This window comes from Lichenostomus cassidix, chromosome 7 (assembly GCF_008360975.1).
Source record: "Lichenostomus cassidix isolate B80296 chromosome 7, HeHo_3.0, whole genome shotgun sequence".
Taxonomy (NCBI): domain Eukaryota; kingdom Metazoa; phylum Chordata; class Aves; order Passeriformes; family Meliphagidae; genus Lichenostomus; species Lichenostomus cassidix.
Window position 1 is genome coordinate 22,990,862 of NC_139488.1, and position 72,089 is coordinate 23,062,950.

The 72,089-nt window shown below is 41.8% G+C and overlaps 2 long non-coding RNA genes across 2 annotated transcripts; one reads left to right on the forward strand and one right to left on the reverse strand.

The window, feature by feature from the left end:
* Positions 1 to 557: 557 nt before the first annotated feature.
* On the reverse strand, positions 558 to 4,157 carry LOC146434797 (uncharacterized). Its single transcript, XR_014853291.1, has 2 exons — positions 3,793 to 4,157; positions 558 to 3,301 (listed from the first exon to the last, which is right to left on the reverse strand). It is a non-coding gene; the product is annotated as an uncharacterized LOC146434797 (long non-coding RNA).
* Positions 4,158 to 15,833: 11,676 nt separating this feature from the next.
* On the forward strand, positions 15,834 to 47,179 carry LOC146434798 (uncharacterized). The gene is made up of 3 exons (XR_014853292.1): positions 15,834 to 16,192; positions 45,589 to 45,636; positions 46,971 to 47,179. It is a non-coding gene; the product is annotated as an uncharacterized LOC146434798 (long non-coding RNA).
* Positions 47,180 to 72,089: the final 24,910 nt, after the last annotated feature.

Here is a 72,089-nt window from a genome sequence, read left to right on the forward strand (position 1 = left end):
AACACTCACAACAAGCCATGCTGTCTGTGTGTGTCTCTGTGTGCAACTTGCCAGCGAGTTTGTGTGAGTGTAAACACAGCATAGCCTTTACTTTGTGTGTGTGTGCCTGCTGGAATGATTGAAGCCTAAGATTAAAAAAAAAAAATAAAAGAAAAAAATGCAAAGGAATTAGAGCTGAGCAACCCAAGAATGATGATGCAATGATATTGCAGCAGCAAAAGCAAAATGATCTGCTAAAAATACACCAGAGGGATCTAAATATTTCCATAAACAGATGGAGGTCGGAGCCCAAATGTAAGAGAAAAATGCAAGTAAAGGAAATTGTTTTTGACAACCATAAGGGTCTTATAGTTCTTCTGTGTCTTTTATCCCAAAAGGTTTTTTTTACAGATGCTCACACTTGGGCAAAAGTGGAGTCTGGTCCCACAATGCTTTACTCATGTGAGTAACCCTAATTTGTGTTCATAGACTCAAAGGGGCCAATGAGCCATACCTTGTATGAATTCTTTTAGAGGAGGCATCTGGCAGTGCTTTATAATGAAGGCTGCAGAGGAGTTTTCACTTTAAACCTCTCTTTTATTAATTCTCATAATTTTTTTTTCTGTTTCAGAGGTTTTACATAGTCGGTTGAAGTTTTCCAAACATAATCCATGCCTGAATGTGAATTTTATTTGGATGCATGAGGAAGAACAGCTTCAGCCTGACTGGAAAAATATGCTTTCTTGAAACCAAAAATTTTCAAGCTTCTTCCTCCCTATTTCTTACCCCTTTATCTAAACAAATGAGAAAGACTAAGATTTTCTTTGCTGAGTTGTCCTACAGGGAGACTGAGATGAAGTTTGGTGAACTTTAAAAATAAAAAAAATACCCTAGAAATATTTTAAGTTTGCATGTTTCTGAAATCCTGAAAATGTTCTGCAGGGGTGAATTCAGCTGCTGGAGAAAGGGTACCAAGGAGCTCTGTGACACGTACTCCTTAGAAGCCAGAGGCTTGTGCTCCAGCCTTACTTTGATCTTGTCCAAGTTCTCCCAGCTATGAGAGGGAACCTGACTTTCTCACTGGAAAACCAAAACCAGGTGTGATAGCAGCTGTAGTGTTTTCCTGTGGACCACCTTGGCTCATGACAGAATTTAGGCAGGATTAAAAAGCATCATCAAAACCCCTCTCCTGTCTGGAAATTGCAATCTCACTACTTGAATGAAGATTGAGAGGTACCCAAACTAGGGAACTTCAGCTCTTGAGCTCCTGCATCTTGAGTTCCAAGCAAGGATGAAACCTTATGGATCCACACCAAGATGCATTCTGGGTGGGGGACAAACAACAGCACATTTGATAACTTCACTACAAATTCTTTCTTCTGGGCAAAGCAAACTACTTCCCTTTCAGGAAGTAAAGAACTTCTTTGGGTTATTTTTGTTTATTTTATTTCCAGCTCTTGGTCATGTCTAATAATCAGCCTAGACAGAGAGGGGTAAAATGTTGTTTCATGATGTAATCCCCCCCCAACCCAAATGCACTGAAATGATTTATTTTGAGAATACTTGGCTTTAAAGTTTCACGTTTCACGCTCTTCTTTCTAAACAAGCATCTGTCCAAACCAGCATATTTCTAGGAAAATGCATTTCTTCTAAATGAAGTTTTCAGCAGGAAAATATCTTATTGGAAAAAATGTGTTCTGATCTCTTTTTCAGACAAACAAGAGTGACCGTTTCATACAGCATTAGGAAGGCCAGGCTGTCCCATCCAGCCATTCCTATGGATGCCTCCAGGCAGCTTACTGAATATGCTTTATCTTTTTGTTTAGTTTGATCCTTGCTTTGTGCACTGCACAATTCTGCCTTGGTACATTGTATGAGTGCCCCAAGCTATAGGAGCTAGACCAGAAGCTGTGTCAGGTCCCTTCCAATCCAAATGACTCTGTCATTCTAACCATGTCATGCTGTACACAACACAAAGCAAACCCATCAAATTCCCTTTAACCTAATGTAATTTAACTATATTCATCATCATGATGATGAGAACTAAGCACCTGTAATTATACATCCAATAAAGGAAGTTGAGATTGTCCCATATGAGGCTTGAGGCCCTGATAAAAAGACACTCATGTCAAAAGGACCTCAAGCTCTGTTTTAAAATGGTGAACGATCAGGACAGTGCTCTATGAAGATACCAGAGAAACAATTTTTTTTTGTCACTTCAGATGTTGTCTAATGGCAAACTGTACATTTCTGCTTGGAGAAAGCAGATCCAAACAGTATAGCTTCTTTTTTTTTCCCCTTCAAGAACATGTCCTGCAAAAATAAAAACCTGTTTGCCGCCTATACACATGATTCATGCTCTGTGCAAAGGCAGGAGAAATTTTTCTTCCACCACTCTTGACAGTGACAGGAGAGGTCAGACCTCCTGTATTACCAAAACCAAAACTTTCCAAGCCTCTGCTTGATATTTTTATTGTTGCATAGCTGAAAAGAATTTTTGTTTCACCTGTTCTACACTCTGAGTGCCTTGTCTCCGTATGGTGATATGCACCATGTCTTTGCTGTAACTTCAGGCAGCACAAACTGCATTAGGAAAGCTTTCTGAAAACACAGCAGAAATGGGTTGGTGATGCCCTAAAGATTTGCATTGGGGAAGCCTTGGTTTGCTGCAGACAGCTCCTCTCCCTTTGCTATGCACTGAGGTAAACTCCCAGCTTGGGCTTGGCTCACTCTGCCTTGTGAAGAGTCACTGCTGATGTTGATTTATTTAGCGGTTGAGTGGTAGGTTTTGGAAGAGGCAGGAGGAAGCTCTCCCTTCCTGTTCACACACAGCTGTTCTCCTCCGAGACCCATCTGGATTCACTGGAGGACAACTGGCCTTTGCCAGAGCTCTATCGTAGGCAGTGTTTACAGCTGTCCTGCATGGGAGACCGGTGTGTGGTCTGAAGCTATCGATGGAGAAGTGAGACAAGTGCATTCCACAGAATTTATTCCCTCCGCATCTTCCGGAGCTCCGCAGAATCCCTGGTATCAGCTGTCATGACCCCCTCGGACCTGGGTGAAGCAGGATAACAGAAGACTGGCTGTGCAGGGCTACTGGTACTCCTTGCAGGAGCCATCATGCTGGGCACAAGCTTTATCCTTTCGGGAGGACTTCAAGCCAGCCTTTGCCTTCAGAAGCAGCCAGCTCCCATGGTGTTTCAGAACCACAGAGAAAAGACCTCTGGCAGAGGTGAAGCTGTGTGTGTACATGATCTCTCTGTGCCTGGAGAGATAAGGAAAGGGTTATAAGAGCTTCAGGAGAATGCCTTTTTTAAGGAACCTGCCAAGAAAAAAAAAGGGCCCTGCAAAGTTTACAGTTTTAAAACGTAAGAATAAAATAAAAGTATCTTCAAAGCTTCTGATCTGCACAGATGAGGAGAGGCTGGGAGCAAGGAATTCACCCTCACTCATCCCAGCAGAGAGGGCAGCCCTGCCTCTTAGCCCACTCCAGAGATTATGAACAAGCCTGATTTCAAAGTCCTTTGCACACAGAATTATCCAATCTACTAACAGTGCTTAGGAAACATGGAGTCAGCTGCAAAGTGTGGATGCCATCCTCATACTATTAGTGGTGGCAATGTCACACAGGTGGATTCAAAACCTTCTAGAAGAGAATTAAAACCTTTAAACTCTCTGGGTCAGTGAAGCCAGGCTCCCATTACGGGCAAGAGATTGTCCCCAGTGACTTCTGCAGCAAACCAGCTCATGTAGTGCTTGCTCTCGCCAAAGCAGGCAGACATGCATTGCAAGCCAAGTCACCAAATTGCTCGCCTTTCCTTGGGATCTTCTGCCTAGTGCTGGGAACAGGGCACATTGCAAGGACTGTTGTCTTTGTGATTCAGTTTTCATCTTCTCTCCATGTGTTTATGTTTCTTGAACTAAAGGAAGACTTATGTGATGAAGCCTGAAGATCTGGGGAAAAGATTCTGGTTTCCTGGATTATTGCAGCATCAGGACCTGGGACAACTGCAGAAGTTCATCACTACTTTCAAAGTCCTTCACTGAACTTCACCCTACTTTATGTTATTTTCTGTAGAGGACTGCAGAGTCCTTTACTGGTCCTCTCAGAGGAAGGCAAGGAGAAATTTCAGGATAAACCAGGAGATTTGTGGAGGCAAGCTCAGGCCTCTGTAGCATGGAGGTGCAGAAGAGAAACTTGATCAGGTCTAAGTTTATTTTTAGTTTGTTTTAACTCAGTAAATTCCACAGCATGCTGAAGACTACTGAAGCACAATGACAATATGAACCTAAGTGAGACTGTATGATGGAGCTCAATGGAGAGTCCATCTACCAAGACAGAATCCAAAAGAACTTAATTTCTATCTCTCAGGAGACTATATGTATGGCTTCTCTGGAGGTTCATCCATCTCTAGTTAAAACCACTCAGTTTCATACTAGGGTGTCCCAGTTCTGCTCTGAGTTACACCCACTGACTTGAGCAGAACCACATGAATGTTAACAACAGAAAGTGAAAAAAGCAGAATTTAACCCTGTTTCTTTTCCTTATACACTTTTCAATACATGTTACAAAAGTGAAATTTCAGAAATCTGAGATTAAATCTGACATTAAATCTGGAAATAACTGTCCATATTAGACAACATAATTCACCAAATGGAAAGATGGGGATTCTCCAGGATTAATAACACGGAAAAGTACATTATTTGATGTGATAAATATTTGGAAGGCAGCTTTATTGTCAGGAGTATAAGGACCCACCCGTTACTTGGAAAATCAGGACAAAGCAACAGAATATCTCACTTTAAGGAAAAACATCAAGGAGAAAAAAGGAAGTTATCCAAGAACTGGGGAAACTTGACCAGGGCCTGCAGGGATTTTAAATTGCAAGACTGTTTGTTGTTTGAACTGAGTCACACCGATGTAACAGAGAATTTGTCCTTGGCAGCAGAACTGTTAGAATGGAGAGTTAATTCTCCCTTGTGTCAACCCACTGCATCCAGGTCATCATGTCTTAATTAAAGTGTACATGGTATGAAATATCACTGAACGTCAATCCAGTTCCTTAGTGTGCAGAATGCTATGTTTATTTATGGGGTTTGGCAATCACTTCTGGAAAAAAAATAAAGATATTAAAATATAAAATTTGTTCATTATTGGGAGAAAAACACCGTCATGCCCTGGATTCTATTCTCAGCTGGTTTGGTGAGATTTCTGCCTGGGGGTCATTTTTTTCAAACATTAAAGAGGTTTTTTGCTACCTCAGCTAAACACAATTCAGTCTTACTGGGATGATGATGATGTGTGCATTGATAATGCCTAAGATGTGAAGGAAAAGGGTCTGCCCTCCTCTCTCATGCAAAATCTGGAAGATCCACTTCTCTGGGTATCCACCCAGCCCTGGAGAAGAATTCCAGCCAAACCTGGAAATTCATCACATTCAAAATCGCTCCCTGAAGTTTGATACACAAAGGATGGACAATGCATGAGCTGCATATGTTGAAATATTACATATATCTAAGGAATAACTACTACAGTGGTCCAGCCAAGGAAAACAGCAGAGCAAGTCAGATTGGTAGAGATGGGATAGATAGAGAAAGTGCCAAACTAAATAAGGTTTGATTATGGCTACACGCTGTCCTCTGCCTCTAATTTTCTCTTGCAGGGAATTTCCTAGAAGAAGGCCAGCATAAATGGTCATGCCTAGCTCAATAGTTCTCTGAAGTTAACCCATTCCTGGTTTGTGGGATAGTGACCTCAACTGGCTTTCTAACACAGTTATATAGGTCAGCTATGTTCTGCTGATGTTTTCAGACAAAAAACCAGTGAGTCTCTTTTTCCTTTAGAAAAAAATGCAATTAACAGAAAGGCCCTTTTACCTTTCCTATTGATGTTCTGCACTTGGGTTGTTTAAACTCAAGAGGAGTTAACCCTACAGAGCACAAAATTTCCTAGAATGACCACAGAACTGTCTTCCTTATCTGAATCCCCATCACAATAACCCAAGAGGGAGATAGCAGCAGAGATCTAGGAAAAGTCCAGGTACCTTGCTCCACTACCAAAGTGTGTAATTTATTTTTCAGATGCCTTAGCTTTTAATTTTGGTGGATTTTGTGCTGGGGATTTTTTTTGTGGTTTTTTTTTTTTTTAATTTTATTTAACTGACAGTAAGAATATAGAAATTTTACCATGAGGTGTTATTTGAATTAGGCCCATTGCACTTGAGGGTCAGAGCCGAAGAAAACAATTTCCAGGAAAGGGTAAACAGAAGGCCCTTGTGCAGAACCCTGTTGGAAGAGCCATACTTGCAACTCCTTGCAGGGTGCATCACAGGTGGCATCCCTGTGTCACAGCAAAGGAAAAAACCTTCAGGGACCCCTGCAACATTATAGCTTCACAGTAGCCTATGAATTTAGAGATAAACTGTGGACTGCCTGGAGAGCAACCTTAACCTTGTACTGGATGAGAATGTAGTTGGTTAATACACAGTCCATCTTCCCTCTGTCTCTGTCCAAACAAATTAAATACATAAAAAGAGACTGCTCTGTCTCCTAAAGAGATTTTTTTCCCAACAGTCTAAACTGAAATAATGAGAATAGTGGAAGGGCAGGCTCAGGAATGATTCATTAACTGCAAAACAAGGGAAAATTCATACCAAATGTTCCTTGTAACTGCCCCGCTGCTTCCAGCAGCCTTTCTTGTGTGCTATAACTGTGGGGTCAAACCTGGTGTTAAACTTTCACATGAGGTCTACACACAGAAGTGTGGAGACTGTGTGCCTGAAGGATGCTCCCTGCAAGCACCTAAAGCTCTCTGTGCATTGCTTTGGCAGGCAGCTCCTGTAGTTGCCAGGACTCCATGCACATTCAAGCAAAGCATCCACATAGGCAGGTAACTAACTAATTAGAACGTCCCGAGGGAAGAGCACAAGCCCATTCCCAAGGCACCCTGCAAATTCCAGAAATCCCCAGTTTAGGGAAAGTACCACAGATTGACACCTGGGAATTTCCATGCTGAATGGTGGATTTAGCTCACCAAGCAAGCTGCACGGCCATTAAAGGCTTTGAGACTCTCGAGGCCCTTGAAATTGTGGCCAAGAGAACTAAATTGGGCATTGTAGCAGCTGCAAAGTCTGAGTTGAAGAGAACTATGGAAGAATGAGTTTGTAACACCTATGTCTGCTTTTCCATAGAGAAAGACAACTCACATTAAAAGAAAGAAAATCCATGAGTCTCATTTTTGAGCCCATCTTCCACAAAGAGTGGTGATAGAGGATATCCATGGTGTAAGCAATGCCTGCAGCCCCAATCCCTTTGAGTGCAGTCCTACCAGAATTGCTGACATGTCTTCAGAGGGGGAGCTGCTAATAGAGACCTTATGTGACACTGTAGCTGTTTTATGCAAAAATCCATAAAATTATTAAAAGCTTCTGCAGAATCAAAGAAAACTCAAGATGAGAAAGGCCAACAGTTTTTTGGATCAAGCAATATTGTAGCTCAAATCTTGTTGCCAGGCTTGCCTGCTTCTCTATTCTCTCTCAATTTGTTTGGACTAGTTTGAAATGAGTCAGTGATGGTGCTTCCCTCAAGCAAGCTATGTTGCTTCCTAGCTCTTACTGTGAGAAACATCATCCTCATGTTTGGCCAGTCTTTTGTTTAATCCAAACCTGTACCCCTCCATTTCCCTGTCTCTCACTAAACACATCAAAAGCCCCATCCTCTTTTCTAATGTCTCTAGGTAACTTCTGGGCTTTTAATACATTTTCCCATCACTGAGGCCACTTCTACACAGAGGCCTCTGAACAGTCTATTCCTTGGCCAAGTGATTTGGGCATATGTGATTCTATTTCAGAAACCATGTACCAGCCTTGCTGAACCAGAGTTTGGGGTAAGAAGCCAAGCTAGGAGGCAGGATATGGTTTAGTTTGAAAGCAATACTGTGTTAATGCATATACACAGCTTTAGAAATGTAACAGGGCTGTTACAGTGACATCTAAGGTTTCCCTAGACATTCCTGCTCTTTCCACCCTGTAATTTTATATAGTGAGCCAATAAAATAAATGAACAGCAGACATAGGAATCTGCCTGGAAGTACATTGATCCCAGCACTAAGGATCTGGACCCAGCTATAGGTCTTGCTTAGAGGCTGGTCTTCAACTTTTGTTGACTCATCAGCTCTCCTGATTTCATGCTGGCTGAAAATATAGCTTTTAAAAAATATATTATTATTTGTAGACCTTTTACAAGTAGTCCACAAGCTGTAAGTGTAGCCTATGGAGGAGGTAGTTCATCATTTAGCCACTCACCCAGTTTACTTCTTGTACTTCTCCTTTTGCACTAAAGACTTCACAGGGTTTTAAGCTGGCAATTAAAACCACTACAGCAGTTGTATTAGCCCTGTGTGCCATCTTGTTCTACCCATGTTATTTGCTTATGCTAATTGGTCAGGTATTAAAGAACAAACACGGCAATTAATTAGTGGTCTGACCAGAATTATAAAGAAATAAAGGCTTTTCATGGATGTCAGATTTGAGTCACTCACAGAAGCTTACAGAGTGAAAAAATGAAGAGGGATGAATCATGGTCAAAAGAAACATTTTCAACCATGCAGTATGGCATCCAGATGTGTGGGAACTGACTACACTCTTAGTTCAGGGCACAGCCAGTCTTCTAACAGGCATTTATTCTCTCAGAGGGCTGAGTTTGACAGGGAGCAGCAAGCCATGGAGGGATTGTGCTATTCAGAGAAACTGGCTTGATGTGGTGACCTCAGGTGTTCAGGCAGGTCATCTTGGACGGAGGAAAGACACCTTGTCCTTGAGGCTGGACTCGCCATAAGGACTGCAAGAGTGGCAACATGACTTCCTGTCTCTCATGTCCCTGGATGAATTCAGATGTGTCTTCTTTACTGGAAATCTGGACTTACAATGTTAGAAATGACTTTGTGCTAGCAAGGCAGTTTATGTAAAGGTAACTTTCCTATGGTGCATGATGCCATATGGATGTCACATCTGGGGACTCTGGTGAAAGTACCTCTGTCCTTCACTTGTTTGTACCATGCAAACATCAGCTTAACCTGTCCTTCTTGAGAATCAGAGCCACTCAAAGTACATGACAATTTTAATGTTTTTGTTCACTGTCTTTGATGGCCATGTGGGAAAAGGATTTCTTCTCCATAACTGTTGCGCCACAGAAGGATGCTTAAAATCCATCATACTATGAAAACATGGAAAGTGCTACTGAGGGAAGGCAGGCAAGTGCAAACTTGCACTGCAAATGCAAGTATCCATTTCTGTATGCAAACACCTCATAGTCACCAGCCCACACTTGCAGCTCAATACTGAACAGCTCAGAGGTTATTTGAGGTGCACCAAAATGGTCCTTCTTGGCTTTGTAGTCCATGACTCCACTACAGAAAGATTTCACACCCTCTGGTAACCAATCTAGGCAGATAATGAGTCATCCCTGAGATAACAACCAGTGATGCCCAGGAGTAGAGGAAACAGGATTTCAAGTAGAGACTCCTGGTGGCTGCAGACAGCAGGAACCAAAGCTGAATGACAAGAAATGGTGCAGTATAGATGCACAGAGGTCCGTGAAATGGACAAGATTCAAACTTTAGGATGTTACATTTTTTGGCTGCTCCAGCTCAGAGTCTGCAGAACCTCTGGTGAGCATGTGAGCACACTGCTGTCACTCTAAAGCAAGACCATGAGGAGAACCAGAGGAATCTGGCACACATGATGTCGGGCCAGAGCACAGTGCAAACGTCACTGGATACGTAACCAAGTAATGAGCCCGCAAACAGCTGAGAGGAGCCGCAGATCCCATATTCACCCAGAGAATGGTTGCTAGCCCCATCTATTGCTACCATTGCTGCCACTGCTATTTTACATTGTCCCTTCTTGCCAGGGTATTCTCCAGCCAAACGACACATCCTAAAGGACAGCATGGCATCCACAGAGCTGCCAGAGAGACAGCAGAGAGCACATCAAGGAAATGTTTGAGGGGTCCCTTCCTCTTGCTTTTGCTGCACAAGCTGTTTGAGAAGACAGATCAGTCAAGGGACTGAAAAATACCCAAAAATTAGACTAATCTCAGAACTAAAGCACTCTTCCACTTAGCAGAGAAGAGGCCAGAGGGAGGAAGTCTCCGACACTTGAGGTTATGCCTGAGGATGGCATGAGTCAAGAAAGGGTTGCAATGTGAAGGGCAGATTGGGAGCTGAACCTGCCCATTTTGGGAGAAAACATCCTCCTAACACTCACAGTCATTGCTCCCTATGCCGACAGCCCCTACAAAGATCACCTCTGGAGCAGTGTGGAGTTCCCATTACTGATACTCGGAGCTGAGAGCACTCAGTGCTGCGCAGTAAAGAACAAAAATAAAAGGTCTCAACTCTGTAAGTGACTTCAGATGGTGTGGGCCAAAAAGTATTCAGAGAAACAGCACTTCTTAGAATAGTGCAGCTGTCCTGAACAATGCTTACATGGATGAGAGAGCTGCTATAACTTCAACACTAAGAAAGTTTGCAAACTTTCTATTTCCTGTTTTGACATTGACATGGTTATTAACAGCAAAACAGACGTGAATTTAGGACAGACATGAAACAAGGCCTGAACTAAATGTAATTTTTTTTTCCGTTTTACTGAGATAGGACTCCAAAGAATCTCATCCCTCTTCCTGAAGGATATTTCTTCCCTTTTACTTCTATTTAGCTTGTTAGCAGAAGAATGGGACTGAATTTGGTCCTTCAGTGCAGGCATACCCTGTTCAACCCAAGAGAAGAGTGTAGCTTCCATTGTGGGAGAGGGACCCAGGAATTCCACATGATCTGTTTGAGATGGATGAAGGAAACTGTGTAGAAAAGGGAGAAGCACAAAAATTACCAATACTGAAATTTAGTTGAGACACCAAAATTAATTTTCTTACAATTGTGAAAATCAGCAAAGAAGGCATGCAAGGAGCATGGGAGAAATGAAGATTTTGAGGATTTCCTCTAAAAAGGCAAAATAGTTCCCTTCTCTATGTTCGGCAAAAAAATCTCCCAAATCTGCCCAAAGAAGACAATCTACAGAATCATAGGTAATTTCTTGATGGCCCTGAATCCAGCCATTAAATAGGCCTGACATTGTTAGTGTATAAGAGCTGGTGTTTTTGCAGCTTGTAGTGGCATGGCTGGAAGCCATATATAGAATTATATAGACAGGATGAAATGTTTCCAAGGGAAAACATGCACAATGAGAATATGCTCTGTTCTTCCCTAAAGCAACAGGCACTGTTGCCAAGCTATGCTCAGTCAAGCTGCTGTACGTACCAGGAAATGGGCTGTCTTCCAATGTAAAGCTATAAAACAAGACAGATAAAAGGGGTTGAAATAAAAATAAAGGGAAAGTGGAAACCTTTCTCCTTGCTTATATTTATCCCTAGACATGGCTAGCCTTTGGAAGATGTTGCCATTATTATCTGAACCACGGCCTGCATAGGCTTTCACCATGCCAGGCTCTGGCTTCAGTGGCCTTGCCCATGTCCTGCAGCTCAGCAGGTGACCACCCGTTCCACATGCCTGAATACCAATCTGCAGGTGGCTCAGAGCAGCACTGCTGAGCCAACACCCAGTGCCTACCTAAATGGGAATGAGAAATTACTTCCCTGAAACAGACCTCTTTTATTCCATGGCCTTTTCATGAAGTTTTGAAAGCAAAAGGTGAAGATATTGAAGAGTAGCTATAGAAGGATCACATCCCTTCTCCATGCTTCGGTTTCCCCATTATGTGTTGGGTGTGAATATTTCACCCCAGAGCACTGTATGGATAGAACAGTCACTAAATGCACAGCCCTGTCATCACCACAGGTTACTGACACATCACTGCACATATTGCTGTGTCTTCCCTCAGCCTTGATTGAAATCCAGGATGAAGTGAAGGGAAGCACACACTGCACAAAGACATTCACTCCCTTCCTTGCAAAGTCTTTCAGAGCTTAAGTGTGACAAAAAGCAATTCTTTGCTAATAACTGTAACAGGTCCAGGAATCTGTTTTTGTATGGATGATGATGCCATTAACAACAGGGAGGGAGAATGGATGAGGAAGGACAACCTTTCTCTATTTCTCCCCCCACCCCCAATTAAAATTTCTATTTGAAAACACAAAAATATGACACATTTCTTCAATGCCAAAACATTATTCTAAAATATGAAATGTAACAATGTAAATATGGAATAGCAAGTATCAATACACACGGTACCCTTTGCCCAAATATAAATGTAAGCTGGACAAAAACAAGCTGGGAGTGAACAAACTGAAGAACTTGGAACAAAGTAAGTTTTTCTTGCTGCTGTAGCAGCCTGACATTTTTCAGTCACAAATTTACTCAGCGTCACATGTTCCCAAGAAACATTTTGCCTTGAAATGTCCCTTTCCAATGGAAAACAGCTTCTGTCACAATTTTTTTTTGCAGCCAGCTTTGACTGCGGCCAGCAAAGGCCCATGGGGATCCTCTGGGGAGAGCTCAGTGTATTTGCTTGGGAGTACAGCATACCCTCAAAAGATGGTGCTACAGATTAAGAATAGACAGCATGGGACCCAACATCTCTGCTGCAAAAATGAGGAGGAGGATGATTTTTTTTCTTTAGCATTGCTTCAGCACAATGCCAGGGTATTCTGAGAATTGCTCTCTAAAACCTGAAGCCACAAGCATGCATGGGCTCACACTGAGGTCTCAAGAACCAGCACAATCCCAGTGGAATTGAGAAGTGTAAACTAGAACAGAAGAGGTTTTGAGCGATGGAATTGGCAAACTCAATGATTTGAAGCTCTGGTAAGGGAGATTACTTGGGTTCTGTTTTGTTTAAGGAAGCACACACCTGTGTTGCTTTTATCTGTGTTTGGGACTTTCTTGAATTCCTGTCTCAAAAAGATTTTCTGACATCAGTCATGGTAGTGCTCTCTAACAGCCTGTCTTGGGAGATGACTAAGACCATACTCTGGATGTTGTGTTGTAAAAAGTTGTAAATATTTTGACATTTCCGCTCCTTGTCCCTCTTCACTATGGCACTAAGAAGTTCTCTGGAGATGGAGGATAGACAGATTCATGTCATACTTAACCTTTGCCTCCCTGCAGATGTGTGAGTGACTAGCATGTGCAGAGCTATGACTCAGCATGACAGTAGCCAGTGCAGGGAGATAAAGTTGAGGCCATTTCAACAGTAGAAGAAGCAGGCAGTATAAATTCAGTGAAGTCTTTTTTCAGGGGCAAATGACAGGCAGGAATAAGGCATGCCTCTTCTCAGCAGGGCTTCCTCTGCTCTGGTCAATGTCAGGCACACAGCAGATGAGAAGACATGGGGTTGCCTTGCCAAGTTGAAGGCATTTTCAAGAGCCTCAGATATTTCCAACTTCTGGACCTTGGAAACAGAGGAAAGAAGGTGACTTGATCAAAGTCTTCAGGTGAAGGTTATGCTTGGAAATCCAGCTCCAGCTGGCAACAGCCAAGGTGGCCCTGGGTGCCTGATCTGCAGGTGGGAGAAAACTGAGCAAGAATCCATTCCAAATCTGGAAAAAATGGCTCTACTATAGTGAGCACAGTGATGTGTCCTCTCTGAGGTTGGTTGGAAAGTGATAAAAAGCACACAGGAAAAGGTGTAAAGCTGAGGATTCCTGTATGCTAACGGTGCAGGCAGAGAGGCAAGCACAGCAAAAGACATTCATTTGGTGGAGCTGTTATAGGTTTGGGCTTGGGGTTATTGCAAAGATATGATTTACATTTGGAAAATAAGAAATGCTCATGCCTGTGGCTTTCTTACTTGCACCTGTGCTGTGCTACCATGCAAAGTATTGTGGTATTCTTCTAACAGGCTTGGGAACTCTCCACTGGTGCTTAGCGTCTCTCATTTTTGAAGCTGCTGGGAGTAGGACAGCAAAGGGAAACTGGGGAGGTGTTTTCTGGGCCAGATGCACACTTAATATTTCTTTTTGTTCGTTTGGCCATTTAAAGCCCCAGCATGCACATGTAAATGCAGTTGTGACACAAGATTGGAGGTGAGGAGCTGAGCTTTGCTCCCTGTGAGTTTGAATTTTAGCCTGATGTCATCATGAAGGTTTATTCAGTTTGTTTGGTTTAATCTGCCAAAACCCCGCTCTCAAAAATGCCCTCAGACCCCCAAATCTGCCTACAGTTGCAAAATCAGAACTTGTTGTGATACTGAAAGACTACAGAAACAGATGTGAACCCGTTATGAGGGAAGGGTGGCGGATGGGATTTCGTTTAGGAGTGACTGAAAAAAAAAAAAAAGAGAGAGAAAAGAAAAGAGGAGCGGCTTTAAGAAAACACTACCAATAATTAATACAGGGATTGGGCTTGCCTTAGGCTACCTGGAGGCCCAGTGCTTAGGAAAGAGAAAAGAGGATTAGGTACTTCGCTTGTAAGAACAGCACCCATCAGCTGCAGCAGATAAGATAATCGCTACAAGAGCCCTGTGCCTCCTGCCTGGTGGCGGTGACTGGCAGCGTGAGTCAAGTTACGTCCCCACGCCCACACGGGAGCACAATTAGCGAGGTGCTGCAGGCAGGGCTGCTTTCCTTGGAGAACAGAACTGATCCCTGCAGCTGGAGGCCAGAAACTGGGAGGTGAGTCTATTCCAGCAGCGAAGTTGCTGCCATGGAGGGGTATGGGGCTGATCCTGCCTCCATGCCTCCACAGATCAAAGGGCATAAGATTCTGGGAACAGACTCCTTTCAGTGACGTTAAGTAGCGATGAGAACTCCGACCTGGGGCAGAGTAAATACCTGTGTGTGTTTAACACAGTATGTAGGCAAACTCAGGAATTTTGCCATGGGATGTAGCTGCAAGAACATTTAGCCAGCTTAAAGGGAAAACAGAAAGTCTGTGAATTTTCTGTTGAATAAAAGTTTTTTTTCACAGAAACTGGAATCAATTGTCATGATTTTGAAAGGGATATTAGAATCACTGTTACCTAGTGCAAGCCATTATTGACTATTAAAGAGCAGACAAAGACTTAACTTAGGATCTGGGTTTGTTTCACCCCATGAGGGTAAATTCTAACATTTTACTCCTTTCTGGGGGTCTCCTGGTGCTGACTGTTTGAACCAGGACATGGCAATAGATAGACCTTAGTTCTGCCCTTATGTGTGATCCTATGAAATAATCTGCCCTATCTCTCCAGAAAAGTCTGAACTGCATCTTCTAGGATATGTGATATGTTTCAATAGTCCCTCCCCAGGGAGCTTCTTCTATTGGCCTAACTCTGCATCCCCAACACATCACCGGTGGGAATTCTTCCTCCCACTGACAAAACCTTTCCTTGATGTCATGGTGCTTACTCATTGCTTGGAAACCTGCACATGCTTTGCCCTCCTAATCAATTTTTAGAAGTGGCTTGGTGCCATTTGCCCTCCCTTGATCCTTCCAAAAAAAGAGATTCCTTCCAAGCTGGGAAGTGCTGTCCCCCTTTGTCCAGCAAATTATTTATTTATAATTTTTTTTTGAGGACACAAAAGCTCTCCATCCAGATCCCCAGAGCTATATATACTTGGTGTGCCTTGTTCTCATATTAGGGCTTGCACATAAGGAAAACATCTTGCTGTGCTGGATCAAGCATTTCACAGCATCGTGCCCTGGCTCCCAAGGCAGTTTGAGTTACTGGCCAGCTGCCTCTGCACATGGGTCCAGTTGCATCAGCCCCTACTCCTGCTCAGTAGTCAACGGGCCAAACTCTGTCCTTACTTGGATCCAGGGACAATCTTAGTGGAGTTGCAAAGGTAAAAACAAAATTAGAATTGTGCCTCCTCTTCTGTCCTCCTTCTCAGGAGAGGAGAGGCAGAAGATTAATGGCAGTTTGCTTTGCCCGGTGTTTTCCATTTGTGAAAAGCTATTCACTTTCTGGGACGGTCAGCCCAGGACTGTTCAGATCATTGTGGCCATGCCTATGCTTCCCTGCTGCCCAGAAAAGTTTATTTTGCATGTGTATGCTGAAACATCAGTCTTTTAAAAATGCATGCCCCAAAATGCTGGTGCTACTAGGTCATATGAAATACTGATGAAGATGGTGAGATTTGAACGTTTATTTCAATAAGTTGCTCCTGGAGGCAGGTGTTTCATCATGAATTTCCATGTTTTTGTTGGTAGCCGGCATAGCTTCAGAGGAAACCTTGAAGGAAAAAATAAACCCATTGCAGCTCTAACACCAGAAGGCAAGTAAATCTTTTTCTGTCAAATGTATTTCTTCTTGAAGCCCTATAGGCATTCTCAAAGAGTGAAATAATTTTGGTGTCCAATCTATCTCCTTAGTTAAGAATTTACTAGCATTGCATAAGCTTCCCGTAACAAGGTAACCAGATATAAACTGACTGCTAAAAATAGCTTTACTGTGTTAGTCAATCCCTAGTTAACTTGCTTCAGCTGTCTTCAAAGATACTATTTAAATCCATCCATCTTCTGGAGGCATGGAGGATACTGATACACAGACAGAGGTACATGTCAGCTCACGATGGTTTGTATTAATTACTAGGCTATATGTGTGTTTGAACATAACTCTGGGAGTGATGGAAATCAGCCTCAGGGGAAGACTTTGACATCAGGCTTGTCCTGGGTTTCTTGAGAAGAAAAAGAAGATAAACTGAGATACTGAAGGGAAATTGTTGGAGGGGCCTCCAAGATCTTGTCTTTGCAATGCCAGTAAATTGGCAGAAAAAGGAATGCTGTGTGTCTTACTGGAACTAGATCGCTTTGTAAGGAAAAGGTCGTTCATGTAAACCATGTCCTGATCCAGGCCGGGGTAATGTCCCTGGACACAAAAAGTCATGAAAACTGTTTCCCTGTGGATTTGTGCCCAGTATTTCCCTTGTCATTCCTTACCGTGCAAAAACCCTCTCTCTGCTGTATGACTGCTTGCCATGTTTGTAGCCCCTTCACCAACTCTTCTCTTCTTGACAGATCTTAGTAACTGCTCATATATCCACAACTGTTTTCAAACTTGGGACCTTCTGGCCAAGCACAATAGATAATTGCTGCGATCACACTGTAGATTTTCACTTTTCAAGAGAGCATTTGTTGGCTTCTAGCTTCTATAATATGTCATTGTTAATTGGGGAGCATAATGTCTTTGAGATTATACTTCACTGGTTGATGATTCTTGACGGAGTCAGATGACTCACATGGAAGCATAAGTCAAAAGGCAGTAATTTTGAGATCATTAAGGTGATTTCCTTTTAGAAAGCAAGGGTACAATTATTAGGCAAACTTGGGAGCTGGAAGACTAAAACAGAGAAAACAATGACTCTGGGAAATGGTTTGAAACAGTTATTTGAATAAAAGTACCAGTTTTTGAATGATCAGGGGAGTAAACCCAGGAGATGTTAGGAAAAAATATCATTGAGGCAGCCTAGGGGAAGGGAATGATCTGCTTAAACTCTAATCTACCACTGCTACAAATATGGCTTTTGCTTTAATCGTCCAGACTTCAAAAAGAGCCTTGAAGAACAGAAAGTATTCCATGTTAGTGGATTGGATGGGCAAAGAATAATGCCTGAAAAAACTTGAAAAAACTCCTCTATGAGACAAAACCAGTCTTTTTATCCCAGAATTTCAGGGGTCCTCTGCTGCTGTCTCAGAGGGTCTTACTGTGCACTCAGATATTTTCATGGTCACCTTGTTTTCACAGCACAGTTCCTGACCGTCCTGACCCCTGTTTTCAGACGGGTTTGAGGCAGCAGGAGGTGGGCAAAGTGACTTTTGGAAGGCTCTGCAGAGTGACTCAGCAGCTTGGCTCCAGTTACATGACCCAGAATCCACTTGGCACGAAATCTGCCTCTTCTCACTGCTGGTCCACTGCTCTGCCTGCTGCAGCACAGCTTGTCCTCACCCTCGCTTACCCCAACCCTTACTCTGGGACTCTGCTTCATCTTCCTTTCTGTAGCCACCAAGACAGTTTTCAACCTGGCCAGGGCTTTTCCCTTTCGGCTCCTCCAGGTATCATTGATCCAAATAGGTTTGAGTTTTGGTCCTGTCTGAAGAAAATAGATGGAAGGTACTTCTGCCCCACACTGCCCTGTTCACCCCCAGCTACTCCTACTCTTCCCACCCCCATGCTCCTGTTCTGCATCAGCCCTTTGGAATTCTTTTCATCTCCAACCCTTGCAACTCGACTGCTTCTTCCTGTCTGGATCACAGTTGAAAGCTCCATTTGTTTAATTTGGCTTTTAATTGACCTCATCCAATGCTTGTTGATGTCTCAGCTAATCTGTGTTTCTCTTCTGCTTATCTGGTGCAGTCCTTTGAAGTCCCCAACACGATAAAGTGTCCTGTAAGAAGAGAGAATGAAAGATGAATGGGACAAAATTTCCCATCTAGCTCTCACTGTCCAGTTAATATTTTAGTAGTCCTTCAACTCTGAGGCAAGAAGGAGAAGGAGGCTTCCAAGGAAACACAAAACAATTTATGTTCATTGTCACTTTGCTGGAAATTTTTGTGACAACCTCTGCTAAATAGTCACATCATTCATCTCTCCATCTGTCAATAAAAGCAGGTAACACAAGCCTGCTCTCCACAGAGGTATCACAAAGCCTGTATCTCTCAGCATTTGTGAACTGCTCAGATGCTGTTGGGAAGGATGGCAGAAAATATATTGCTGCCAGTGCAGTTACCAGGTTTGTCTAGGGCAGCTGGGGGAGTTAGATATGAAAATGCCACTGAAATGAGAGCTGTGGAGAAAAGATGGGTGAACATTATGGAAAACACCTAAAGCTACCTCTTTAAATCCCATGGAATCACAGGATGGGTGAGGTTGGAAGGAACCTCTGGAGATCATCTACTCCAACCCTCTTCCTAAAGCAAGTTCACCTACAGTAGATTGCACAGGATTGTGTCCAGGGGAGTTTTGAATATTTCCAGAGGAGACTCCACAGCCTCTCTGGGCAGCTTCTTCTAGTGCTCTTACCTTACATGTTAGCTAAGACATCTCCCTTCACCCTGCCTGTGTCTGCAGAGGCCAAAATGGGTTTTATCAGCCTCCCTTGACAGCAAGAAGCATGAGCTAAAAAGCCAAGCCAGGTCTGGCTTCTGAGCTGAATTCAGAATTTTCAGGCAGGTAAATGGCTTTCTGAGGTGGCAAAGTGGGATGGGACTTGGGGTCCCACCTTAAGTGCAGGTGTCACCATCTCAAGGCATTTGGTTTGCTCTGAACTCCAGGACTTCTACTGGAAGCAGCACAAACAGACCTGGAGAGCTTGGATTTAAAAAAGAGGCTCAAGCACCTCTAACTGCTGCTAAAAGCAGTGTTTTAGAATGTAAACTATATCTAACATATTAGTACCTGAACCCCACAGAAAGCTAACAGGATTTGGACTCGTAAGTAGTAGGATGGTGGTGAATGCTTCAAAGCTTCCAGTTTTCAAAGTTGAAAACTGTAAGACAAATGCATCCTTAGTGTAATGGATACAATTCTCATTGATTTCAGCTTTTGGGAGATTATAGTTATGAAATTGTTCTACACAAACTTTGCAAAGAAATAAAAGACTTCGCAGAGGCACAGCAGGGAGCATTACAAATCAAAGGATAAGTTCTGCAAAGCTGTTTGCTCATGAGTCATTGCATGAACAGAGTCCAGGACTCAGAGGAAATAAAAGGGTCTTACTAAAAGTGGCATACCATTGAGTGTGTTTGTATATATGTGCAAAGCCCAGTCTTAGCTCCAGAGGCATCACAAAGACTGAAAAAGTCCAATGGCAGGAATTAAACTTCGTTCTGTCAGATACAAGCCTGTTATTTTCATCCTGAGACAGTGAGATCCACTCTTCACTGTGCAACCCAATTCTGAGTTCAAGAGCTTAACATTCTGAGCTATTCATTGTTAATGTTATTTACTCATAAAAATCACTGTCTGAGAATGCAGAGAAATGTATTAAAATGTGTAATGCAATGGAAGCTTTGGATCAAACTCAGATCTGTGCCAGGAAAGGGAAAGATCCCATCCCCAGGTACTCTTCAGATGTGCAGAACTAGGCAGTTATAGGTGGAGACATAAACTTTTTAACCTTTTTTACTTAATCTTGAAGTTCCTCATGCAAACTTTTTAACAAAATTGCTTCATAAAAATCCATTGCCAAAGGGCACAGTGAAATGTTTCAGCTGAAAAAAAATATTCTAAGAGCTGGTGAGTCACTAATGTCCAGTTGAGGATTTAGAAAAATTTAAAGAACTGTATGGAAATAGAACTGTGTTAATCACCTTGGCAGAATTAAAACTGGGATCTCCTGGAACAGGTCTTCTCTAAGTGGTTCCCTTTCCAAATTTATTTGCAATGTGGTTCTTGGAAGAAAAAGAGAAAAAAGTAATGGTGCCTGTCTTCATTCCCCCCTCATAGATACCATCTGGACTGCAGACGAATCACCCAAATGAAAATTAAGCTTGGTAGGGAAAAAAAAGCCTCTCATGTGTCTTTCTAAACTGATATTTTTGCTATTTGCATTTTGCACCAAGTGAAACAAGACCAAATTTTCTGGTAGCGAGTGTGTGTTAACATGACTTCGTTTTTATTAAGAAGAAAAAAAATAATCATGGCAGTCATTTAGCTGTAATGGCCAAGATATAAAATGTCAGTTTTATTTATGGCAAGTAGCTGGGTAGAAAATATGTTCTGGCATCACTTGAGATTTCAAGAACTTTGTTTTTCTTTTTCTCTTATTGCATGAAATAATGCTGTATTCTTAACAAACAAACAAAGCAAAACAAAGACAGAACAGCCCTCCCCAGCAAGAGGGATCATGTTCTTCTCCCCAGATAACCACCTCCAGAGTGAGGGGACCTGATACAGATGTAAGGACACAAAAGTCAAATCACATGCAACAGAGACTTAAACCCATGCTTTCCATCTCCGAATTTACATGGCAATCAGTGAATAAATAGGCACTCTGGAACTGCTGTTTTCGGCTCTGTTTTTGAATAAAAATTCCATGCTTGGACATGAAAACTGTTCTTGTCCCAAAAAAAAAAAAAGAAAAAAGTGTCACTGAAGTCAGTCCACCCTTGCCACGTGTGCAGCTGTCAATGAACCCACATTTTCCGACAACAAACACTTCCATCGGAAAATTCCTCCCCAGTTCTCAATGATGAGCATTAATTTATTCCTTCTCCAAGTCCCCAGAGCTGCTCCCAGAGTCAGCAATGCCCAGACTGTGGCTGGGACTGGGAGTCGAGCACGGCAGCAATCTGGCTTTGTCTTACTGGTACTTGAGTGTTACATTGCTGCTGCTCCTGACTTGCACCTCTGGTGAGCCTACACAGAGGTCTTCAAATCCTCAAAACACCACCTGAATCAGCTTCACAAGCAGGCCTGACCAAACTGAAGAAGCTAGGATTTCGGGGGTATTTTTTTGCATATAGGTTCATTTTTCCTCTGTTATAATTGATTTTCCTGTGGTTTACCTTTATTTATCTCTTTTCTCAAGGAAGCTTCCTTATGAAACCACCATGACACTGACTACAAACAGGTAAAAGCTGCCCTGGTATTGTCCTCTTATCTGGATGTTAAAAATGACATCAGGCAGAGCCCTGCCTCTTCTTACAATGGTGAATTAGATAAGTAGGGTTCTGTAAGCACTTTTATTTTAATGCCTCAAAGAGACACTATCTGTCCAAAAAGAGCCGAGTATGGATTTCCAAAAACAGATCTCTCAACCAAGCACATACTGGAGCTCTGGTTCTTCTATCCCATGACAGCAGAATTATAAAAAGCAGGGCAGTCCCTGCTACTTTTTAGCTTCTGCTTCTACTGGCATCCCAGGGTTTCCTTTTCCAATCCAGCAGAATTTTGGGACATAGGCCAGAAAATGGATTCTCAAAATCTGGATCTGCACATTGTGTAGCCCCAGTTTAAACCATCTTTCCCGATCTCTGGACTGGTTGTTCTGGGAGGCTAACGAGGCTTTGTTAGCAAAAGGGTACAATGGGTCTTCTGAATGCTTTTGAGTGGGCAGGCCCTACTTCCAAAAATAGCTTGCTTTTTCTTCTGTTAATTAATGTAGTGTTAATTGCAGCATTTTCCTTAGACTGAGAAACCTCATCTGCAGCATTTGCCAGACATCGTGTGCAAGGGCTGCGTGAGCCAGGCATTTTTAGCTGCTCTGGAAATGGAGGAGTTTGGATTAGGAATGCAACATCTAGGGCAAAAGCACTGGGCTGCCCACAGGAGCCAGGAGCCCACCTGCTGTCAGATGGGGTTATGAGTTGAAGGTTTTTGAGGATTTTGTACATAGGTGTCTGTCAGTGCCATTTAGGAGGATGGCTCTGGAGGATGTGTCTCTGTGAGGTAGAAAAACAAGCCCCAAAGACTGACTAGCGGGAATCTTTGGACACCCAAGACAGAAGCCCAGCACAACACAACTGTACCATCTGAGGTAGGGCTTCTTCCACAGAGACTCACTGCACCATCAAAGTAGTTGAAATATGTAAATCTCCCTGAAGGATAAAGAGATTTCTAAATTGAAACGCCTTGGGAGACTGCAGGAGGTCTTAGGAAGGGCATGGGCAGAGTGGATCTTACTCTAGGTTAGGGAGATGGGCTAGGAGTTTCTTCCAGCTCTCTTTGCTAAAGTGCTTGATTGATGCAGGACTTTGATCTACTGAATGAAGACCTTACATAATCGACTGTAAAATGAATGAAAAATTGAAGAAAAATATAAATTGCATATTTTTTAAACAGCAGAACAGTTTATCTAGGAGTGGCCTTGGTTCTCTGTAGCCTGATGCACAAGTCAGGATAACATGCTGACAATTATGTGGCCTTCAACACAGTTATAGGCTTGACACAGCATACATGAGGTCTGCTCCTCTAATGTGCTGTTGGAGTTTATTTTTGATTTTTGAGTGGATTATTGGCCTGAATTAATTATTTGCTGATAACGGGACCAAAAAGAGATTGCAGAAGTGAGATACTAGAATAGATGGATCATGGAAGCCAGGTTACCTCTATTGCAGAGCACAAGTAGAACAGGAAAGTGGGCTGAGAAGCAAATGCTTCTGTTACCACTTCCTCTCTGAAAAGCAGGACTACACCTGTCACCCTTAAACTTGTGGACCTTAACTGGCAAGGTTGTTCTCTCAGAACCAGAGTAAAGGCATTTCTTTCAAGGTCATGCTTCAGTGATTATCCCAAACAGAGCAATCATCTAGCAAAACAAAAAAAACCCCAAATCCCCGTATTTCAACCACAGCTGATGCCTAACATGAATGCCTGGAATATTTACAAGAACTGAACTTGTACTGCAGCCTTCACAGTTTCTTTCCTTGGTATTTCAGTCACATTTACCATGGCAAATGACTGGCATTTACCATGGCAAATGAGTGAGAGAAGAATTTGTAAGGTCATAACAATCATGGATATACATGTTATGCATGGTGAATGGTTGGGGAGGAGCAAGTACATTCTCTGATGTTACCCCAGCAAAACATCACGTCCCAGTTTCAAGGACTGATTCAAACTAATTAAAGGCCTATTCAACATATCTGTCCATTAAGTACATAATATTAACAAATTCAGTGGCAACATATGGGAATGCATCTTGGTACAGAGCATGTATTAAAAGTTATACTGTGCCAAAAACTACTCTATACTGTGTTGGTCTTGAGCAAGTTATGAATCTGAATACTCAGATTATGCTGCTGTCAGAATTGATCCTAATAAGCAAAGTATAAAAATTAGGATTCCTTGCTGGGCACACACCTTTGAATACATGTTAAACCAAACTGAAAAATATCTGGGCTAAAGGGTTGCTCTCGGTGTTGCAGACTCATGTACTATCTTTTCACTGCTAAGGGAAGATATTTTCCTTGAGAAGTTATTTTGCAGCTTGCAAAATAACTTACAGACTCATTTCTATCTAAAAGCTGCAGCACAAGCCATGTTAGAAGAGTCTTTTTTTTTTAGACAAAAAAGTGTGTAAGAAATATAATTTTGGTAGCCAGAATAAGGGTCTTCTGTGTTCTTTCAGCTGAAGAATTGTCAGTTTTAAGGCATTATTCTCCTCCTTAGGTCCTGGTTCAGCAAAATGCATGTGGTTAATTCTAATTGCTTAAGTCATCCCATTCAAGTCAGAGCTTAAACACTTTGCTGAATTGTGTTTGAAGTGGGGAACGAGAGCTTGAATTTTCAAAAGTCTCTAATTGCAATTAGCTATGCCAAGGGTAGTTTTTCATCTTATTTCTGTATTTGGTGGACAGTTTGGATTCGAAAAGAAATGGCTGCAACTCCTGTTTTATATACAAAACTCTTCTGACTACATGATGGGAGATTGTAATGCAGAGCTTTGTTTTAGCATAGTTTTGCCCTGGAATTTATTCCAACTTTCCGAAATAGAAGCAGAAGTTATCTCAAAATCCCAATCTGTTTTATGAGAGCCTTAGGTCTTGTAATTAAGATACTGTGGCTTAACAAGTTACCAAGCATCAGCTAAGCTGAGGTAATTGTCTGGATCCAAACCTTACAGTAAATGCTTAGCCTAAATGCTGAGTCAATTTATCTTTGGGCAAATGAAGAATAATGTAATTTAACACTTCAGACTAAGCTGAAATGAGCCACTGTGTGTTTGCCACAGGCAAAGAGAAGAGATATAGGGAGTTGCCCCAGATGAGGAGAGGCCTGGTAACACAACTCTGGCTGCTTGAGAAGTTCAGGCATTTTCACACTGATGGGAATGGGAAACAAGTGGTACTTAGCAGCTCTGCCACCTTATTCTATAGGTGTTGAACCACTTACTGGTCTAAGGAGGCAGTCCAAGTGCAGCACATGTCAGTAGGGACTGAAATGGCCATTTGATGACATACAATAAGGCTGATGGTTCTCAGCCCATTTCTGAAGAATATGTGTCCATCATAGAAATTGTTCATGTGAAAAGTAGATCAAGTGAAAAGGAACAATCTGTCCATCTGTATCAAGCTAATGAGATGCCCATGAAAAGAGACAGTCAGGAAAAGACATGGTAGAAATCTGTGGGAGTATCTTTGAAAGGATGGATAGGGAATGGTTTCTCACTGTCTCTTCCCATTCAAGAGCTAGGGTATATCAAAAGAAGCTAAGTGGCAGGACAAAGAAAGGAAGAGAGGATGCTGTTTCACACATTTTGCAATTCAGCTGTGGAACTTCATGCTGCAGTTTTCTGTGGCTGGGAAAAGTTTATTTGGGTTCAAAAATATTTAGACAAAATCACAAGAGTAAAACACATGAAAGGGTTCAACAAAAAAACCCCATTTTGGCTCAGGAGGTCAGTGACCCACAAGTTTTTTGGTCTTGAAGTACCTGGAGGAGTCAGACAAAACCTGGATCCATGGGCGAGTGATCACATGTATCTGTTGATGGGGGCATAGAGCACATGGAGTGTGGGTCTATCAAGAAGGATGAATGGAGAAACTCTTGCAACCCTTAAAGCTTTTGGAAGACATCAGCTTGTGTATAAAATAGCCTCAGAAGAGATCAAGGGCCAAGGCTGGGCCACAGGGGTGAACTCATCTGTTGCTTTAAACCAGAGGCATTTTAAGGAAGTGATTTCTTCAAAGCAAAAGTAAAGCATTCTGATGTGGTGCATGGAGGGGGATTAGTCTACTGGGAATTTGGCATGCTCAAGTGTGCACAATCATCTTTCAGGCCTCTAGGGTTTGAATTTGATGGGAGTAAGAGGCAGCTTTATGCAGAATCATGAGTAATGAGCAATTCTTGCCAGATACCTTTGCCTGATGATTTTATTACAGCCATGTAAGCAACCAGGGGAACTTAGGACATTTATCAGGAATCATTAGGTTTGATCTAGAGACCTTAATGACTGCACGTAAGATACTGTAAACGGCAGGACACTTAATAAATATTCATTTACTATTCAGAAAAGGAAAAGAAGTTGTCCAGTGTGGCTCAGTAACAGACATAGAGAATCCTGTGAATTACTGTTTTCTGAAAGAGAAGGAATTGATTTGAAGCCCATGGAAGTCAAGGACATACGGAGTTATGGGAATGTGCCATGTTTTTTTTAGTCTATGGGAAGACAGCTGGAGAACAGAGCATGACATTCAAGCATCTATTCTAATGGTCAAAAGGTTAAAGGTGAGTTTAGCTTGAACCTTCAGGATTTTAAAATTCTACCTCAACTGTTGATGATGAGATGGAGATGCAGGAATTTGCACAGGTCTTTCCCAGTTCCAGGAGAAGATTGAAATAAATATCATTTCCTTCCACAAAGACAGGCATAAAATTTTCTGCTTATGAAGGGGTATTCAATGGTATACTCAAATGGGTAGTACTCAAGATGGGGGAATAAATGTCAAAGCAGCAGTTCTGTGTTGTCCAATATGAGTTTGAGTGGGTGGAAAATGAACCAGACAAAATGGGAGACAGGGTTTCAGGTTGCACTGAAAAATTGGTATATAAAGGAGGACATTGCCTTGCAAAGTGTCCAAAACAATACTCTCCACTTCAGCATCAGTGAAGTCTTATCCTAAGTACAGGGCCACCACACTTCAAAAAAAGGGACAAAGCAACTGGTGACATCCAGAGGAAAAAGAATAGGTGACCGAATATCTAGAAAACTCTAAAGGAAAGCCTGAAAACTTTAGTGCCCAGCACACTTTCTACCTTAATGTTTTAAAGAGGAATGGAGATAGAGGAAGATGCTGAAAAGCTCCTGGGTTCTGTGGTGCACAAGAAGAGAGACTGCAGATTTGAAGAGGATGGGAAATATGAGTTTTGCACAGGGAAAATAGCAGGGGGAGTAAAGCTCTTAACTGTCTGCCTGGTAATTTGGGGTATCTTCACAGCTGAATGCTTAAAATGACAAATTAGACAGAAATCTGTGAACAGTGAAACAGGCTGAACACAGATACAGGGAAGGCATGAGCTGTTCAACAACCTTCAGGTGGGGAGCTGCTCACAGTGACCTTCCTTCCCAAAGGCCTTCCTGTCACAGACACTTCTCTACAGTACCCTTTGTAGTGGAGCAATAGGCACTTCTACTGTCTGAGATGCACTTACACCATTTCTAGTCCAGAAACCATGCAAGGACTGTGAGACGCCTCCAAATATTTATGTGGTCGGATGCCAGGACAAAGAAAAAGAACTGCACAGTGGGAGAAAAGTGCATTTTTTTTTCTTTTTGCCCAGTTAACATTTTTAAACTTTGTAATCAACTTTCTGGCACATCAGAGGCTTTTTCAGAGTATCTGATTAATAGGACACTTTTTGATTTACCTTTGTTTGTGTGACTTCCTTAGTTATGTGATTTGTTGAAGGCTTCAGAGGTGATATATCTAAACCATCCCCAGTGAAAAGTGCCTGGCTATTTATAGATCATTTTAAATCACCTCCTATCCTTGGGTGCTATGTATTCAGCTCCATAGCCACTGTCCTGCTTTCTGTATTCTGCATCTCTAAATCTCTTGGTGTCTGTGGATCATGTTTTTTACTGTTTCTCACACAGGGACAGTGTTGTTATCAACAAGACTGCTAATATGGGTTTTAGATGCTCTGATAGAAGCTTCTTGAGACTGGGGATGTGAAAACACATCTAAGTGTCCTTGTCTAACTCTGGGGGCTTATATTTGGATCAGAATCACTCTAGACATTCTGTGCATATATTTAAGAGCAAAAGAGGGGTGCTTCATAAGGAATACAGATTTAAGACCAAATTTTATATGTTAATATCACTCCACAGTCCAGGTAGCGATCCCCACTGGATAACATTCTGTTTTAAAGCATCTCAGAGATGACATGCTGAATCCAGGTTCCTTAAATGCTTTATGGAAGTTAGAAGTCTGTTTGTTTCTTGTTCCCATAACATCACCTGGAAAGATCAGCTGTGTCAGTACTTTCTCTCATGTGAAGAATTTTCCCTTTAGAGTTTGTATTTCTCTGGCTCCTTTGAGGACAATACAAAAAGACTTCTCAGAGACCCAATAGTATTTTCCACTGGATTCCTGTCACATACTATTCCCCTGAACAAAACTCTGTGGTTTCTACGTGTTCAATGGAAAACCTACCTGTCCCTCCAGAATCTGTGATTTCAGAAGAATCATTGCCAGGTTCAATTTTAATCTCTAGTGAATGAATGCAGGCAGAGAGCAGCACAAGCAGCATAGACTGGTGAGCAATCTCTGGTGAAAGAAGAGGTGTAGAGGAAAGCAGAGCAAAGTCATGTCTGCTTATATCAAATGTCATCGAGCAAAGACCTTCACATTTTTTGTTCCTTTACCGGAGAAAATGAGAATGACCACTCAAATTTTTCTTAAAGTCACAGCTTTATTCCAGGATATGCCAAAACTGACCTTTTGGGGTCTAGAGATGCCAAATCCTGTCTACATTGTTTTGGGGTGTGCTGGTGTTAAGCTATTAGAGTAACATTCAGTTTGACCACCCCACAAACTTTCTTGCATTCAGAAAGCAAAGTAGTTGTCAAGTCTCCCATCTGTAGGGTTCCAACAGAGAAAAATGGTTATATCTTTCAAGAGGCTTAATAAAAAAATGTTTTATTTTCCATCCATTGGGAAATCATGGGGATAGTATCTTAAAAGTCCCTGGATCATTCAGTTTATGGCTATGATGGAAAACGTATTAAAAATTCCCCCCATGATGACATTATTCACTGGGCTCTCCAGCCTCCTCTCTTCCCTGCTGTCAGCCTCTGGTGATGAGTTCAGCTGCAGCAGAAACTCAGAAAAAGTAGTGTGACAGCAGGTTTAATTTCAGTTGGGAACTAAGATGAGGCCAAGATCATTGAAGGTGATTTAAAAAGATGGGGTTGAACATGTCACTAGAGTTTCAAAATGCTCTGTGTTTCTTAATGTATGATTACTCTGGTCCCTATGGATCAACACTAGATTTATGTTTGCATAAATGCTTGGCTGTAAATTACATGTTTTTGAGCCGTGCTTCACTAGCTGCAAGACATAGATTTGCAGTCCCTGCTGAGCCATCAACCATCCTAGGGGAGATAAGCCAAGAAGAACTTGACTCTTGGACTCAGAAGCAGTGGTGAAACATGGAGAACTGTCAACATTTCTGGAAGACATGATGTCTCTTTTTCAGACTAGTTTTTCTGTGCTAGGCCTGGGACAAAGAAAGAAGGAGGCATTTGATTTCCCAGGTACTTCTTCTTGTGGTTAAGAGAACAGCATGACTAAGAGTCGATGGTATTTGAATTTATATCATTGGAATTGAACCTTGCTCTTACCTGTTGAGTGAAGATCTTTTCCAGAGGGGATAATTTCAGGCTTGTTGCAGGTCCTGCAGGCTAATGTGGCAGCTGGTGCTGGATGGGGTGCTTGTTGCATCAGTCTCTCAGGCTACAGAAACTAATGCCTAACCATGCCACCCCAATCATCTATTGAGCCTCAGGCACCTTTGGGCTATTTGTTCAGCTGGGGCAAGTTTTCCTTTCTAATCTTTTCAGCTTGGCAGGAGCCCTGCTGAGCACACAAGGAAGCTCATCAGCTGCTGGCTCAATGTTTGGACAAGGGGATAACTCCTGCTGGGGCTGGTGAGCTCCACTCCTGTCTAATTTACATTGTTATTTATTCTGCAGGCATTCCTGTGCTTCCTGCCTACAAGCTGGCTTTTCAGCACGTTTGCAGCCACACTCCCACAGTGAGCTCAGCAGTGACAGGCAGCTACACACAGAAGCAGCAGCCCCTTGCATGGTGGAGAATGGTGCTTGCAAACCAGCAGTAAGAGGCCATCCCCTGCTGTGGAGGACTAAGGAATCTTATTCAGCAGGTTCCATCTATTTCAGGTTCTGGGGCCTTGTATTTTGGTCAGATTGCTGTAGGTCTCAGGTCAGTTTTCCAGGTATGCATCACTCCCAAGCAAACCTGGAACTATGAGGTTGTTTTCTCTCCCTCCTCTGTGTGACGTTAAAGTGACTTGGTCGATGGTATGTGAGCAAAGGCACAATGCACTGCCCAGTGTGACCATTGGGTCACTCAGAAGTTCAGACCTGCTTGTCTGTGCAGAAAGGTGCACAAGGAAGGTGTGCTTAGGTTTGCATGACAAAAAGCTGCAGCATCTGAGTGCAGAGCTTGGTGAGCTTACATCAGTTGGGGCATGGCAGCAAGTCTCTTGTAGGGACTGCTTCCATGCTGGGATGTAGCCAAAGTCTCTGGTCTTTAGCCCTGACATGCCTCCTTTTTAGGGTTGATGCCTCATCTGAAGCCTGATTAAGCTGTAAGGAGTAAAACTCACTTCTCCATGCCGGAGGGAACTATCCATGAGCAGCAAAACAGATTCTTCATGGCTTGAGCTCAGGGACACTGCCATGAGCTCTGTTGCCTGGGGCTCAAGGAAGGAGGAAGAGAAAGGAGCAGCTGCTCCATCACTCCCACTGGAGTAGTTTCAGCCAGACCTGTGAGGTGATGGGATTAGAAATTCAGAATAGTGCATATAGTATCAGAGGTTGGACACCTCCCTGATTACCAGGGGAGGGAGACATGTGAAGAGTGGGTCCTGGGGTGATGGAAGACTAGCCCTTTGAGAGACTTTTATTTCATAATCTGCATCCAAAATCTCAATGAGCCCATCCTTGGTGTTTTGTCCTCTGTTTGGCAAAATGAATGTCTCCAATCTGTTTGCTGTCTCAAAGTGCTTTGAACCCTTCGGTGCTCTGTAGTCATTTGAATGTCTGTTCTGACCAAGACATTCTCCTGGAGGAACAAGAAGGAAGAAAACATCACTGTAGACTTCCCTTAACCTATAAACTATATCCTGGATAGTCTGATGACTGAGACAAAACTCTTACTCTATCTTTTCACTGTCACTGCCTCCTCTTAGTGCACCCTGCCCTGTTCCTGCAAGTCAGAGATTAACTTGGGGTGACCACAACCTCTTGTTAGTGGGATTGCAATCAAAATGTGCCACTCACTTTGAGCAACAATCAAGTCGGCTGGGATGGAGTCAAACCTTGGCAAGGAGAGATTGGCTTTGGTGTCTTCTTTGACAACCAGCTACTGGTTGAACAACTGTCTGAAACATTCCTAAGACAATCAAGAAGTGGTAAATGAAATATCACTGGATGGACACAGCCTGCTGTAAGAAAAAGCCTGAACAAAAATGTTGTCTCTTGCTACAGCAGCTGTGGTCTTTTCACTCCATGCTGATTGCCTCCTGGACTAGATCTGCCTGCCACATAGTGCTCCTGATGGGCACAAGGCTCACACCAGGACGTGCTGCTCTCAGTAGAATGTCACCTGGAAGGTGATGAAGACAAACAAAGGCAACTCTTTAATTTTTATAGCACTGCTAAGCCCTTTCTTTTTTAGGGTTGGATTTAACTTGGAGCCCATGGCTGCCTGATGACGTGTGAACGGGATGTCGGTGAGGAACTGACCTTAGAGCTGATGACAAGTTGTACTGGCAAGAACCGGTGTAGCTGAGTGAAGGCTGAAACTGTGTAGCAGCAAAACCAAGGTGGGTTTGGCGCAGGGTGCAGGAAGCAGGCACAAATATGTGGGATGGCAACTACGGATTAACATAGAAGCATTATGTCACAGGGATGGTTAGGGCATGGGTGGCTCAGGAGACAGCAGCATCTTAGGAAAAAAACCCACCAAAATCAAACAAACAGGGTATGGGACTGTGAAAACCAAGCTGAGCTGCCACATGTGCTGCCTCTGTATCACAGCCCTAATTGAAATTAAATTTATGGCACTCTTGCTGTATTTCTATGCTTTTCCCCTTCCTCCTCCTTTTCTGGTGGAAATACTTGTTTTTCTTTACCTGGGAACAGAGGACACTCTGTCCGTAAATCTTTATAGCTTTCTTGCAGTTTTATGTTACCTGTGTAACTCTGAAATACCCCAACTTGGTCCTGCCTTCCCTCAGGAAATTTTCTCATGTTCATATTTCCATTCAAGGTGGCCCCAGCACTTCAGGAAGGCAAAGACTATGTAGCTTCTTACATCCTTCCTGTGCTATGGGCAGGGATTTTCATGTCACCTAGAGAATTCAGTTACGTGATCAGATATATATGCACATGGATCCACAGACTTTTGCAAGCAGGCAGGACATGATTTGCCCACACTCCAAACTCATCCAAAAGCCATGGAAATGCAAACACAAGGTGCTGAGTGGCAACTAATATAATCTATTTCTCAAAAGCTCTTATTAGCTGGGCTCAGCAATGCACTAAAACAACTGCATTAGATCCCACATGGAGCTGGCTTGTGGTGGGTCAATTCAGAGCACAATATTTCATGAAGACAAGCCTGACATTTCATCCCATAGGGTTCTGACTCCTTTTAAAGAGGTTTATCAGATTCAGATAGAAAAAACAGAATCACAGTAAAAGAAAAATCTCCACAGACCACCAGCCTGGACATCATAGCTGAAGAGCCTTTCTGTAAGGACTAGCAAGACACCAAAATGAAGTGAACAAGACTGATGTTGACAGTTTATTACAGTCCTTGGCTGGATTAGTGAACTTTTAAAAATTTGCCTTCTTTTTGTAAGGCATTGTATTTTAAGCCAAAAAATGCTGTGATTTATATATAATTTTAAATTTGAACTAGAGTTCATTGGTGTATTTTCAAAGTGAGGAAATTTCACAGAACTGTATTGTTCTGGAGATGGAGCATGCCACAGAGATGTGTCTGTCTCTGACCACTACCCTGAGTCAGGGCAAGCAAAGACATCATAAATCTTCAGGGGCAAATCAACCTATCCCACATTTCTCCCATTCCCTTCTCTTCTCTTACAGCAACAGAGGCATCCCTGTGGTCCCATGATGAATGCAGTCAGGGAACTGATCTGGTTGACAGCTAGTGGAAGTATAAAAGCAGTTCAGTTTCAGCTGGATGAGCTTTCCAGTCAAATATTGTGTGGCTGGAGCAGGACTGTCTCCTTCAGTTTGTGCTGGGTGATTCTGACTAGCAGCCAGGCTGAAGCTTTCTCTATGGCTGGTGATGCCACATCAGCACTAGATCAGGGAGATGGATCCAACACCCCCTCTGAGCTGGTGTACCAGGCAAAAGGAACAAGGCAGAGATGGCAATTCATATCAGACCATCATCTCCACTGGTTTCTTAGCGACAATCCCTTGTTCTCTCCAATGACTCCTTGCTCTGTGCAGTGATGTACAGATTCAGGTATCCTTGTGGATGGACCTTGAGTCCTCAAAGCTTCCTGACCATAATAATAAAGAGAGAAACCAAGAAAAAGGGTTGATTTAATGTAACTGAAATAACTGACCAGGCTTCCTGCCTTTATCCTTTATCTATGTGTAAATTACAACCACCTTTGAGAGCAGGATGAAGAAAAGCACTACAGCCTCAAGAGGAGCACAGGCTAGTGGGAAATGTGTTAGAACAGGACCTACTTAATCTATGCAGGGCATTCATGTCCCAGCATCCAGCTCCAGACATGTACAGACATTTAATTGCCTTTGTCTGTCAGATGCAGTGGGGAGTTTGGTGATGTAGAGCACAATAAATCAGGCTCCTGCTCTGAATCAACCTCTAAAGAAACTTCTGCTTTGCTTTCAAAGGATGGTGGGTCATTACAGATTTCTAAACTAAACCAAATCATATCTTATTTATTTGGGAAAGAAAGCAGGCAGCTTTGTTCAACTTTCTCATATGAAAAACTTTAAATTGGCAGCACTTTCCTCACACGTTGGAGAGGTCTCTTCTGAAACACCCAAAGTTTTGGCACCTCGTTCCAGCAGTTGGTTAGCCATTCTCAAAGCCTTCCACCTAGATGTGCAGGTGGCTGAGACCTGTTTTACCACCAAAATGTTTCTATAGGTCCCACAAAGTTCCCTCAGACCTTCCACCAGGCTTCTGGATGTGTATTTTCTGCTCCATTCCCAGGAAGCCTCAGTAAGAACTGCAAGACCAGGTCCAAGCTGGCCATCCCCAGAGCATAGAAGAAGAGAAAGCAGGGCAGCCAAGGAGGCTATGTTATCAATTTTCCTGAGACACATTAAACACCTTGGGGCAGTACTGATGGACACCTGAGAGCTCTGCATGGAGAGGCCAGGTGCTGTGTTGGGCTGTGCTCTGTTATCTTCATGTTAGGCTGTGCTCTGTTATCTTGATGTCACCCTCCTTTTTTCTGTCCTTGTCCTCTACCTGCTGCCAAATAATTCTTTCCTGTGAAAGGGGTTTTATTACTTTTTTTGTGTTTGGCAGGGCTCTGGGCTTATCACTGAGAAATTCAGCAGGCAGAGTGGATACCATAGATGGCTGTGGGACAGCACATGAGTACAGGGTTAGTGTACAGAAATACCACATTACAAGACATTTCCCATACAAGTCCTTCAAGGGAATCTCTTTGTAGAGCACAGATCCCCTAACCCAACTGATCCAGAGTTTCTGACTCCTCTGACACCCATGTCATCCTAACCTTTAAATTGTAAGTTCTACAGCAAGCGACAAGGAGAGCAAAACCCGTGAGATTTAGGACACAGTTTGTTGGCTAGGGAAACCTGATTGTGGTTCTTGGCTCCTCTGAGAACTTCCTTCCTGACGTTTTCCAAGTGGTATAATTCCTTCTGTGGAGCAATGCTTATTGACACACTCTCCTCAGTATTGCTCAGACCCAGGCCTGAAAAACGGGGACTGTGTGGCTTTTCTTCTTTCAGATGTTTGTAAGGTCAACTTAGATGAGAAAAGTGTTGAGAGGGTGGAAGAGGAACAACAAAGAGCAATTCAGCTTGAAGGGATACATCCAGCACGGAAAACCTGAACCCAAACATTCAGCTTTGGCGAAGTCATAAACAACTGAGAACAGCATGTGCTGTAATAGAAGCCTTGTGCAAGTGACCAGTGCTCCAAAGCCAGTCTCTAATAAAGTCACTGAGTTTCGTGCACATCATCAACCTGATTTTTGCTGAGGTTTTTCAGTGATGATGGGATGCCACTACAACAAACTGCCACAAACTGTGGACAGAAAAAAAGCAGATTGGATGGAAAAAATTCCCCATCATGATAATTTCAAGGCACCATGTAGAAACTTGTAGTCAAAAGGTATCTTCAGAAATGGTGCATTTTTTCCAGTACAATCCACATGTGTGCTTTTGAAATTTAAGGCCTTGTCATAAAATTCTGAAAGAATTTGAGGACCATCATGCACTCAGGGTGAGAGCATAAAGTGTGCTCCTGGCACCTTTCCTTCCAGGGAGGAGTTTATTATGATAAGAGTCCTGAAGAACAGATTATATCCCTACTTCATAGTGAAAAGCAAAATCTCTTTAAAAGAATCCATGCCAGATCTGAGCAATGGGAAGAAAAAATCCTTCAAAAAGCCAAGTCTGGCAATGGGATTTATCTGGATGGCATGAGTACCTCACACCTGCTGGGCTCCAGGGGAAATACTCACTACTTTTGGCACCACCAGGATGCTGGTCCCAACACCCTGTCTCCAGTTACAACTCAGCTGCAAAGCACTGGGAGAAAAATGACTAAAAAGGGACAGAACTGGGCATATGGATCACAGGAAATAAAATCCTCTTTTTCCCTCTGTCTAGCTGGTGTGAATCCCCTACAAACTCTGTGAGCAACAGTGCAAATAGGACCAGCAAACTATCAATAAACTGCTCTCACCATCCCTTCTGGGAAGACCCACACATTTCCACATCCAACCATTTCTCTTAACTCCAGGTTTGCCCTGATCCTGCCTAACTTCATCAGAGTCCTCTCTGAAACCAGGCACCTTCCCTTCCAGAAGGCTGTTTTGGATAGGCATGCAGGCTTGCAGCTGTAAGTGTTTCACTGCTTGTTTAGACTGTCACTGACCAGGAAGCATCTGCAATGACTTTGTATGGAGGAGGCTTGGCAGCAGTACATTACCATCTGACCTGATGTTGTGGTTCTTTAGCTTTTTTTCCTTATTTATTTATTTATTTATTTATTTAACTTGTTCCTCCAAGGATCTGGGATATCTTAAACGCTATTTTGCTGACTTTAAATTGCTTTACAATTTAAAGTCAGCTTGAATGCCAAACTTAAGCCCGTAAACTCTATTTTTAACCTTGAGTTTGTCAGTGCAAAAGACACTATCATATCAAAGTATTTAAGGGTTTGTGGTAAAACTTCCTCAAAACAGTTTTTGCTCAGATGAGAATAGTTTTACTGGAAGCCGATACAGATAGGAGCTATAAAAATTTGGTTTAAAATTGAATCAGGCTGCAAGAAGAAAACAATCCTTTTTTTACCATGGCAGCATAAAAGCAGGCTGGCTTTGGAACAGGGATGGGTTTCGTTCATAGCAGACACATAACACCAGCCTAACTCCAACGTGGTCCTGAAAGGATCCCATGTGTGGAAGTTCCAGTTCAGCAGAATGGTGCTGTATTCATGTGACAAAGCTGCTCCTTGTCAGCTAAACCAGTGTGGTTGTTTGCCTTCCTGTCCCTTCAGAGATGAACACACACCAAGTTATATTTTGAGCGCCTTTGTGGCAAGGGTCCATTGCCTTGAGAATTATGAGAAGGGAGGCTTACCCTTAGGCAGGTGGCTGGCTGGGCTCACTGTGGGTGAAGCCAGTGCTGGACATCCCACACAGCTCACGTTGGATGGCTGGGAAGTGGGAGCCACGTGGGACTCTGTATGTGTGAGCCATGCAGAAGGGTCAGGAACACCTGTCTGTAAAATGAGGCAGAAGTTGATTAGTTTCTAGGTGTACAGAGTGTTCTTCATGGAGACATTGATCTTTCAACTCCTGAAAGCAGGGAGACAACTGCCTCTGGAGCAGGGAGTCTGAGTGCAGATGGACACCTGGATCACCCCCAAGCAGACACACTCTCTGCAGCACGGCAAGCGCACAGTGCAATCATGTCTCTCAGGAGCTCAGGTCCACTCTCCAGGAAACTGCTACCAGAAATACGATGCCACATGAAATCCCCAAGCTGTCAATGCAGCAGAGTAATGCTGACAACTGTGTTTGAACCTGTGGCTGTTTTAGACAGACACTAGAGGACCAGAGTGTTGGGTGTTCTTCATCTCCAGGAATATCACTGGGAAGGTTGGGGAGTGTATTTATTTTTGTTTGTTGGCTTGGTTCTTTATTTTGTTGTCCCTTCTGCACTGAAACAAACAATCTGTGGAATTAGAAAGTTGTGGAGGAACAACACAAAAACACCCAAAACCACCTTTTTGAAATCTGATGGTCACTCTTGGACTTGTCTGAAAATCAGGAAATTTTTCATGGTAAATGTGCCATATCTAGCCAAGAATGAAGAATATAAATGAGTCTCATATGATTACAGCTGGGTGAAAAAATGAGACATACAGATGAAGAAAAAAGACATTACTGATGAAAAATTACCTTTGAATATCACAGCAATTTACTACTTACGCTAACTGCAGAAGCCTTTCCAGATATCTTAACTGGAAAGAAATGATACTGCCATTACTGGACTCTTATAAATTATATTTTAAGGAAAAAGATGAACTAAAGAAAGAGATGTTGAGATCATGAGTAGCAGCCTGAAATGACATGCTAAATGCTCATTCCCTCAGGCTTTCATTAAGATAGACAGCTGATGGATTGAGATCTGATTCAGCTTCTCTTGGTACTGCTGGGGCTGATGATACTCTTCTTGGTACCTTAGATAGCTTTCCATTGTCCATTGGGTGGTGAGCAGCTTTCAGATTTTCCCCTACCCTGTTTTGTCCATATCTACACTGTTTTCACACCAGAGTGCAGAGAGCAACCGGGACAATGTCAATCCTTTCACCCACTTGGATTCCTTATGGGCACACTGCAGATTGTACCTATTTCTGCCTTCCAGCTCACTAAATCTCCTCATGGATTGTGATGCATCAGTCACCTTTGTGGTACACAATGGTGCATGGTCTAAAACCCACTCAGGACTTGTTGGCTTCTTCTCTGAGGAGACACTCTGGCCCTGCAGCAAGCACACAATGTTCCAGGAGAGGACTCTAGCTGAGGGTTTGTAGCATAGATGCAAATGCTTCTTGGGAAGCAGCAGACTCATTAGAAGGAAATGCAGCAATTAAGAGGTCTTGCCCTGAAAAGACCCATGTGCAGAGCACACTGTGCCCAAACCCAAATATTTGTGCTTGCAAACTGTGCTTATGCAAGAATGGGCTTAAAACCTGGCCCAGGTCAAGTCTCAACTGGAAGAAATTTACTCAAATGATCCATCTGGAGGTGTTCAACCACCAGACTTTGCTTCTGGAATATAAGTGTTCCTGACTTTGGGCACTCATTCACAGGCAGGGCTAATGGTGCCCAGCTGCACTGCACTTCCATGGGAACAGGGCTCACATCTCACATCTGGACACCAGTCTGTCAGACCCACCACCTTGCAGCCTGGCGCTGCTACATACACCTTTCCCAAGTGTCCCCTCACTCATCAATGACTTTTTGACCCACTCTCAAGCCATAAATGACACAAAAAGTGCATTTTCAAATGTTTGTGCAATGGCACATCCTTTTTCTGCCCAATGAAACCCCCAACATCAGTCCTTTCTCAAAAGAAACTGAAAAATGACCATAGGAGTCATGCCTGGCTCCTGCTCTGACAACGTTGTGGTTTTCTTCATTGGATTTAGGCTCACCAAGTGGTGCTTAATCAGCTTCCAGGATGTGTCTGGTTTATAGCATCTGGATTCACAACAGTAAAAGTGGGTCCCATCATCTGTGATGCATGATAGCTATATTTAATTTTCATACCAACACCAGATGCCTTAGAAACTGGACAGTTTGTGTAAGTGCTGAACCTCTTCTTTTCTTTAACTTCACCACAATTTCATCAGCATCAAACAGGCTGAAGCATTCCCGGGAAGTGACCAATCAAACCACATTAATTATTAAAAAATAAAAATAGACAAAGTGTGCTTTTTTTCCCTGTGTCTACTAAACCAAGTGCTAGAAGGAATTTCCACCCCCGCAAATGAAGATTTATTCTTTGAAAAAACTTAAATAAAAGAAGCAAAAGACAAAAATAAACTCTTTTCATCTTTTCAACTAACATTGCCTTTGAGTAAATTGGAAATAATTCAGTTGTTATAATTTTAGCTAGGGGTGATGATAGCTGAGAACTCGTATTTGTTTGCATGGTCTCTGACTGCAGGGTCCAAAAGCCTATATTGCAACTTTCCTATAGAAATGTGACTTAAAGTATTTTTACGTGTGAATGGAGAAGGCACAAGTAGGGTATATGGGCACATCCTTAATTGCTCTTTTGTAAATCAGGGATTTCAAGAAGGAGCTCTCATTCCTTCTCATGTTAAACAAGCTGCAGTGATTTTCTTGGTAAATATAATTACCTATAAAAATGCTGGGAAAACACTGTTGGGAACACATTCAGGAGGAATGGATAGTCTCCTTTGTAGGACTGTAATTATTGAAGGGAATCCCTAGCAGGAGTTATTGCATTTAGACTCTTCATGTTGACAGGAGAGCAAAAACCAAAGACTGAAGCAGATTTTGGTGAACAAGTTACAACAACTGTGATAACAATTTTGGAGAATTTGTTATGTGATTAGGCAGGATACCAGAATCTTTTCCCAGATTCATAGTAGAATTTCCACAGAATCTGGGAATAATCTTTATTCTTCAAACTTGGTGGCATATGGGAAAATGAGGGATCACCAACAGGACACTGCTGCCTTTGAGATCTTTAAGAACATGCTCTTTATGAGGTACACTCAATCTTCCACAGCCTTGAATACAAGCCTTCCTTCTAGAAATTCAGAGAAGTTTGGATGTGATGCCCTAAAGCTGTGTCCTGTATGGGCTTCCAAGAAGCTTCAGCTGATCTGAAAGTATCAGATTTTCAGACGATGGGGTTTCAATTTCCATGAGCTGAAATTGCAGAGAGTTAAGATTCATGATCGCACACCACAGATGACTTGGATATGGAACAGGCAAACACCTGAGCTGAGATGTAAGGAATCCTGGACAAATATTTTACACCCAGGGGAGTTTTCATGTGGGTCACTTCCAAAATAGGATACTAAATATGCTACTTTTGCTTTAAAGCTCAAAATACTGGTTTTTTTTCTTCCCCACCGCAATAACTGAATATAAGAAGATATGTTTGCTTTCCTCCCTAAGCATAAGCCACTGTAAAACAAAAGAGGTCATTGAGTGAGCATCCCTACCGGGAAGCATCAAGAGAAAGGGGAAGACTACAGTCATCAGCAGTCTGTGCAGAACAGAACTGCTCCTGACAAACAAACATTACAAGATTTACTGGAAGGCATCAATTGCTTTTATACACTCCTATTCTTCCCTTATGTTTTCTCTTCATTTGGACACAGAAATATCAATCCATTCTCTCAATCCTTTGCTTTTCAGCTGGGTGCTGGGAATTTGCTTGCTGAGGCACTTTCTATTCTTCTATTTCTGTTATTCCTAAGTTCTCCTTATTTTAGTGTGGAATGTGCTCTAAGTTATGGAGTTTACAGCCAGTTTCTAGTCTTTTCTACAGGTCCCAGGGCTGTCTGCAGTTACTCTGAGTATGAATGCTCAAGTTTTATGGGGAGGAGAAGAAAAACCCTGCTTCATTTTTCTTTCTGTCCTTGCTGCAAGACAAATGTTTAGCTACCTTCCTGTTAGCAGCATTCAGATAACCCCAGTATAAGTGGAAGAGTCTCCAGACTCCCATTACCAGGAATTGCAAGGCTAATTCTCTGATGTCCTTCCTAGAAATTTGGCTCCAAATGTTCCTTAAAAAAAAAAAAAAGTCCACCCAAACTTTTTGTTGTTAATGTTGTTAATTTGGATCTTAATTTACCAAGTCTGTGTCATGAATACTGTCCCGTCCCTTCATGTTCTCCAATAAAGTAAGGCAGATTGAAATTTTACCCTCCCTGACCTACTTGGGAATTTCAGTCTTGTTTCTATTTCTGCTTCCTCATCAAGTTTACTAAAGGTCTTATAGCACACTGCAAACTGACCATGGACAGAGAGAAATACATTGAATAAGCAACTGCCCCAGCTATCCAAACAAACTGCCCCTTTCCCAACCCATGCTGGGAACCTTTGGGTTTGCCCCCTGAGTACAGGCGCTCTCATGCTCTATTCTGCTTAAATTTTCAGTGACCCAAAGTCTCTTCCAGTGAAAAATCATAGAAAAACACACAGCTGGATGTAGTCATAGGCTAATTTAGGGGATGACTGAATGAGGACATGGTGCAATGTGACATAAAGTAAATGTGTTTGCATCCCTGAAAAGTTCTTGGCTGAGTGAACTTCTCACCAGGGATGTTGATGTTTTTGCTGAAGCCACCCTAGCAAAGCTGTCCTGGTCTTTTTTGGACCCATATTCCTGGAATTTAGGACATCGAAGAGACTCTAATCTGGACTACCAAGGGATAATATGGAGTAACACCACACAGGTGTTACTCTACCAGAAAGCTGGAGCTGGACCTGATCAGGACAACAGCATTAAGGTGTCTTGTTAAAATGACATTGTTCCACCAGCTCCTCCTCTCCATAAAAAGTCAGAGCTCTGATCAACACTGTTCAGATGTTGCTGGATATAAGGCATTTCTATCTTCTTCAAAACCAGTGAAGAATTAAATGATCAAATTTCTGACTGATTTCCTTTACTGGGTCCATTTGTAACTCTGTCACCAAAGTAGTTTCAGAGCAATTAGTTATTTCTCAATCCTGTTGACAAAGATCTACCAGTTCAAAGTAGTGAGGCTGAAGTAATACTAATTCCTCTAGATAAAAATCCAAACAACCCAAAATCACAAGCCCAAGGAGCTGTCCTGCTGTCTGTTCTCGTCTGACTTCAAGCTGTTGGCTTTGGCATGTGAAGTGGCTTTGGCAGGCAGCTCTCCTTGGTCATCTTCAGTAAGAAGCCACTTCTTAGACATGCATGCTTGCATCTTTGCTACACACACTGAGGAGAGAAATGGAGTTTCTACAACCTTATTCACCAGGCTATATCAACAACTTGCCATAAGTTGTCATGAATTGTATTGGATATGTTTTTTCTGCTACTGTTACTTGCAGATTCCAATTTTGAATTAAAATGTTTTCATCACTGTAGTTAGAAGAATAAGTTTGATTACTAGACTCCATATTACTTCTTTTCATTTATGGCTTAAAACTCATGCTAGATCCTTGGCATTAATTCTTTTGGCTACATAGACATTGACAGGAACTTTGATATCAGGAATATATTTCCCAAATGCTTTTGTGTGCATCAGTCCTGGAGAAATAATTGGCAATTTAGGAGTGATATTCTTCAAGTCCTAAGCCCAACAATCTTAAACAAACCTAAGGATTTAAATGACCTTTGTCTAGACTCACTCATCATTACTTAGTTCCTTATCTTGGGTTTCCTCAGACTTTTGTTACATTCTTCATTTAGGTCTGGGTCAGTAGAAGAGTGTGACAGTAGAGCTCCTTGGATATGGTACTTTATAAACCTCCCAGAGAGTGGGATTGCTTAGGCTGTCCAACAAGAGAGGACATAAAAATCAAACATGCAAGCACAGCCCTTGAGATAGGCAGTAGCAGCACACAAAGGTCACAGACCAGGGAAAAATAGCTTGCAGACAGACTGGACTGTTGACTGCAAGGGTTTTCCTTAGAGAATGTTTCTGTTCCAACCTTCTCGCCACACATCATTTTACAGGAAAGCATCATTATAAAATGAACTGAATCCAAACATTCAACAAAGGTGGGTTTCCCAGCTTGATGATGAAATTTCTCATCAAATGTAGATTGTTTCAGCTCAGAACAGCTGCTAATATAGGGGATATATGTCTTGGAATAAGTATGACCTGATCTCAATTTGGAGGATGATGTTTTTGGGTCTCATTCATAAGCATAAAAAGTTGACAGATTGTCTTAAGCTTGTGTTGACTTAATGAGAGCAATGGCTCCTTCCCCAGCTGATGTCTCTGCTGGTTTAGTCAGCTGACTCTTTTCCAGAGAGAGATAGTTTTTGTTTGTTTGTTCAGGAAGAGGAAGGGAGAGAGAGCAAAATCCCCCAAAATCCCAACTAAATGAACCAAAACCACTACAAAAGAGTTTGGGTTTATCCTGTGGTGGGACATGAAAAAATTTTGAAGTCTCAGAGAGCTTCACAGGATGAGAAAACCATTATCTGCACAGATTTATTTGCAAAGAAACATTCAAGAAAAAAAAAAAAAGGAATCTGAATTAGCTTTTTTCCCAAGCAGATTATTTAACTCAAAATACTTGGACAAGTTAATTTGTCCCTAAGATCATTAAAATTCTATCTCAAAGACATTTCTTTTCCTATGATTTAAGTCATCATCTTTGCTCCCAGAGTGAATTAAGGTAAATCAGAATGTAGCCACATTAATACCAAACGGAATAGTCTAACCAGGGCTCCAGTTTAGTTTAAACATCAGCTTTATATTCAGTCCCCCAGTGAATTGAAATGAACAATGCTGCATACCCCAGTGTAGGCAAAGCAGTGACAGGAGCTTCTGACAGTCTATTGAAATCCAAAAGCATCCTTTGCTGCTAACACCCTGCAAGGAATGTGCTCTGCAGCCAACACTAGTAAATTATCAAGTAGTCGTCAAGATCACATCAGATTCTTTTCAAAGCCACTGTTCTTCTATAAAGGGAAGATGGTGACAGCACTTGTCCCTTTACTCACCCTTTCTGATAATTCCCTGCTCACTCTGGCATGCCAGCAGACCTGCTTTACCTTCACTCACTTTTTCTTTAGTATGTATATGCCTTGCCAGATTTATTTAGGGAGTCTATTTAGGATGTATGTTCTAGAAAACATGATTCATTTTACCTCACTGCTATAGTCAATCAAAGATTTGTCATGTTCAGTAAGAGCCTGAACATCTGGGATTGCAACAGTTAATTCTAAACCAAAAATGAAATACATCCTACAGCTGTAGGATACAAGCTATTGTGACTATCAAAAGTCTTCACACAACCTATGGCTTTTCTCATGGGGTTTCTTGCACATATCCTAGAGCATCTGCCACTGGTTAGCATCATCAGACAGAACAGTCCTGAGTATCAACAGCTTTTTGTTGTGGGTGAGTGGCCTGTCTTATGTCATGTTCAATGCTAACACTTTAACCATGTGCACTAACCCCTCCTGTGGCACATCTTGGAGGAATGGCCTGTTTGCAAAGGCAGATGAATGAACTTGAGCAGTCCCTCATGGGTCTGATCACAGGCTCAGACACGTCTTCCTTACACTGCCAAGCCGAAGGCAATCAGATCAGTGCCTTGGTTTGCTAGCACAAGGGAGCACACTTCCCACTTTTTATTCATAGACTCTTTTCTTATGTTGTCCCAGCAACATGCTCTGCTCCCCTCGTCTACCCTCCTCTTATTTAAAAGTACAAAGCTTGGTCAGATAAAAGCTCCTTTGGGCTTCCAGTATCAAATCCAAACCTTGTTTAAAAGGGACTTGACGCCTGACTATATTAGCAGAATCTTTGGATAAAGATGTGTGTTTCTCATGTCTTTGTTACTGTGCAATAGTCAGCAGATTTTCATTGCTTTTCAGTTTTTCCCAGGTGTAATGCACTTCCTGCTGACAGGGCAGAAAGTGAGGGTCAATTCCTGGTCTTTTACTGGGGTTGGATGTGGAATATCCAGACAAGATGTTGCCAATCTTCAGAATTCAGACCTTTGTTGGCTGGCCAGGGAATAGCCATGGGGTATACAGAACCTCAGCCTGAGCTGTAGAAAGAGAAATATCATCCACAGGACCTGACTGCGGCACTAAGATCCTTTTCTCTTCCCTGGGAAATTTACACACGATTTAGGCAGGGTTAAATAACAAGGGGATTGCTCTATAGTAAAGAAGAAATTTATTACATGGAATTGTCTACTTTGCTAAACTATATCAGATAAAGGAAGCATAGAATTAAGAAAGAGCACTGTTTCAAAATGTAGAACAAAGGGAGAAAATTCTCTTCTGCCTGAGCCTTCAGACTGTTTGACTCTTTGGACTGTAGGTCCCTTGGCTCTCAGAGGTAATTCCAAGCATCACAAGTAGAGCTGAGAAAAAATTATGAATCTCCATCCCAAGGGAAAATCTGACATTTTAAAATTTGTTTTAGGTTCCAAACATGAGGTTAAAGAAAAAAAGGAGAAAAATTCCAGAATTTCTAATCTGCAGAAAATGTCAAAAGTGTTTTTTATTAGTAGTAAATGTCAAAACATCTTGTTTTGACATTTAAAATGTAAATAATGGAAGCACTTCATCCCTGAGACAGCCTGCAGAAGATCCCTTCCTCTGAGGTAATTTTAGCACTCAATTTCAGCTTCATCATTGTGTTGCCTCCTGGGAATTGTTGTCCCAGCATGTGTTGTGTTCTATAAGCTAGTGATCAGATTGACTACATCTCCCATTAAACTACCCAAATAGGAGTGGCATCACGTGTCACAAAAAGTTCCAAGTTTTGCTTGCCTTGGGGGATATGTAGTTTTCTAGGAAATCTGCAGTCCTAAGAGGGAGAATGGGTGCCTGATCTCTGCAGAATACGTAAAGATACACACCGTGACACAGATTTAGAAATAAAGCACTTTGAGATCTTGTAAGGAAAGGCACATTTGGGCTGGAGTTTAGGCAACTGAAATCCAAGCAGATTTCCCTCCTACCTCTAAAATTATGTTTTTCTGCAGAAAGTTTTGATATTCCTGTATACCACTGGAAAACCACCTTATCCTAGTGCAGGTAAGCTTTCACTGCAACATGCCATACTTTGTGCTAGTAAAGTAGGGCTGCTGTGCAGCTGCTTCTGGTCATCCAATGCTTAAACTTGGGGGTCAGGAGAGGGAAAGCGAGGAAGATCTGTTGAGTTCATTTCTCGAGTCAACACTGTGATTTAAGTAATAACGAAGCAGTGTCATAAAGCAGCCTGCAGTCACATACTAAACCTTGCCCCTCTATTGGCCTTCAGCAGAGCTTGCTGCTTTTCTAGCCATTGCTCTAATACCTCCATAATCCTAGGTGTCCAGGATTGATTTAGCTCAACACTTCAGAGATTGCATGTTCTCCTGTAGCTCCTCCAGTGCCCATTTGAGGAAAGGGTCTGTGTGCCTCGAAAGTCCTCACTTCCTAACCCCTCATGGGAGCTCATTGCCTTTCCTGTGTGGCTGACATGTGGTTTTGCTGTGTGGCCTAAAGTCCTGGGACAGTGGTGTCTGGACTTCAGGTCTCACCCCCAGGCAGGAGCACATCTGCAGCTGCACATAGGAGCACTCACTTTCCACAAATACATGTGGTGGCTCTCTCTGCCCTCCAGGACTGAATTAGGTGCTCAAGGCATGCAGAAGGCAGTTTTCTGTCCCAACACAGGTGGATCTCCCAGCACTGCTCAAGGGTCAAAATTGCATGTAGGTGCAAACTACAAAGCACAAAGGTTGCCTTAACTAAGGCAAGGTTAAGAATCTCCTGCATTTTAGTGTACACCTGGTGGTAGTCTTTGTGCTGCTATTAATATTGTGTTCTCTGAGGCTTCCTCTCATCCAGGAAAACAAATGCAGTTTATAAAAGGTAGAGAAACCAAGGTCTATAGAGGGAGGGAGTGACCCAGTTCACCAAACTAGTGACAGGGCACAGAGTCTGGAAAGCTAAAAGAAGGAGTCCCAAAATATTACGCCACATCTACACATCTGTTTTCATGGTGTGAAAGATTAGAGGAGAGAATGCAAATTCCTTGTCTGCAGTAAAAAACAGCTACTAGGCCATTTCCTCCTTTGAGTAAAGTTGACTGTGAAGCAAACATGTCAATGGATACAAAAATTAGTTCAGAAAAAGAGATTATTCCTTGATGGATTTGGATAACATGAAAAGTGTGGGAGAAAGACTTTTTTAGAGCTTGTCTGTTTTAGCTGGCATGAACTACTCACTAGTGAGTTGTAGGATTGATTTGTGTACTATTAATGACTGTAGAAACACCACTGCATGGAGGATGGGGCTTCATCCCATGTGGATAAAAATGGCATGAATTAACAAAAAGGCTGAAGATTTCAACCCCATTCCCCAAGTCTCCATCTCTCTTCCAGAGAGAGAAACTTCATCACCAGAAGGTGCCATAACCAAAGTAACATAGAGCAGTTGAGCTGGGTAGAAGATGTAGCAAGTGGGTGAAGAAAGGGGATCCCTTGGGCAGAGATGGATTCACCAATGGTCTCAACTGTACTGCAGATAACTGTGCCATTAGCACTTGACACAGGGTTGCTGTTGAAAACAAGAGAATAAATTTGGCACGTAACTTGGAGCTCATTCTTTTTGGGGCTGGAAGCATTGCAATTATTCACATCACCTCTCTGGAAAAACAAGAAACCTTCCCGTGTTCCTCAAGCAGTGCCTGAGAACCTCTTCTGGCCTGTTCCAGCTGACCCCCAGCAGGATGAAGGGCCACCAGAGGCCTGATGAACGCTGATGGCTCCGAGCCCTCCACCAGCAGTGACTGGCCCTGGCCTCGCTGGCGGGAGTGCAGAGCAATAAACATCCCAGAGATGCTGCCGAGCAGGTCCGTTTCCTGCACGCAAGCTGCACATTGTAAAAACTGGGGCTCGGGTTCTCTTTCCTGTTTGCACTGGAGCAGACCGCAGAAATTGCACAATCCTCCAGGCCAGACCCAAGGTGAATTGTGGGATGATAGGTTCCAAGGCAATATTTCACACTTGCTGAAAAAGTGATACAGCCCAGGGGAAGGGGCTGTAATTAGGGGGAGCAGTGACAACTCACAGACAAAGTGATTCCATAAGTAGAGGAAGAAACAAAAGTTCGTTCCAAAGACTCTCACTTGTGTGGATTCTCTAGTGTTCAATAAAAGGTGTGATCCCTGAGTAAGAAAGTCTTTCTCCTTTCTCCACTTGCTTATTTTGATGAAATATGATAGTCACAATATTTTTAGGCATTCTTTCCTGCCTGTCAGGTTACAAAGCTGTTAGCTGGAAGTCGTACGGGCTGACACATAAACAACATGCTCACATTAAACTCCGTTTCCCAGGAAAGGCACTCTAGAGTAAAAGTTTTGATTTGGTGAAGACATCTGCAGAGGTGGTGGGGAGGAAGGTAGCAACTTTCAGATGAATAACAGTTGGAGCTTGAAGAGAAAATAAAGTTTCTTTTTTCTGTCTGTGTCTTCTAGAGGGAGTTTTTCTTCCTTTAAAAAAACCCACCTTTTAGAAAATGTTATACTGGAAAAGAAGAAGGGAAAGCAGATAAAATCAGCAAAACACTCATCAGAATGTCTGGTTATATATTTCTCAGCAAACACATGTAGATAGAAAGACAGATAGGTAGATAGAAAGACAAATAGATAGATAGAAATACATAAGTATTTGATTCCAGCAAAGACAACTGTTCTGTGGGACCAATGGTGTCATTTGCCTAGCACGAAACTCAAGAACTACAAACCCAGCAGTTTATTCCCGGACACAGGAGAGATAAAATTTTAACACAGAAAGAGAAAGGATGAAAGTTGTGCCAATAACTGGAACCTGCTTATGATATCAGCAGATTGACTCCTGTGGAGGTGGAGACAATACTCAGTTCTTGGTCAGATAATATTTGTCCATCTAATCAAGACTGGCCCCATGCTCTGTGAGAAGATGACCAACTGCTGGTGTTCAGACCTTCTGGTGTGGACCAGGAACAGACTACTAGTAAAACAACAAGACTCATACCCTAGTGCTCTTAGCTAAGGTGTCAGAGCCACCACTGACTGTTGTGCCAAAATGATTGAAGCTACTTTTATCTTGAAATGTCACTGTTTTTTCCATTCGTCTTACTCTGGAAGTGGAATACATCCACAAATCTGCTTGAGGATGAAATAGCAGAATGACTTTAGAAGTTCTGCTGTATTACCGTCGTCTCTCCTCTTTGTGGCCTGCAATGCTGCTGTGCATCAATGTTTATCCATCCCTCTCTGCAGCTCTAACTCTAACATCTGACAGATGCAGAGAACCAGAAGGAAGATCAAGGGCTCTTCCAAGGCAGAGGACATGTGTCCCTCCCAGCCTTGGGGACTTATTTCTATTGCTTGCCCTCATGCAAGCAACACTGTCCTTTCTGCAGGGACTGTGTGCCATTCCATGCATGGAGGCTGCAGGGACTGGATTCCAAGCCCCAGAAGAGAAGTTGTGGGTTGTCCTGGAGCAAGGTTTTTTGCATGCCTTCCTTTAAACACTAAGCATTCAGAAATGTCAAGACAGAAATGGACACATGAAGGTGGAAACAGGACTGATACAGCATCATGCTCAAGATTAGTTTGCAAAGTTTTTGTACCATGAATGAATGGAACTCAGAAAATGTATAGAGTTATTGACTAAGGCATGAATGCAACTTCAGTTCTAGGCAAAGGATTTCCTCTTGTCACCTTTGCATGCAAAAAGAACAACTACTGCATTAATTTACTTGTATTTTGAAAAATCTGTATTTGGCAATGAAACAACAAGAAGTGACTCTATCTCTCCATTCAAAAAAAATCTAAGAGCAAACAAAAGCAGTTTCTGCAAATAACCATGATGAAGAGGAATCTCTTCTGGAGCAGATTGCATGAGCCTGAGAATAAAATGACTGCCACAGAGGTGAACTAGACAAGCCTTAAAAAAAAAAAAAAAAGACGTAATGACCTACACAAGAATTAGTGTTTCTAGAATCAGACTGAAAATTGGAAAGTTTTTTGACAGGGTAAGTGAAAGCCTTCTCTGGAGAGGCAGATCTAGAAAAGAAAAGATGACACCTTACTCAGCCTCTCCTCTTGAAGGGGAGAGCTTCCCTGATAACTAATGCAACACCTGTGAAAAAACACATTCATATAGTATCTCTCAAAAAGTATCATATTCATTTCCTTTCCCCCATCCATAAAGGCCAGCTATTTTGCACTGAATATTTGCTTTCAAGGGTGCATTGCTAGAAATAAGTAATAAGTTTGTAAGAGCCAAGCATACACCCTGGCTCCACATCTCCTTTCCAAGATTCAGTGTGAACATAAAACAGATGTGATCCCAACAAAGAGGCATCTTCTGTTGTACCAGATGGGACTCCTGCATCCCCTTCCCATTGGCTAAATATATCTGGGGGGCAAACAATAGTACTAACAGAGAGCACTGAGGTTGAGTGATATGATGCAGGATTGTTTCCTTTATCCTGGAACCTAGTGGTAGATATCTGAATGGGCATTAAGTGGGAAATAAAAGTGTAAATTTCATCCTTTCTTTCCTGTCTAATTCTTCTGCCTGTTTGAGCATTATGGACTGCAAAATATTTCCTAACTTTGGTTTTGTTTTTAATTGCAATTTTCATTCCCCTTTCAACCTTAACTGCTATTGTGGGCCTTTGCTACTGCTGTGTTATAGACAACAGCAGCAGCAGCAGCAAGAGTTTTAAAAATAGAGCAGGAAATTTAACAACTGCACAAAACTCCTTACCCTGGAGAGTCATTGTTTATACTCCTTCATGTATGCTAGCAATAATTATACTGAAGTCTGCTAGGAAAAAGTGTCCATTTTACATCAGAGGAGAAAATGTAAATCTTTTTTCCTCCTAAATGGAATACAAAGACTGTTTCATTAAATGTGGCTTCTTGGTAAAAAAAAAAAAAAAAAAAAAAGGAACAAAAAGTCTACCCATAAAAATTCCCATTTAAAAAAAGTCTTTTCCATCCAAAAATCCAAACAGCTGAATAGAAAATGTGGATGTCTTCTTTAAAATGGGGGAAAAAATCCAAGCTGACCTTAGTTTTCTCTGTTATACAGAGCTTCTGGTTGGGAGACACTCCACAGACACACCACATACTTCAACCTCCTGCATGTGTCATCCAAAGCAGGGGTGCCAGGCTCATCATTCTCTAGTCTAGTCTTACTGACGAAATTACAGGTTTATGGTGAATATATACCAGTCCTGGTGAGCATGTGCCCAGAAATAACAGTGAAGTAGTGGGAGGTCTCTGGCTTGAGTGACACAACATTCAAATACTCTCAACAGGCTCACTGTTGTCAAACAGTAATCTTTACTGTACCTTCTCAGCCTAAGGAAGCTTTTCACCACCAGGTTGGCTGAGCATTTCCCAGCATTTCAAATGGAAATTCATGGGATAGGTTCTTTTCCTCTCATTTCACAGGCAAGTTTCACTCTTTTGCAAGTCACAAGACAGAATTTTTCATTGCTTGAATTGAGCGGAAGCCTTCACCCAACATAGCAACCTCTCCTCTAAACCCTAAATGGCTGCCACAGCAATCGTGCAATTAGGTTCTACTTTGGGTGGAATGATTCATGCTTCAATAAATTCAATTTCAACAAGACATAATTATGGTGAGTCACATAATCACAGATTAATCACAGCACCTCCCATTTAGCAGTCAAAACAGTGAAGGATTCCAAATGCGATGCATATGATGCCTCTCCTCAGCTTTTGTTTCAGTTGATTTCATTTCTGCTTTATCAGTTGATCCTATACAATTTCTAGGAGAAGGCTTCTGGGATTGTACAGAGATCTGTAAGATGGGATGATGGCCAACTTATTTTATACTTTTTTTTTTTTTGGTACTTTTTCAGTGTACTGAATTAATCTGAAAGATAATAAATCTTCACAGGACTGATGATTTCAGCAAGAACTTGAGGGTCTCTTATGTGCTACTGATCTCCCCTTGACACAGTGAATTGTTAGTGGAATTGAAGATATTCAGTGTCTTCTGTATGGAGAGCACAGAAAAGGGGCCTCATATTGTGAATTCTTCTGTTGAGTGAGTTCTTCAGAGATGCAGGGGGTGAGAAACTTCTTCATGCTAATGTCTGGGGCTTTCTGCTCCGATCAGCCATAATCAGGATACTTGAAAACATCTTCCAGGGACTCCTTCCTGCTCAGTGCTGATCTTAAGCATCTTCTGTCTATGCTGGCTCCCACCACAGCTGACGTATGGAGCTGTGTCTCCTCCTCTCTTCTTACTCCATTCTTACGGTTACTTAATGTGGAGACTGAGAAGGGGTCAGTCACTCAGCAGAAGTTGTGCTCAGCTCATCTTCTTTGAACATCATTCTCAGCCTCATGTACACTTGCCACAAACCAGTGAGGGGGAAATTCCTTCTTTGTGATCAGACAATTTGTGGCTGCCCTTTACCAGACCTCGGGTAGGAACGTATGCAGTGGTTTTTCCAAATATTATAACCAAACTTATTCTGTGAGGCCAGTTTATTTTGAATTGCAGTTGGATCATTTCATGGAATTGTTTTGCTTTCAAAGCTTTCATTCTCCAAAGTGGTTAGAAAGGGGGTTATTTTATTTTCCTTTTTATTGTTTTTATTTTTAAGGTGAGGGAGGAAAATAGGAGGATGTGGGTTTTGACATGAAGTGAGGGAGAAGGTTGTTCTTTGAGATTTTGTTTTACTCTACCACTAATCAGTGTAACACTTGTCAAGCTGAAATTTACTTCTCTGTGCATCTTGCGAATTTTCCCTAGAATTCAGTTTGGTTTTAAAAGTTGGCTAAAGTTTCTATGGAGTAGGTAGGGTGTTGAAGGATATGCCAGTAAATTAACATTGTCAGCAAACTCATAAAACCTTTAAAAGAAAAGCCTTTGAGGGCAAAGACAAGGGCTTTTTTCATCTTTTCTTCTCTCTCCCTCCCTTGCTCCTTTCTTTCCATTTTTCTGTTTTTCTTTCTTTATTTCTTTTTCAGTAAAGATTACATTTTTTTTGCCCTGTGCACAACAGGATGCCAAACACTAGGGGTTACCATTTCTGGAAAATTAATAATGTTCTGGCAGACAGCTGGTGAAGGTGAATTGGCAGGAATTGTGGGGCTGTATGATGCAGAGAGAAGCAAGGAGAACACCAAGCAACACACATTTGTCTTGGGCACTCCAAGAACTACATGACTAAGTGTGCATGTGAGGAAGGATGGTCAACAAAAGAGAACCACTTTGTAACGGAACTGATAAAAATGTGGGCTCTGAGTGGGGCGTGGGCAGCCCTTTGACCACCCAGCAGGCAGAGATCCATCTCTGCTGACATGATGTCTGTGTCCCTCCTGGGTTTGCACAGCCCCACAGCCCTGGAGGGCCTGACTCCCTGGCACAGCTTCAGGGAAGCCAGCAGCTTGCAGGCTTCTCTGGACCCACGACTATGGTGACTTTCAGAAATGCCCTGCATGGTGGTCACTGCTGGAGGTGCTGCTGGGTACCTCCATACCAGGGATTTCTAAATCAAATGGGAAGAAACCAGAGGAAGTTTCCAACTGACTGTTTATACTCTCCCGCCAGCAAGCACAGGGTGCGGTTTGGAGTGGAGAATGTTGCTCAGGACGAGTGCAAGCCCAAAAAGCCACATTTATTCCATGGCTCAAGCCTGTATCCACAGTCCCGGGAGATTATATTACTCACAGAAAAAACTTATTAAAATCTCCCATGCATCATAAGATATGCCACCCAACAGGAGGTGGTGATTCTTTTTCAGTATTAGGAGCATCTGAGTTGTAGAGAAGAAGAGACATCCAGAAATGACTGGATTGCTATGCTCCCAGCAGGACATTCTGATCTTCTTGTGTTTACAGGATACAACAAGAGACCTCCAGGGAGAGGTCTGCAGCCTCAGTAATTCTGTGGACACATCCTTCTCGACATGTACAGTCTAAACCAAAAATACTGCCAAGGTGGTTTTGGAGGCACTGTGCAACTAAGAGGTCTGACGGTCCTTGAAAGACAAGATGCCAACATTTTTCAAACTAGAGCTGCGATGTCACTCCAGCTGAGCTGTGTGCATTCCATTATAAACAATGCCATGTGCCCTTTGAGCCCTCTGCTGTACTCATTTGATGGATTATCCCCCTTTATTTCTTCCCAAATTATTCCCTGGGTTTGCTGTACACTGCAAACACATTGCATTCAGCCTCCAACACAGCCAGCTCCTAGCTGGGATAGGGATAGTGATGCAGAAACCCCTGCTCCTCAAAGTACCTACTCCCACTTATGTCAGATCAATTTGACTCAATTTTGCCTGACGGGACTTTTGGCCTGTAAACATTTCAGGTCTACTCCCAAGTCACAGGCTCAAAAGAACCATTCCCAATAGCCCTGGAAGTGTGTTCAGGGTGCTATAGAGTCCCAGAACCAGCTCCGCAGCCTAGTATCAAAAACAAGAGCAGACCTGGAAAAATATTACAAAACTCTTCCACTGGCACCAGCAGGTCAGTGTCATTACAGGCAGCGGTGTTGTTCTCAGATACTATTTCACTGGCTTCCTTCTCCTTTTTCCTCTCCCTCTTCTGAAGCACATTTTCTTTCCCTTGTATTCCATGGTAGGGTTGTATCCCTGGAGATTCACCGTGATGAGGAGGAGTAGGCAGAGATCAAAAGCACTTCTAGCTTTGAAAAGATTATTCCTGGCTGCAAACCAAGTACGGCAAGCTCCAATCCATCCATCTTATTCAAACAGTGTTTCAAAACTGGTCACCCAACCCTTTTGGAGTCTGCTTTCCTTTCAACTTTATATGGCACACAGAATTCTTTGATTTTACCTTTTAAAGCATGGCACTGAATTATTTTCTAGCACAACTGACTGCTCATATTTTTCAAACCTGAGGGTACAGGCTTCTGCAGTGTTTTCAGTCCTGTTCAATGTCTTTCAGGGCCAAAATCTCTTAGTTTCTTCACAAAACAGCTGCACAGATTTTACCTTGGCTTATTGACCTTTCCAGAGAAATAAAGCAAAAGAAATTCGCTGTGTTGCTTTGGAACATTCTCCTCCAGCAGTCTAAAGTACCAAATCAACAACAGAATGGTCAACGATTATTGCAAGAAGTTTACCAAAAAATGGATACGTTCTTTTTAGAAGAATGTCAAAATCTACAACATTTGACTGAAAGAAAATAATAATTTTAACAGCTGGGTGGAGATAAGAGTGTTAATAGCAGAAGATGCATTATTTTAATATCCTTCTAATATGTATAAAATATACTGTATTTTCAAGCAACTTTTACATTGGCAGGATGCATATCATACAGGAAGAGATCAGCAGACTTCATCTGGGTAGACACATCTTGTCCATCTCCGAATTATAAGCTCAGACATTCATGAAAAGGCTCCAGTGTTTGGGAGAATGCCCACTGGCTGTAAGCTATGAGAGTTTCTGAAATCAAAACTTAGGGCTTTTTTGTGAATTAGAAGTATTCTTAGCCCCAGACCTCCCGAAGTCTACCCATCCGTATCTGACTGCTATGGATGGTTAAAACTAATGGATTTGACTGGTTGGTTTTATCTGTGTATCACAGTGCATAAACAAGTGCTAATGGAAGATGTGTCTTAGTGTCACATCTGCAGGATAAAATAGCAAAATGCATCCTGCAAATGATTCCAGACAGACAGGTCACAGTCTAACCATGCACTGGTGTACTTGGAAAATGAATGATTATCCAACATTGCCTAGTTTTTGGAAAACAACCAGAAAAAACTAAATTGCTCAAGAAAATAACTCCTCTCTTAAATTCAAAATGTTCTGAATGGATTAGGAAGGAACAACATCAGTGAAATCAGTCATTTTATTTCTCTCATATGCCTTGGAAATTAGTAGGTCATGAATAACACTTTAAGGATATTAGGGATGAGATGTGCCTACATATCTTGGTATCAGTATTCAAGAAAGTCTAGAGAATACAAAGAAAGTTTTTAACAGTAAAGATAAGCCCATCTAATGTGACTTCTCCAAAAATATCAGTATATTGGAAACGAGGGATGTCTATGGATGTGGGCCAAGCAAACATGGTGATTTTAATGCAAGAGTATCGAGGCGGCCACTCACTTTCTATGGCTCTTCCTACATGACATAAATCCAAGATGTCATATTCCTCCATTGCAGGAGGTTGCTATCTGGGTATACATACAAAAAATTAACTAAAAAAAGAAGACAGACAAACGAATATTGTCTAGATAGATGCCACTGAAATTTCTGATTATTTGGTATTAATTTTCCTCCACCCAAAGCAAGTCAAAATACAAAAAAAGGGAAGTAATTCCTTTGAGAGACTGGCCGTATTAACATCAGATAAAAACTACTCTCATTAAAGGTTCTGTTTGGCTAGATTTATAACTTCAGTCCATTGTGCCAGTGCCACATGAATTCTGTTACAGGAGACCCTGCTGACCCTGTGTAATTTCATATTGTTTTTCACCTAGAAAGAAGTAAAAAGAACATACAAAGAAGTGTTAGTCATACTAGATGACTTTGCACGGTTAGTCTCAGCCTGTTACCAGTAATCCAATCAATATACTGGCAGCCAAACTTTCAACAAATGCCTTTTAAAGCATTTTTCCCAAGAGGATTATCTGCAATAGATAGAATACAAATAAATTTTGTTTGAAATATTGCCATACTACTATGAAACACCTCACTTAGCCCTGGTCAGTACTAGGCAGTTCTTAGTTCTAAAATATCTGAATCTGGGCCAGACCATTGGAGTTGTCTGATCTGACTGGTTCATGGATCCTAGGTACAGTTTTTCTCCTGGTCACCACCTAATAAAATCCATTAACAATGCATAGTGAAATCGTGCTTTCTAGAGAGATGCTCAGGTCTTATTTGGAGAAGACAAGGAATGGGAACAAGAGAACAAGGCATGCTCTTTGTTTCTACAAGCAGATTACTCTAATTAGCTGATTCTTATCCCTTCCCAGTTAAATAATGTGCCAAGTTTTAAGTCAGCTCCAAGCCACTGGTTCTTGTTCTGCATTTCTCTGCTGAATTAAGGACTTCTTTAGCAACTGCTATTTTTGACTTGGGAAGGTAATTAAAGAGTGATCAAGTCACCTCTTGTCTCCTCAGTTGCCTTTGTGATTAGTTAAACAGATTGATTTCTTTAACTCTCCCATGGTGAGGGGATTTCTACAAACCCAAAATGACCATGTGGTTCTGTTATGCTAAATATTGTGGTTTTGAATCCTTTTTTAGGTGTGGATTCAGAACAGGATGCAACCAGCTGGCATCAATAAATGTCATCTGCAGAGGTAATAATGTCATCTGTTAGGTTATTATTTCTCTTTCAACATATCCTATGAATTCATCAGCCCTGTTTAGTGTGTATTCACCACCAGAATGAGCAGTCATTTTGCTGAACTCTATCTTAAAACATCTGTGATGAGGACCCGTGTTCCTGTAGGTATGATGTATTGCATTTCTCTTGTACAGAAAATTTCACTGAAATATTTCACTTGAATTGATCAGTTGATTGCTTTGATTATAAATCATTGCTCCAGCAGTGCTTGTGTCACAGAGTAACCTTTATCAGCAGGGATTTTATACCCATTACTAAATCAGTGAGCAAAGTGCAGATCCAAAATAAGCCTCATCCTAGAACAGCAGCACTAAAAATACAATCATTCAGGCTTTTCCCCTGATTGAAATTTTGAGATGTCAGTCAATTTTTAATTCATTCCTGCTTTATATAATGTTCAGTGCTCATTTGCTTTAAATCAAAATATAGAGCCCTAGCAATTCACTGAAACTAATGACAGTAATCCAAACATACAACATTTCTAATGAGCTCTCTAATGTGCTATGTTTAATTGATGCTGCTAAGCAGTAACTGGATAGTGATTGCTGGTTTTGGAAGCTGTAATGATATACAAGTTTAGGTAAATTTTTGAAGGATTTCTGTGCCCTCAAAGGAAACATGGCTCCTTTCCAAGGACAGGGAAGTCTGTTGCATCAATACCTATATTTTTGGAGGTCCCACACCCTAGCCTCCATGATCACGCCTGGCTCTTAGTTATGATAAATACCAAATTGTAAATCTTCACCACCATGCTCTAAAAAAGGGTGTTGCTACAGTAGGATGGCAATGAGAGGTGAGGTAGGTGGGAATAGTAATAATTTTTCTGCTAACTTTACTTACCTTATACCTTCGAATCAGACTTGAAGAAGAGCTTATCTTACACAATGGCATCAAATTTGACAAGACCTATTGTCCAAAGTGTGTCCAAGGTTTACTTTCATGATATTTCTTCCACATTTCTTTATTCAGGCTACTTTATATATTTTTCTTTTTTTTTTTTGATCCATATTTATTTAGCAAGTTAATGGCCATCTGAGGGCAAACAGAAAGGTTGAAACATGTTCAGGCTGTTCATAATAGTAGGATCCAAGGAAGAGAGCTATCAGGACAGTGCCTGCATATGAAAAAAATGCTACAGTATCCAAGTTACTTTATGAAAGGCCACCACGTCTCCACTGGGGATGAAGGATCTACCTTAAAAAACAGCAGAGTAAAACAAATTATAGTAACGTATTATCACTAAAAAGCTCTCAAACAAATGTGGTTCAGTATTTAAAAAATATTTGAAGACTTTATAGCGGTGGAATGAGAAAATTACAATAATATTTGTGGGAAATAATTCAGAAGAAATTGAACAAACTCACTTCTGGATGCACAACTTCATACAGTGATTGCACAGTCTGAGGAATGAGGACAACTGAGCTTACACAGTAAAAAACAGAAGTGGGAAAATGAGTGTTTCAGGTTTCTCAAAGTAGTTTAGTCCCTTCCAGTTTTCAGCAAACCCTACCAGCTTTTAGCCCTGTGTATGTTGCAAGCTATACCAGCTGCTAGAGTGAGAGGCTGCACAAGGCAACCCATGTCATAGGAAGATGAGGAGAACAACAAAATCTGAAACTCCCTCAGGTAGGAGCAGGGAAGACAAAGTCCCCTCCAGATTTGTCTTCATGGTAAGAGGTCTCTGCAGAAATAATTAGTTCATGTTGTGGGAGTTAAGTTGATGTTGATCAACGCTCATTACTCAAGCTGTTGAAAGACCCAAAAGTGAAACAAGACACTGGGGAGGGTGCAACTGGTTATGATTTCTAGGAAATTATGAGAAAGAATAGTCTGATTGCCAAGACAGCCAGACCCAAGGATACTGTCAGGTGAGTATGTCAGGCTTACTGTGTAAAAAATACAAATTGAGCATACTTCCCAGCAAAGAAGTATGGAGAAGGCAGCTGTAAGTGATCCAAAAGCAAATGCTGACACTGGCGAGCTTCCTTCCTATACGTACTGCAGCTCTGCTCCCTGCCTGCTGCTGCCCCACACTGCCAATCCTCTACTCCTTGTGCCATTCTCTACTGATAAACCATGAGCTTCAGATACAAGGGTGGCTTGCCACTAGAGACCATCATGGGAACGCAGAGTTACTGTTGTATGAAGGATGCAGAGTGACTGTTTCACTCCATTTCACTCTGGAATTGAAGGACAGATTTCTTTCAATTACTACCCGTGGTGGTTTAAGTATTCACTGAAGGCCAGTGACTTCTTTAAAGGTAGCAAACTTTCCTAAGTGTGTTACCATCTGTTCAGTGCTTCTGACAACGTGTTTATGTTGTCAGTCTCATGGGGGAAAAAAATCAAAGTACTTCATATTTTTGTTAATGGAATAAGTTGAGATGACATTAATCATACAGACAGGGAACTTCTATATGTAAGTGAATGTATGAGTTAAACACTAGGGCTGTTAATGACCCCTGTTTCTGATCATTGCTGTCTTAAGTGATAACAGGCCTGAGGACAATTAAACCACTTTTCACATTTTTCTCAAAGCTGAAGAGTGCTGGGGAGGGATCCTGGCACTGGCAAGAGTGCTGAGGTGAGGGGCTTAGCACCACAGTAACGTGATCTCTCTGCTCAGACATGCCTGTGCTTTCTCCACCACATGCTACCCAAGCTCTTGTCTGGAGTCTGGACACAGGGATGGCTTCTCCATAGCAAGGTGAGGACAGAGCAGGCAGGGATTACTAGTTATCAGTGACCTCAGTTACCAATGATGGCAGCAAGGAATTCCCCAGTTTTAATGTCCCACCTGAACTTTTCCATTTGCAGTGGGAATTTTCCTTCGGGAAAACGGAAGGAGAAGCAGAGGTCCATCTGCTTTGGGGTACACTTGCTGTTGGTCAAGTTATCAGGGAAGCATTTCCTCACAAGATGCCTGCCACATTCTGAGTCTCTGACTCCAAGTACCCCAGGGCATATGCAACAAATCCAGGCTTGTTGTTCTGCACAAGAAGTTTTACTTACTGGCCAAATTCTCTCTCTGTCCTCATGAGCAATATTGGCAGTGAGAAAAAAGAGAAGGTGCATCCAAAGAATCTTTAAACAATGGTCACCCTGAATTTGTAAGGTCCTTGCATGTAGCTGGCTGTAGAAGACAAGCTATTTTTGAATCAGCGGGAATTTAATATTATTGTATCTGTCCTCTAGTGTGGACTGTGTTTGGCCTTAGTCACCCAACACACACCACCACTCTTCAAAATCTCTGTGTGCTGATTTTCTGTCCTATACAAGGTCCCATCTTATCTCAAAATTAAAGTAGCTTGAGATGGTATGCCTAATAGACAGCTCCATGGATCCCAGCACCACTTTACTGTCTTCTCTCCTGCCCTTTATGTGAGGTAAAGATTGTATCTGCCAGGCAAGTGCTGAGCTGGGATGGTAGTGTTTCACTGGTATGAGGAATGCTGAATTTTTCAGCGAGTTGTGAAAGCCGAAGTCCTCGCCAACTTTCCTTCAAGTTTTTAGACACAGTGTTTGTGTTTGCTTTCTGTTTCAAGTGAGGAAGAGATGAGGCAGGCTAGCTAGGGCCTTGACCCCTTTGTAATTCCTGCAGCCAAGCAGGATACCAGGCTAACACAGAAAAATGGTGAGAGTCACTTTCTCATGTCCACCTCCCCGATCTGCAGTATTTCCAAGCTGTAAAATATAAGTGCAATACAAATAAAATCAAATTAAAAACAACAACAACAAAAATGCCCTAAACAACAAGACAGTTAAATAGATTCAAACCATTAAAAATTTCATTATATTATGAGATTGGGCAAAAACAAGTCCTGTGATTTTTTATGAGAGATGTGCATGAGGTTTGTTTTACTTGCCTTCCAGGTTCAGAACCTGAGCTTGTTGTTTGAACTAATATAAACTGTTTCTCTTGTGAAGGTTTTACCCCCAGAGATCTTCCAAATCTATTGCAGATTTGAAGAGCCTGTTTAACCTTTTCTGACATTTAAAAGAAAACAGAAAGCAAGCCCTGCCAGCTGAAAAGTGAGTTAAAGGAACCAGTCCAGTTTGTGTCCAACTGGATGAAGAAAGGATAGGCAAATTCCTTCCATTTTACACATAGTTAGTCATGAAATTGTACAAGAGAAAAAAAAAAAAAGACAATAAAATAGCCATATTGTAACAGCTGAAACAAACCTTGGGTAACTGTCAGCAGTGAAATGTCCAGAGAGCATTTGTACCATTCCATTTCATTAAGCTGAAGGGTGGGATTGCAGACTGTAAAAGATTATAGCAGAGCTCTTCAGAAATTTACAGCTCGCCAGCACAGCGAAGCACAAGGGAAGTCTCCCTTTCTTGTCTACGCAACGGGGAGCCTGGGTTTTGTCTCTTCCATGATGATGTGTAGGGGAAGAAGGCTGCCAGAAGCACCAAGGAAAACTGAAATGTGCCCTATGAATGCTTTTTTTATTTCTTTCCTGCGACCTACAAAATGTATTTGCATAGTCAGTTTTTATTCAGTTCCCAAGCTCTTGACTTTGTGGGCTGGATTAGGACAGGGAACCTTTTGGGTGGTGTTTAGGGCAATGCTGAATGCATTATGGGTATAATGTGTAACAGGAACAAGTGCAATGAATGCCACAGCAGAGGGGACTCTTTTCTCATTTCAAACTGTTTAAGCAGCAGGAACTACTTTGTTTTGTACCCACTGGGGATCTGGCCCCAAGACGACCATTGAACTGCAACAGGAAGCTCAAATTCTGGCTAAAATAGGAACATGTGTCTACTGCAACTGCAGCCTCTTGCTCTGTAACGGAGTAAGTACCCTGGGAAGATCAGTTCTTTCTTAGAAATGTCTTTGGTTTCAGTCTCCTGTCTCTTTATAGGAGAGAATCATCCCCTTACGTCAGTGGAACTCCTGCTAATGTGCTGTGGAGTAACACAACATTTAGGATAGCAGTTATCTGTCAGCAGAAAAGACATAGGGCTGGCAGAGAGAGGGTGAGAAAGAGAAGTCATTCTGGATGACTAACAGCCCTACATACTTTTGCTGGTGACATTTGGCTATAGCACCTAACTTCCTCTGGCTTCTTTGTTCCTGTTTGTGTTGATTCACCAAGCACTGGATTGTACTTATCTTTGTCAGAGAGGAGGAGATACCTACCAACAGCAGAGGTGGTGCTTACTTACACTGGGGCAAGGATCCAACAGGAATAGCAATTTTCACCAGACTGATTTTCCAAAATGAAGAATTTTTAAAATCACAGTGTGAGTGATGGAAAATGAAGGGTTGCAATCCAAATGAAACACAACCCAGGTTCATAAAAGAATGCATTTTTCTTTTTATTTATAAAACATAATTAATTTTTTTGTCTTGGTTCACCACGGCATTCATCTTAGTTTCATCATTTGAGCATTGCCTTGTGGAAGTTTTAATTGGCAACTTTGTTCTCTCTGCTATGGACCCATAGTCCTTTGGAAGACTCAGCTTCCAAAAAATAACATGCATTTGGCTTGGCTGGAACTATGTGCTGTGTTTGATACTCATGTGACTCTATTGCTGCATAAGAAATGTAATTTGCACAGAAAAGCTTAGTCTGTAGGGAAGTCTGGGGGTTCTGGCCTTTTAACTACAAAGTCAAAATAGAGACCCTCAGAAAATGTGAAGTCCAGTATGAACTGAATTTCAGGCAAATGGAGCATGTGTGTCAAATCCAGCAAATGAAAGGAAACATTTCAATATAGGTAGCTCTCCATTATAATTTCTATTCAAGAACAATGGAAGTATTGGAAATTCCTAACAGAAATTATAAGAAATTATTAATTTTTTTCTTTTCTATTTTTCCTCTTTTTTTTGGTGCAAATTAATTTTGTTGAAAGTACTTGCTTCAACTTAGAATAATAAGTTTTGACATGCTGTAAGTTCCCAAGGAACAGGAATTCCAAATTTCTCACTGCTGCAAGTCCATGTTCATTAATTTTCATGGGTTTTTATGTGCAGGCTCTCCTCTGTGGGTTATAAAGGCTTCAGCAGTAAAGCCAAAACCTTTACTTAGGATTTGTACATGGGTAATTGAGGGATTTAATTCTTAAAAGTGGAATTGTGCTCAGTTTGGTTTTATAACCAAAAAATTTTTGATATAAATTGCATAGGTCAAAGGAAGTGTTCTTAATTGTGCTGAAGTGATCCCACAAAAAGCAATGTAAGTGGACGAAAGAACCACCAAAGTCTGTAACGGAAGAGAGTTTGGACTCCTCTACAAATTTTTTTAGTTTTATGCTGCAAGTGATTAGTGGCACTGGCTTCTCATGCAAAATTGTCAGTTCAAACTGGTTTCATGACTAAATTTTTTATGTATAAAGAAAAGCATTTTGTGTGTGCAACGTTGTAGGGATTTTGCTCTCTTTTGCAAGCATGCTGTTTTATTTTCCCCTCAATGGATCTGTTTCCATATGGCAAAAGTGACCCCCTTGATCACCAAAAAGACTCCAGAGAGTTCAAAGAGCCTCAAGGATTGATTCCCATTTTGCCTAATAGGAGTTCACCTTCAGGTCTGGTTTTGTGTCAATTAACCTTGATTTCAGATCAGCCCTCTGGAGACCTTCAGAGATGCAGCACTGGACTGTGGATGTTCTACCTATGGGTCCTTCTTCTTCTACAAGGGAAGTTAAAGAACCTTTGAGGATGTAAGAGCTGATCTGCCTTCCAACTCCCAATCAACAATTTAAATCATGCCAACAGAATTAAATATTTGAAAAATTAGTAAGATAAAGTTCACTAGCTATCTCCCATGCCTCTCATTTTACTAGTCTGAGTTTTGGATATGATAACAATCACAGTTTAGAAGATGCTGAGGACAAAATGGTGAAGCAGTTGAACAGGGACACTAACCCTCAATCATTTATTTAACAGACCTTCATCCGGGACTTAAAGGACTGTGCAAGGGTTCTCCTTCACAGCTGCTGTTAAGATATTGTGAGCAATCACTGTACTGACAAGAATAGGAAGAGGGAAAAAACAAAACAAAACAAAAAAAAAATCCAGACAAGAAGACATGAGGATTCTTTCAGATGAAAAGGCAGTAACCAAGACTATAATGTGTTTAAGATGGCATGCAGTCCTCTGCACAGGGGTGAAACTTCTAGACCTAGAAACTGGAGGCCAAAGTTTACTCTCAGTTCATGATGCAAAGAGAGAACACAATCCAGTGATTCTCATGAGCTCCCTAGAAAGAATTTGGTTCAAGTTGGTGCTTCACGTCTTAGTGGGGACAAAGACAATGATGAGCCTACAGGAAACATAGGAGATCATCCACCCAAGAAAAGCAGAGAAAAAAATTAACTTTCTTCTCCTTTCCTATAAAAAATGATGAATTTTGTACACACAAAAAAATTCTCCTTCTTCTTCTCCAACCAGGAAGCATTCTGTTGGTGCTTTCACAATAAGTTGGACAGATTCAAGACAGATGTCTACTTTTTACAGAAGAAATACATTTGGCTGAAAGCCTCAAATAAATTTATTTTCCCATTCTTTTTCAACAGGTTATTTTAAAGCCAGCCTCATAGAGTTACAGAGGACAATGTCAGGTCCTTCAACATATGGGAAAAGCACTGTCATTTTGATCTCTTTGCAAGCCTTGTTCAGTTTCAACGGCTACAGCCATCCCTGCACCTTGGATAGAAGCACCTGAGATTTCTCACAACTGTTCCCACCATAAGCCTTGCTCTGCTACAAATTGATTGCCTGGAGTAATGTCTTTTTTCTTCAGTGTGAGCAGATTAGAGATTAGCATTTGTTTTCCATGTCATGGGACAGATTTCATGCACAACTATCCAGAGACCAGGCAAACAATTCTCGTAAAAAAGCCCTGCTCCTGCTGGCACCTAGACTTTGTAAAAGACTCAGTGGGACAGAAGGAGGTGGTGGGTGAAGCGCTCTTTGTTGAGTTCAATTTCTTTCCCTGCAAGAGAAGAAGAGAAAATAGGGGTGTTGAGTTTTTGGTGGAAAACAAAACAAAAACATAACCCTGACTCTGCTAGGCCTGGATCCAGCCCTGGGATGGTCTGGTTTTTCCACTGGCTCTCAACATTCATGTAAAGAATAAGGCAAAGAATGCAACTGTTCTCTTGCAGTTTCTGATCTGAATGTGCTTCTAATGAGTTCCCCCTTTTAACCCATCTAGTTGTCCATCCTTCCCTGGCATTCCCTAAGCCTTTGAGACACTGGAGTTCCCAAGCCTCTGAGGACATGAAGCCAGTGCTAAATAGCATTTCACATTCCAGGAAGCTCCCAAAGAGCCACCAATTTCCCCTCACCCCAGGTGTCTTTGAAGAATCCAAAGAGCAGCTCCCACTTTTCTGGGGAATCAGATCAAACCACAGGACCAAAAAGCATGGATTTGACAAATATTTTCTTTTAATCTTGGCAAATAATAGTATTAAATAATAAAAACATTACTAGTTTTTCATGAATGTCACATATCTGTAATGCCAAGGGGAAGGGACACTTTTCTTCCATTAATAGAATAGTGCCGAGACATCAAACCCAGTGGAGCATTTCCAATGCCAGCAGGGAGTATGGGATGAAATCCCTCTGTGGGAAAAAAACAATTGTCACATTCAGGATAGGGACAAGGAAAAGCAATCAGATAAGTAGCTAGTTAAGGTTCAATTTTAAATTTTTTCCCCATTCATATGTGCCAACAATATGCTAATATTTCTTTTAATTGCTCTGCCTACTCCATCCTGCCCTATCTCTTTCTCTTTGTCCCTCAGTGGAAAAGGACTTAAAATTGAAGTCCATTCAAAGGTGAAAAAGAAGACTAAAAAGGTGGACTTGGACCAGATTCTGGGTCCCAGATATTCATCAGTGACTGGCTCCATCATTGGCTAGTAAATTAAGCCAGCAGCCTGGATTCTGAGAAGTTGATGTGGTCCTCAGCGTGGAACAGAACAGGGTGGAGACACCTGCCTCTTCTTCAGCTGCTGCTGATCCTGCTCTGATCACTTGCCACTCACACCATTCCATCACTGGTGCACAGCTCCCTTGTAGATGTCAGCTCAGCCTCCACGTGCAAGGTCATCCTCGGAGACCCTGGAGAGAGGGTGGGCAGCTGCAAAGGAAGGAAGCTGTTGACAGAGGCTGCAAATGCTGAAGTCAGTTTCTAATCCCCAAAACCAAAACAATATTATTGAGACTTCAGTGGGGTCAGATTTCACCCCCAGAATTATTCCATCTTCCTACCAATGAAAACACTGTGTTTCTGAGTCCTTGTCTAGGTGATTAGGGGTGCACAAAAGCATTGCTTCCCTTCATCCTGTCACCAAGAGGAGCAAGAAACACTCCTAGTAGTAAAAAAAAAAAAGAAAAAACCGCTAGTTCAGGCAACTGACTTCATGCAGCAAAACTGTGTGTCAGATGGCTCCTGGAGCAGATGGGGGCTGAGCAGTGCCTGTCACAGGCAGAGACATTGTGGCATGGAGCAGAGCACAAGTCCATGCCCCTGTTTAGAAAAGTGCCCCAAGTGCTTGCAATGAGCATTGCCAATCATTGTTTCCTCTGGTGAGATGCATCAGTCCCTTACTAGGAAAGTCACCCAGTCCCTCTTTTTCTCACGGACTGCAGCACTGGGATGCAGCAGTAGAAGGGCAAGCAATGTAGTTTCAATTAAGGCCCACTAAAAACAGCTCTTACTATGTTATAAACTCTATATTTATCCTGAAACACCAGACCCATCCTGAGTCTTCTCCCCCTCATTTAATTGTTTGCAGAAAATTTTCCATTGTGTTTTCTTTTCCATTTTTTAGGACTAGTATTGCAATATAAATAGTCTTTTTTCTTTTCTTCTCTCTCTCTCTATTTTTGCTAATAGTTGGTTTCTCTACTTGGCTGAATGTACATGACTCTGAGGTTTTGCGATATAATTGCATGATTGCTTCCAAATTTTCCAACCAATGGGGCATCTAATCAGTTGAAAAATTTCATTATCCACTGATACATGCTGGAGGGAAGGCAAAAATATAGTTTCTTCATATATAATTTCTTTTTCTCTTCTCTCCTCTCTTCTATTTAACCTTCTGCCCTCACACCCAGAGTGCAGACAAAGTCAACTCAGCTGCAAAAGAAGTTACTGTGAATCTGTTAGTTCAGGGGCTTTGGGGTTGTGCCATGCTCCTTCACATAGTGATAACCCACTCAAATTGGACCCAGGGGCAGTCCAATTAAAAAACAGCCAAGTGTGATTTGATGTGTAGTATGGAGACAGGTATTGCCCTTATTCCCCACAGAGTTTGGAATGACCAGTGTTTGGCTTGAAATGCCTGATTTCATCAGATTTGTTTATTTTATCAGCCTTGCACTTTCACACAAGAGAAAGAAAGAGACATTTTTAACTCTTCCTCACCCAATTTTCCTCTTGGGCTTGCTCACTAATCTCTTTAGCCCTGACTTAGTTTTAATTACCACATAAGGACACCACAGGGGTGCCTGCATCCTTTCACATGCCATCATTTCTCTGCTGAGATGTCTGAGTTCAAGGCTCTACTATTGAGCAAATCAGCTGAAGCCATGGGTTAATAATAATAGAGGGGGAGGAAGGAAGGAATGTCATCCTCATCCTTCAACCAAAAGAACTTTCAGCTTACTTAAGATATTTAAGTACACTTGGTGAAATAGGAAAGCAACACTTCTTGTCTCTGCCTCCTTTAGTCCTTTAGGTAGTGAACTCTGGCTTTGGTCCTCTTAGGATCACTGCATCCTTCCCCATTTCCCAGGTTGTCCCAAGGGTCTTGCATGGTGGAAGAGGCAGGAACCCACCATCCTTTCTTTCTAGGCCCTCATGCTCTGGCTGTTGAAATGCACAAAATATCTGTCTTCATCAAATGACTATTTAAGGATCAAAACCTGAGCTCACAGTTTCACCTGGTTTGAGCAAAATACCTAAATGAAATCCTCACTACCAGTTCTAAAAGCTCATTTATAAGTACCAACATTTGTACTATGCTTTGAACAGCCTGAATTATTTCAAGGTGCAGAAATCGAAACTTAGAAAAAAGAAGTCCAAACAAAAAAAGCATTCCCTCAATTAGTCTCTTAATTGGAAGCATCTAATGAAAACTGGAATTTTTCATGTACAATTAATTTGGCCTTTGCTTTTCACTTTCACATAAAAACAATCCCCTTCTGAATATTTAAGAAAAGAAAACCTTCATTTCTCTGAGCTGTTTGAAAAATAATAATCAACTTTTCCTGGTTAAAGTTAAAACAACTCCCCAAATCTTACTTTAAGTCATCAGCATGTTTTATATGTGGTTTCTCATTTGTGAGGAATGTGTACTTAGTGCATTTATCTACCTACAATATCAAGGAGTCGTTTACAAAAGGTCTTTCTAAAAAGGACTTTTTTAATTTAAATATTCCTTGCAGGCTGCTCTCTGGAGTGCCCTGGATCTCATTAGAAGTGTGGTATTTTCCTCTTCTTCCAAAATGAAATTTAGTTTCCAATTAAAATCTGGCCCCTCTGACAGACACTGTGTTTCACTTTCAGGTCCAGATTTCTTACCATGTTGACCCTACCAAATGCCTCCAGTGACTTGTAAAAATAATAAGGAATTATGCACAGCTGCACAGATCAACCCCTCCCCCCCAGCATTCAGTTGCTATCATGAGTCTTTTATCAATCTGCACTAGAGTAGAGAGAGAAGCAATTTTCCACCCTATGAAACTGGGATTTCATAAATGTTCCCTTTCCACATTAAGGTAAGGGGAAAAAAAAAAAAGACCTTTCAAAGTTTTTGATTTTTTTTTTGGTAAAAACAGACTCCCACACCACAGGGTAATACTTGCTAGGCAGTTAAGAGATTGCCCTGGGGTGTGGAATTGCAGCAGGGGCAGGATTTCCACCTTCACTACCAGGCAATGCAAAATGCAAGTATGACTTCAGGAGATCCATGTTCACATGTTGATCCACCTCAGACTTCCTGCTGTGTCTCTTCAGCCTCCTGTTCCAGCCTCTACTCTCTACCTTTCCTCATCTGCCCTTTTCAGGGTGATCTGAGCAAGCCAAGAAGGAAAAGGTGAGCCAAAATTGTGGGCAGCTGTCACCTAGGAAAAACATAATTTCCAGAGCATGAGGTTGTTCTGGTTACCAACAACAAATCCATGCTAACAACTCCTGGCTTCCTAGTAAACTAGAAAACTTCTTTAATTCATATGTAATTGAGTGGTGCCAGCTAAGTATTAGAAGCATAATAGCTTGTTACATAATCACAACAGCCTCAATAAATGTGGTTTGAATTACTACGCAGTACTTTATTAATAGACAATAAATGCAATCTTAAATATAAATAAAATTCTCGGCTGGTAGGTGCAATCAGAATGTGTCACTGAAGTCAAATGTCAGCATGTTTGAAGTCATGTGACAAAAATCCTGGTCCAGATGTTGTTTCAGATCTGGTTCAAGAGACAAGTGGAGGAATATCCTTGGAAAACAGCTTCTTACAATGCAGCTTCATCTGTTGCTCACACGTTTTGTCTGAACATTTAATCCCCAGCAGCACATGAGTAGCCTGGAGGTCACTTTTGGGCAATATGCTTGGGAGGATCTCAGAAAACAGTCAGATGATGTGACAGCATGGTGTTATTGCTAGCTGGATGACCACCCACCTCCTCCTATAAGATCCTCTGAACATAGGAAACAAAACCAGATGGACTTAAAGCCAAAAAAAAGGGAAGTTATTTAAAAATAAGTGTCTTGATTGGGAGGAATAAGATGGAAACTGCTAATTTCCTGGAACCAGATGCTCATGAGCACTCCTGAGGATGCCCAACGTCAGGAACTGTAAGGGTACAGTGCCTTACTCTGGGAAACCACACAGCATTGTGCAGAGAAAGGGCTTTCCTATCACAATGGCTGGCAAGGCAGTTCCAGCCTTTGCTTTCTGCTGATAGCTCCTTCTACAAAAACACATGAGTTTCCACAACCTAGGGTTCAATTACTGCCATCTGGTACACCTGGGTCATAACCAAGAAAGACAGGGAAATCCTACGGTCTGCACAAAGAAATTAGTGAATAAACCAAAGGCTTATGTGAAAATGTAACTGATCTTTCCACATAGACCTGACTGCTAGATTTCCACGTGCTTTAGAAATTTCCTCCAGACTTCAGTTATGCTGACAGGCAAGGAAGAAGGGACAGAATATTCTTCAAATATTTACTCCCACTGAATTGACTCACTTTGAAGTGTATAACGATTTTCTTTTTTTTGTACATTGGTAGCCTGGCAATAGAGAACAGTAGCGAAATCTGAAGGTATTTCTACTATTTGTTCCAGTGCAGCTTTCAGGAATGTGTCTGTTATATAAGTAAATCTTTACAGGTTACAAAGGACTGTTCTGGTTATTTAAACCTCCTGAGAAGTCGTGTAAGCTACACCCCTAAATAAGGCTAGCGCAGATAGGAAATGTTTCCTTAGTTACATAAAGAGGAACAGGAAAGGAGATGAGTGAAGAGGGACCCTACATGGATTTACAATGTCAAATGAGTATCTACTGGCTCACCAGGAGAGGGTGGAATACAGGAACAAGGCTAAAAGCTGGAGCTGGAGGACTGGGGATCAAGGTTTTAGAACTACTCTTAGCAGGTAGAAAGAGACCATGAGTGAACCAGCACAGAGAGCAAAGCCTCCTAGAACAGAATTTTAACAACTGATTTAGAAACCAGGTCTGAGTTAGACAGTTAGTTCTACTAACTTAGACTAGTTAGTAGAACTAGTTAGTAGAACTCCTGAAGTTAAGGAGAAACCAGAAACCATACAGACATTTCACTTTGGTATTCAGGGGGAGGAGACAAGGGAGACCTGGCTAAGGGTAAGAGCAGAGAAATGAAAATGTGTGCAGATGAAGCAAAAGCAGAATAGGTGTATAAATGCAGGTTATACCCTAAACTCAATTCTCAGACAGGGAGAGAACTAGTGCAAACAAAGGCAAGTAGCAAGATTTTTTAATATAACTGACAGCTTTGAAGGGTCATAAATAAAAAAAGGAGGACAGGTGGGGAGAGGTGAAAGGCTCTGCAGCTGAGCCATTCTGAAAGCTGCTACAGTATGTGAGATATTGGAGTGTGTGTACACAGGACAGATGGGAAACTTGATCAAAATGCAAAATGGGCTCAACAACATTGGGATTCAAACACATCCAGTGAGATACCTATATTTCAAGGCTTTCTAACCCTCCTTTCCCCCGCCAAAAAAAGGGAATTCTTGTGTGGTCAGAGCAATGCATGACTAAGAGTGTGTCCATCCACCCTACTATTGACTGAATGCCAAGGCAAATTTAAACCAAATTTGGCTGGAGGTTGGTGTTTAAGTAGAATCAGTGTCTTCCAGTAGAAATACTGGATGTAGAAAGTCATTCTGAATACCAGACACGCAAGATTTATTTTTGCTGGTGTGTAGAGGATGCCATTGTTTGAAGCAAAAGAAAAATTTCTTCAGCCCTAGGTTTGTAGGCACATTGCATGCCAGAGACTGTCAGCCAGTAGTGCTGGTATTAAATCTTAAATTTCTGTCCAAAGCCTGCTGTTTAGGAAGGAAGAAGTTCAGTCTGTAATGCTGCTGTCCTGGTCACTTGGGCCATGAGCACATCCTTGGGGAACTTGTTCAAGCAGCAGATCACATGCAGGATTGGAAGACATAATTTCTTGCATATTTTGAGCTCTTAATTGTCTGGTAGAGATTTTAATAAAATGCAGGCTCCTTTGTACTTCTGTATACAACTGACATGTCCCTGGCACTGCTGCAATGCATTAAAATCAGCATCGCAGCCCTTTTCCCTCAGTCCATCATGATCTTTGTCACCTGGGGAAATGACCCATCCAAACTCCCAAAATTTTTGTATTTTATCTAGGATGACGTTGGCATGAATGGAACACTTAAGAATAAAGGAAACACATGTTCACATGCAGTAGGCAGGGATATAACAAACACTTCAGGAAATGCACAAGGAATTTCCACCAAGGATCACAAAAGGATAGTTACAAAAGAGTGTGGAAAGAAATCTGTATTGGTATCTAGGGCCTGGTCCAAGGTCTTGTTGAAGCTGATAGAAAAAGCCAGTGGGCTTCAGATAAGGCCCTTACTCTAA